Source organism: Lucilia sericata, unplaced genomic scaffold (genome assembly GCF_015586225.1).
Source record: "Lucilia sericata isolate MDLA Ls3-8-SP2 unplaced genomic scaffold, ASM1558622v1 Contig000632F_arrow, whole genome shotgun sequence".
Taxonomy (NCBI): Eukaryota; Metazoa; Arthropoda; class Insecta; order Diptera; family Calliphoridae; genus Lucilia; species Lucilia sericata.
The window spans coordinates 25,822-95,795 of NW_023994638.1; the positions used below are offsets into that span (position 1 = coordinate 25,822).

Consider the following 69,974-nt stretch of genomic DNA (forward strand, 5'->3'; position numbering starts at 1 on the left):
TTTTATGTTTTTGATATAAAAATCGATTTCTGGTCGAAAATAAAAGTGATCACAGATTTTCTTTATTTTCTCGATTGAAGCGTTATTTAAGGAACTACAGCCGATTTTATGTTTTTCATATAAAAATCGATTTTTGATCGAAGATACGAGTGATCACAGATTTTCTTTATTTTCTCGATTGGAGCGTTATTTAAGGAACTACAGCTGATTTTATGTTTTTCATATAAAAATCGATTTTCGATTGATGATACGAGTGATCACAGATTTTCTTTATTTTCTCGATTGGAGCGTTATTTAAGGAACTACAGCCGATTTTATGTTTTTCATATAAAAATCGATTTCTGGTCGAAAATAAAAGTGATCACAGATTTTCTTTATTTTCTCGATTGGAGCGTTATTTAAGGAATTACAGCCGATTTTATGTTTTTCATATAAAAATCGATTTTCGGTCGAAGATACGAGTGATCACAGATTTTCTTTATTTTCTCGATTGGAGCGTTATTTAAGGAACTACAGCCGATTTTATGTTTTTCATATAAAAATCGATTTTCGATTGATGATACGAGTGATCACAGATTTTCTTTATTTTCTCGATTGGAGCGTTATTTAAGGAACTACAGCCGATTTTATGTTTTTCATATAAAAATCGATTTTCGATCGATACGAGTGATCACAGATTTTCTTTATTTTCTCGATTGGAGCGTTATTTAAGGAACTACAGCCGATTTTATGTTTTTCATATAAAAATCGATTTTCGATCGAAGATACGAGTGATCACAGATTTTCTTTATTTTCTCGATTGGAGCGTTATTTAAGGAACTACAGCCGATTTTATGTTTTTCATATAAAAATCGATTTTTGATCGAAGATACGAGTGATCACAGATTTTCTTTATTTTCTCGATTGAATCGTTATTTAAGGAACTACAGCCGATTTTATGTTTTTCATATAAAAATCGATTTTTGATCGAAGATAAAAGTGATCACAGATTTCCTTTCTCTTTTCGATTGGAGCGTTATTTGAGAAACTACAGCCGATTTTAGGTTTTTCATATAAAAAGTGATTTTTGGTCGAAGATACGAGTGATCACAGATTTGCTTTATTTTTTCGATTGGAGCGTTATTTAAGGAACTACAGCCGATTTTATGTTTTTCATATAAAAATCGATTTTCGGTCGAAGATACGAGTGATCACAGATTTTCTTTATTTTCTCGATTGGAGCGTTATTTATGGAACTACAGCCGATTTTATGTTTTTCATATAAAAATCGATTTTCGGTCGAAGATACGAGTGATCACAGATTTTCTTTATTTTCTCGATTGGAGCGTTATTTAAGGAACTATAGCCGATTTTATGTTTTTCATATAAAAATCGATTTTCGATCGATACGAGTGATCACAGATTTTCTTTATTTTCTCGATTGGAGCGTTATTTAAGGAACTACAGCCGATTTTATGTTTTTCATATAAAAATCGATTTTCGGTCGAAGATACGAGTGATCACAGATTTTCTTTCTTTTTTTTCTTGATTGGAGCGTTATTTATGGAACTACAGCCGATTTTATGTTTTTCATATAAAAATCGATTTCTGGTCGAAAATAAAAGTGATCACAGATTTTCTTTATTTTCTCGATTGGAGCGTTATTTAAGGAACTATAGCCGATTTTATGTTTTTCATATAAAAATCGATTTTTGATCGAAGATAAAAGTGATCACAGATTTTCTTTATTTTCTCGATTGGAGCGTTATTTAAGGAACTACAGCCGATTTTATGTTTTTCATATAAAAATCGATTTCTGGTCGAAAATAAAAGTGATCACAGATTTTCTTTATTTTCTCGATTGGAGCGTTATTTAAGGAGCTACAGCCGATTTTATGTTTTTCATATAAAAATCGATTTTTGATCGAAGATAAAAGTGATCACAGATTTGCTTTATTTTCTCGATTGGAGCGTTATTTAAGGAACTACAGCCGATTTTATATTTTTCATATAAAAATCGATTTTCGGTCGAAGATACGAGTGATCACAGATTTTCTTTATTTTCTCGATTGGAGCGTTATTTAAGAAACTACAGCCGATTTTATGTTTTTCATATAAAAATCGATTTCTGGTCGAAAATAAAAGTGATCACAGATTTTCTTTATTTTCTCGATTGGAGCGTTATTTAAGGAACTATAGCCGATTTTATGTTTTTCATATAAAAATCGATTTTTGATCGAAGATAAAAGTGATCACAGATTTTCTTTATTTTCTCGATTGGAGCGTTATTTAAGGAACTACAGCCGATTTTATGTTTTTCATATAAAAATCGATTTCTGGTCGAAAATAAAAGTGATCACAGATTTTCTTTATTTTCTCGATTGGAGCGTTATTTAAGGAGCTACAGCCGATTTTATGTTTTTCATATAAAAATCGATTTTTGATCGAAAATAAAAGTGATCACAGATTTGCTTTATTTTCTCGATTGGAGCGTTATTTAAGGAACTATAGCCGATTTTATGTTTTTCATATAAAAATCGATTTTTGATCGGAGATACGAGTGATCACAGATTTTCTTTATTTTCTCGATTGAAGCGTTATTTAAGGAACTACAGCTGATTTTATGTTTTTCATATAAAAATCGATTTTTGATCGATGATAAAAGTGATCACAGATTTTCCTTATTTTCTCGATTGGAGCGTTATTTAAGGAACTGCAGCCGATTTTATGTTTTTCATATAAAAATCGATTTTTGATCGATGATAAAAGTGATCACAGATTTTATTTATTTTCTCGATTGGAGCGTTATTTAAGGAACTACAGCCGATTTTATGTTTTTCATATAAAAATCGATTTTTGATCGAAGATACGAGTGATCACAGATTTTCTTTATTTTCTCGATTGAAGCGTTATTTAAGGAACTACAGCCGATTTTATGTTTTTCATATAAAAATCGATTTTTGATCGAAGATAAAAGTGATCACAGATTTTCTTCATTTCCTCGATTGGAGCGTTATTTAAGGAACTACAGCCGATTTTATGTTTTTCATATAAAAATCGATTTTCGATCGAAAATACGAGTGATCACAGATTCGATTTTTGATCGAAGATAAAAGTGATCACAGATTTTCTTTATTTTCTCGATTGGAGCGCTATTTAAGGAACTACAGCCGATTTTATGTTTTTCATATAAAAATCGATTTCTGGTCGAAAATAAAAGTGATCACAGATTTTCTTTATTTTCTCGATTGGAGCGTTATTTAAGGAACTACAGCCGATTTTATGTTTTTCATATAAAAATCGATTTTTGATCGAAGATACGAGTGATCACAGATTTCCTTTATTTTATCGATTGAATCGTTATTTAAGGAACTACAGCCGATTTTATGTTTTTCATATAAAAATCGATTTCTGGTCGAAAATAAAAGTGATCACAGATTTTCTTTATTTTCTCGATTGGAGCGTTATTTAAGGAACTACAGCCGATTTTATGTTTTTCATATAAAAATCGATTTTCGGTCGAAGATACGAGTGATCACAGATTTTCTTTATTTTCTCGATTAGAGCGTTATTTAAGGAACTACAGCCGATTTTATGTTTTTCATATAAAAATCGATTTCTGGTCGAAAATAAAAGTGATCACAGATTTCCTTTCTCTTTTCGATTGGAGCGTTATTTGAGAAACTACAGCCGATTTTATGTTTTTCATATAAAAATCGATTTTTGGTCGAAGATACGAGTGATCACAGATTTTCTTTATTTTCTCGATTGGAGCGTTATTTAAGGAACTACAGCCGATTTTATGTTTTTCATATAAAAATCGATTTTCGATTGATGATACGAGTGATCACAGATTTTCTTTATTTTCTCGATTGGAGCGTTATTTAAGGAACTACAGCCGATTTTATGTTTTTATACCCACCATCAAAAAAGATGGGGGGGTATATTGTTTTTGTCATTCCGTTTGTAACACATCGAAATATTCATCTAAGACCCATAAAAGTATATATATTCTGGAACCTCATTAAATTCTAAGACGATCTAGCCATGTCCGTCCGTCTGTCCGTCTGTCTGTCCGTCTGTTGAAAACACGATAGAGTCCAAACGGAAGCAGCTAGCGAGCTGAAATTTTGCACAAATATTTTATATTGGTGCAGTTTGTTTGGTATTGAAAATGGGCAATATCGGTCCACGATTTCGCCTAGCCCCCATATAAGGTCCCCCTCAGAAAATGACATTAACGCTCATAACTGACTAAAAGAAGCAGCTATAGCGGTGAAATTCGTCATAAACATATTTTTTAGGAATCTTAGTATCATTGTAAAATTTTATAAGGATCGGTCCATAATTGACCCTATCCCCCATATAAGGTCCCCCTCAGAAAATGACAATAACGCTCATAACTGACTAAAAAAAGCAGCTATAGCAATGAAATTCGACATAAACATATTTTATAGGAATCTTAATATCATTGCAAAATTTTATAAGGATCGGTCCATAATTGACCCTATCCCCCATATAAGGTCCCTCTCAGAAAATGACATTAACGCTCATAACTGACTAAAAAAAGCAGCCATAGCGATGAAATTCGACATATACATATTTTTTAGGAACCGTAATATCATTGTAAAATTTTATAAGGATCGGTCTATAATTGACCCTATCCCCCATATTAGGTCCTCCTCAGAAAATGACATTAACGCTCATAACTGATTAAAAAAAGCAGCTATAGCGATGAAATTCGACACAAACATATTTTATAGGAATCTTAATATCATTGTAAAATTTTATAAGGATCGGTCCATAATTGACCCTATCCCCCATATAAGGTCCCTCTCAGAAAATGACATTAACGCTCATAACTGACTAAAAGAAGCAGCTATAGCGATGAAATTCATCATAAACATATTTTTTAGGAATCTTAGTATCATTGTAAAATTTTATAAGGATCGGTCCATAATTGACCCTATCCCCCATATAAGGTCCCTCTCAGAAAATGACATTAACGCTCATAACTGACTAAAAAAAGCAGCTATAGCAATGAAATTCGACATAAACATATTTTATAGGAATCTTAATATTATTGTAAAATTTTATAAGGATCGGTCCATAATTGACCCTATCCCCCATATAAGGTCCCCCTCAGAAAATGACATTAACGCTCATAACTGACTAAAAAAAGCAGCCATAGCGATGAAATTCGACAAATACATATTTTTTAGGAACCTTAATATCATTGTAAAATTTTATAAGCATCGGTCCATAATTGACCCTACTCCCCATATAAGGTACCCCTCAGAAAACGACATTAACGCTCATAACTGACTAAAAAAAGCAGCTATAGCGATGAAATTCGACTTAAACATATTTTTTTGGAACCTTAATATCATTGTAAGATTTTATAAGAATCGGTCCATAATTGACCCTATCCCCCATATAAGGTCCCGCTTAGAAAATGACATTAACGCTCATAACTGACTAAAAAAAGCATCTATAGCGATGAAATTCGACATAAACATATTTTTAGGAACCTTTATATCATTGTAAAATTTTATAAGGATCGGTCCACAATTGACCCTACCCCCCATATAAGTTCCTCTTCAGAAAATGACTTTAACGCTCATAACTGTCCAAAAGAAGCATCTATAGCGATGAAATTCGAGATGAACATATTTTATAGGAACCTAAATCGCTTTGTAAAATTGTATATGGATCGGTTCATAATTGACCCTACTCCCCATATAAGGTCCCCTTCAGAAAAATACTTTAACGCTCAGATTGGTCTAAAAGAAGCCTATAGAAACCTAAATCGCTTTGTAGAATTTTATAACGATCGGTCCATAATTTATCCTACCCCCATATACGGTCCCCTTCGGAAAATGACTTTAACGCTCATTACTAGCCTAAACTAAAATCGTTATAGAAAATTTGACGAGGATCGGTCCATAATTGACCAAACGTCCCCTCAGAAAATAACTTTAACGCTTTTTGCTACCTTAAAAATACAAGGACAGCGACAAAAATTTCCCTATACATACATAGATGTAATAAATGAGAAAATTGTTTTGATAATAACAAAAGCATCGATTCTTAAATATCAAAGTTTATTTATAAGGAAGCATTCCTTTTTGGCAATGATTTGATGGTGGGTATACAAGATTCGGCACAGCCGAATATAACACTCTTACTTGTTCTAGTTCATATAAAAATCGATTTTCGATCGAAGATACGAGTGATCACAGATTTTCTTTATTTTCTCGATTGGAGCGTTATTTAAGGAACTACAGCCGATTTTATGTTTTTCATATAAAAATCGATTTTCGATCGAAGATACGAGTGATCACAGAATTTCTTTTTTTTCTCGATTGGAGCGTTATTTAAGGAACTACAGCCGATTTTATGTTTTTCATATAAAAATCGATTTTTGATCGAAGATACGAGTGATCACAGATTTTCTTTATTTTCTCGATTGAATCGTTATTTAAGGAACTACAGCCGATTTTATGTTTTTCATATAAAAATCGATTTTTGATCGAAGATAAAAGTGATCACAGATTTCCTTTCTCTTTTCGATTGGAGCGTTATTTGAGAAACTACAGCCGATTTTAGGTTTTTCATATAAAAAGTGATTTTTGGTCGAAGATACGAGTGATCACAGATTTGCTTTATTTTTTCGATTGGAGCGTTATTTAAGGAACTACAGCTGATTTTATGTTTTTCATATAAAAATCGATTTTCGATTGATGATACGAGTGATCACAGATTTTCTTTATTTTATCGATTGGAGCGTTATTTAAGGAACTACAGACGATTTTATGTTTTTCATATAAAAATCGATTTCTGGTCGAAAATAAAAGTGATCACAGATTTTCTTTATTTTCTCGATTGGAGCGTTATTTAAGGAACTACAGCTGATTTTATGTTTTTCATATAAAAATCGATTTTCGATTGATGATACGAGTGATCACAGATTTTCTTTATTTTATCGATTGGAGCGTTATTTAAGGAACTACAGCCGATTTTATGTTTTTCATATAAACATCGATTTTTGATCGAAGATAAAAGTGATCACAGATTTTCTTTATTTTCTCGATTCGAGCGTTATTTAAGGAACTACAGCCGATTTTATGTTTTTCATATAAAAATCGATTTCTGGTCGAAAATAAAAGTGATCACAGATTTTCTTTATTTTCTCGATTGAAGCGTTATTTAAGGAACTACAGCCGATTTTATGTTTTTCATATAAAAATCGATTTTTGATCGAAGATACGAGTGATCACAGATTTTCTTTATTTTCTCGATTGGAGCGTTATTTAAGGAACTACAGCTGATTTTATGTTTTTCATATAAAAATCGATTTTCGATTGATGATACGAGTGATCACAGATTTTCTTTATTTTCTCGATTGGAGCGTTATTTAAGGAACTATAGCCGATTTTATGTTTTTCATATAAAAATCGATTTTTGATCGAAGATAAAAGTGATCACAGATTTTCTTTATTTTCTCGATTGGAGCGTTATTTAAGGAACTACAGCCGATTTTATGTTTTTCATATAAAAATCGATTTCTGGTCGAAAATAAAAGTGATCACAGATTTGCTTTATTTTCTCGATTGGAGCGTTATTTAAGGAGCTACAGCCGATTTTATGTTTTTCATATAAAAATCGATTTTTGATCGAAGATAAAAGTGATCACAGATTTGCTTTATTTTCTCGATTGGAGCGTTATTTAAGGAACTACAGCCGATTTTATGTTTTTCATATAAAAATCGATTTCTGGTCGATAAGGAACTACAGCCGATTTTATGTTTTTCATATAAAAATCGATTTCTGGTCGAAAATAAAAGTGATCACAGATTTTATTTATTTTCTCGATTGGAGCGTTTTTAAGGAACTACAGCCGATTTTATGTTTTTTATATAAAAAGTGATTTTTGGTCGAAGATACGAGTGATCACAGATTTTCTTTATTTTCTCGGTTGGAGCGTTATTTAAGGAACTACAGCCGATTTTATGTTTTTCATATAAAAATCGGTTTTTGATCGAAGATACGAGTTATCACAGATTTTCTTTATTTTCTCGATTGGAGCGATATTTAAGGAACTACAGCCGATTTTATGTTTTTCATATAAAAATCGATTTCTGGTCGAAAATAAAAGTGATCACAGATTTTCTTTATTTTCTCGATTGGAGCGTTATTTAAGGAACTACAGCCGATTTTATGTTTTTCATATAAAAATCGATTTTTGACCGAAGATACGAGTGATCACAGATTTTCTTTATTTGCTCGATTGAAGCGTTATTTAAGGAACTAGAGCCGATTTTATGTTTTTCATATAAAAATCGATTTCTGGTCGAAAATAAAAGTGATCACAGATTTTCTTTATTTTCTCGATTGGAGCGTTATTTAAGGAACTACAGCCGATTTTATGTTTTTCATATAAAAATCGATTTGTGGTCGAAGATACGAGTGATCACAGATTTTCTTTATTTTCTCGATTGGAGCGTTATTTAAGGAACTACAGCCGATTTTATGTTTTTCATATAAAAATCGATTTTTGATCGAAGATACGAGTGATCACAGATTTTCTTTATTTTCTCGATTGAAGGTTTATGTTTTTGATTTATGTTTTTCATATAAAAATCGATTTTTTAATTAAAATATTTATTATAGGGGAAACTCTATACATATTAAGTATATTTAAAAAAATATATTTTTAATTAGTTTTTCAGTTTTTTTTAAATCGTGCTTTAGTAATATAGATAAAATAATTTAACATTGCCTCCTTTTAGTTATAAATATAACAAAGCTACCATGTGCCTTGATATTTCCCTTAAAGTCAGAAATTTTAGGTGGAGCTTTCTCCAGTCGCTTTCGAACTTTGTGTAGCTCATCGGGCAGTCTAATATTATTAACGAAAATGTAAGATTTGAAATATTTATATTAAATTTCGACTTAAACATAAACCTATTAGACACGCTTCTATGATGGAATAGAAGCAATAAACCACACATAAATAATAATTTGTTAAAGTATTCGGTTAACAGCAACAAAAGTAATAATATAAAGAAAATAAACGAATTTTCAAACAAATTGTTGCAAGTTTGCGGGTTGTATTAAGTGCGCAAAGTAAAAAGTTTTGTGAGTTGCATGAGTGTTGTTATATTTGTGAATTAAAAGCTTAAAACAAGAAGAATTAATTCATTGAGAAATGTTTGTTGTACATACAATTAAATTTACAAGTGTTTATAAGTTTTTGTGTTGTGGTTTAGTTTTAAAAATCAACATTTCTTAACAATTTTGTTTAAATTAAAATATTTAAATAATAAAAAGTTTATTAACATTTTTACCATGTTAGCAATTTTTTTGTTGGAATTCTATCGCAATGTGTGTTTGCACCTTCGGGTATTTGGAATTTATACACAAAAATGCATTAGATATTTTAACAGTTGAATTTTATTTTATAGTTTTTTAGTATTATTATATTGTCTCTTAACATTCAATAATAATTTTGTGTTTAATAACCCCCAAGTTATAAATAAAATACATGACAACTATATCAACTATATGAAATTTGAATATTAATTGTTGTTTGTGTGTTTGTACGAAATATAGATTTTTGTCAGATTTTATAGGAACATTAACAAATTTGTTAACAACTACTAAATGCAGGTAAATAGTCTTAAGGTTTGGTGTCTATACATTGTAACACAGTTATAGTTTATTTTCAATTTAGAAATATTGTTATGCCAATTCATACAAATAAATACCTTACAAACCACTGTGCTGATTAAGCTGGTATATGTGCAAATAGTTAATATGGATATTTAACATGCAATATTGATTGCATTTATGTATATTTTTAATAATATAAATATTGTTGACAACAATTAATTGTTGGTACAAATTCTAGCTGAAGTATGGCTGTAATAGGTTAGTACATAACGTTCTAGTCCGTCAGACCCGATGTCGTAGTCCTAGGTGTGTGTCTCGGATTTCCTTTTAAGCTAACTAACTAACTAACTAACTACTAACTACTAACTAACTAACTAACTACTAACTAACTAACTAACTAACTAACTAACTAACTAACTAACTAACTAACTAACTAACGACTAACTAACTAACTAACTAACTAACTACTAACTAACTAACTAACTAACTAACTAACTAACTAACTAACTAACTAACTACTAACTAACTACTAACTAACTAACTAACTAACTAACTAACTAACTAACTAACTAACTAACTAACAACTAACTAACTAACTAACTAACTAACTAACTAACTAACTAACTAACTAACTAACTAACTAACTAACTAACTAACTAACTACTAACTAACTAACTAACTAACTAACTAACTAACTAACTAACTAACTAACTAACTAACTAACTAACTAACTAACTAACTAACTAACTAACTAACTAACTAACTAACTAACTAACTAACTACTAACTAACTAACTAACTAACTAACTAACTACTAACTAACTAACTAACTAACTACTAACTAACTAACTAACTAACTAACTAACTAACTAACTAACTAACTAACTAACTAACTAACTAACTAACTAACTAACTAACTAACTAACTAACTAACTAACTAACTAACTAACTAACTAACTAACTAACTAACTAACTAACTAACTAACTAACTAACTAACTACTAACTAACTAACTAACTAACTAACTAACTAACTAACTAACTAACTAACTAACTAACTACTAACTAACTAACTAACTAACTAACTAACTACTAACTAACTAACTAACTAACTAACTACTAACTAACTAACTAACTAACTACTAACTAACTACTAACTAACTAACTAACTAACTAACTACTAACTAACTAACTAACTAACTAACTAACTAACTAACTAACTAACTAAACTAACTAACTAACTAACTAACTACTAACTAACTACTAACTAACTACTAACTAACTAACTAACTAACTAACTAACTAACTAACTAACTAACTAACTAACTAACTAACTAACTAACTAACTACTACTAACTAACTAACTAACTAACTAACTAACTACTAACTAACTAACTAACTAACTAACTAACTAACTAACTAACTACTAACTAACTAACTAACTAACTAACTAACTAACTAACTAACTAACTAACTAACTAACTAACTAACTACTAACTAACTAACTAACTAACTAACTAACTAACTAACTAACTAACTAACTAACTAACTAACTACTAACTAACTACTAACTAACTAACTAACTAACTAACTAACTAACTAACTAACTAACTAACTAACTAACTAACTAACTAACTAACTAACTAACTAACTAACTAACTAACTAACTAACTAACTAACTAACTAACTAACTAACTAACTAACTAACTAACTAACTAACTAACTAACTAAACTAACTAACTACTAACTACTAACTACCTAACTAACTAACTAACTAACTAACTAACTAACTAACTAACTAACTAACTACTAACTAACTACTAACTAACTAACTAACTAACTAACTAACTAACTAACTAACTAACTAACTAACTAACCTAACTAACTAACTAACTACTACTAACTAACTAACTAACTAACTAACTAACTAACTAACTAAATAACTAACTAACTAACTACTAACTAACTAACTAACTACTAACTAACTACCTAACTAACTAACTAACTAACTAACTAACTAACTAACTAACTAACTAACGAACTAACTACTAACTAACTAACTAACTAACTAACTAACTAACTAACTAACTAACTAACTAACTACTAACTAACTAACTAACTAACTAACTAACTAACTAACTAACTAACTAAACTAACTAACTAACTAACTAACTAACTAACTAACTAACTAACTAACTAACTAACTAACTAACTAACTAACTAACTAACTAACTAACTAACTAACTAACTGACTAACTAACTAACTAACTAACTGACTAACTGACTAACTAACTAACTAACTAACTAACTATAAATCGATTCTAAACATTTTTTTCAAACTTTTCCACACCTGACTCGCACTTGTTTTATCAGTTTGGCTGAAGTTCAAGATCAACTTTACACACACCTTTTTCTTCGTACGTTTACTCCCCTACTCTGTCTAAGTCTGGAAAGTTTCCAATTACGTTGTTTCTTTTGTTTACATTTCATTCTTTTGACAGTTGCCGGTTGATTTGCTGGTAACTGATAATAATTGCAGTATGGTTGCAAACTATTTACGTCTATTTGTCTATAAACGGCGCGCCGTACACTTATTATGCAATAATTGGAGAAAAAATATTTTTTCAAATTTTTAATTTATGAATAATAAAATTCGTTGACACCGCAATTTGACTAGAAATAAGACTTTAAAAAGTCTGCTATGCTAATATGTGGGTAGTCTGAATGGCGCCGTAGGTTATTTACTATCTGGTTAATATAGTAATAACGGTAAATTGGAGAGAAACTTTTGTTTTATTTTTAAGTTTTTACGTATTTTAATAAATAAACATTCTATATAAATAGAATTTAAGTTATAAAATTACCATATTTTTATACGTAGAATTTTCAATGATTGCATGTTTATTATTTACGCAAAAAGTTTTATACACTTCCTAAGTTAAATTTTTTTTATTTTTGAAATATTTTAAACTTCCGATAAACATTTCACTTGAAATAACTTTTCATACATGCAACACATTAAAGTGTTACATTCACATTTTTTTTTTGCTATTTAAAAACAATTTGGATAACTTGTCACAATAATAATGCGGTAATTTGAGGCTCAACTACTAAACTATTTAAAAGTTATTAATGATTTTTAATTAAAAAAACTAGTTTATTGTTTAAACAAAAATAAATAAAAAACAATTAATACTCATAGCAATAAACTCTCTCAAAACATGGCCGTATTTTGCACTATAGTTGTTTTTTATAATCTCAGTAAAAATGCGTTAATTTGGTACTCAATCTTAGAAATATAATTATTTATTTATTAAAAAGTTTATAATATATTTTTGATGTCGCTGTCGATGAGAATCAATTGAAATTTTTTTTGGCTATTAGTGGTTTTGAACCTTTTATTAAGATACGAGGATTGCTTAAAGAATGTGGGAAATATGAAAATTTTTTATAATAGTAGTTATAGTTATAGTATAGTTATAGTATTTAATAACCTTATGAAATCTTCTAGTTAAAACTTGTTGGTTATTGTGGTATGTAGTTCACTATGTCTAAATAGTCATGAAGGACCATACGACTCGCTAAATGTATTATTAGATCCAGTCTGTAACCGTGCGAAATATCGGTATTGCATTAATTCTAGATCTAGATAATTCTCCAAGGTTGATTTTATGTAGTTGCCGATGAACTTATTTCTCTTGACAGATAGGTCATTCACAAAGTAGTTTCTTATTTTCCTTTGTCATTGCAACTGCAACAATGTTCATTGATGGAGGCCAAGTTGACTGACTACCTTGTCTACTTATTATTGCCAGCAACCTAGATAGGTTAGGTTGATAGGAGGATGTATAGTACATTAAAATAAACCTAAGCCACTATCGGGCCTGTTGTGCGCTCCTTTTCATGAAAATAAAATTGTTCACTGAGTATATTATTTTTCAATGTTCAGAAACTCAGTTTCCTGGACGTAATTCCTAACAATTTTCCAATCAGTGTTAGACAGGAATGTTATTTCCGGAATAACATCACTTCCAAGATACTTAGATCAAACTTCGACGAATGCTTGACAGTGGCAAAGAAAGTGCTCCACATGCTCAACATTCGTCTGAATCCGCACGGCAAATTTTGTATAGATATGCTCGTAATCCTGTGTGTCCACTCAGAATACGTACCATCATATTAACTTCAGACTTGGTAATTTTGAGGAGATTTCTCGTCTTGTTCTCATCAGGGTCACCCCATAGGATCTTTGTGGTTCTACCCACCGTTTCACTATTCCAAGAGGCCTTATGGGATTCTCTCACCCATTTCGAGCTCCCTTCCCTTAAAGCTCGACGATTGAAGCCAAAATTCAACTTTATAATGATCTGCCGATGTAGTCAAACTTTAATATTATTATAAAGACAAGTCCTGCGATTCAATCGAAAATCTTAATTATGATGATCTACGATTGTACACGATCGATATTTGATTCATGTCAAAACATAACTCTTTTGAGAAATATGATTGAATCGAAAATTGACTCTTAGAATATACACGACCAAAATTAAAATTATGAAAACCGAATATTCTGTTAAAAATTTAACACCGTTTGCATTCAAAATTTAATTTTATCAATATGTATCTATAATTGAAGCAAAAATTTACCTCAATAACTATTTACGATTAAAGTCAAAAGTGATCTTGATGCAGATCAACTATTGTATCCAAATTGTATTCTATAAAGATCTACTAAAGGGTTCACATTTCTTTCGGGTCTGCGGAAATACTTAGGGTTTAATATAGGAACAAATGAAGGTTTCCAAAACTGCTTTCAGTTTTGCGTTTTCCAAAACTGCTTTCAGTTTTGCTTTGAGATTTGGATCATGTGGACTAAAGTTGAAATTTTGATAAAAACAATCAGGTCAAATTTTAAACGTTTATGGGCAACATATTCGGACAAACGTGAAGGTCAAAATTTTTACACTAAAATATTCTCCATAAAGATACCTTTCAGAAAAATCTGATAGAAAAAAATATGCACATATAAAGAACTCCCATATTGAAGGTGCCCTACTTTGAGCAACCAAAAAAATTTTTTAAAAACTAAACTTGATTACTTTTTGCTTCTAACACTACAAATATTACCTGGTCGGACCAGCCAATAAAAAATTTTTTTCCAACAATTTACATTCTGCCCCACTGTGGAATCTAATATACATCCTCCTTTCATATTAAGTAACTAAATTGCTAACTAAATGAAGTGATAACTTTTGAAGTGATAAAAATGTGATCTATTTATTTGGATTACTATAAACTTTTAAATTAACCCTCGTTATAGTCACGTGTAGCCTTAACTTGCTAAATTTCAACATGTTTCTGTATTAACAGGTTAAGTGAAATAATGTCAATAACCTAAATAGACATTGTTTAGGCTCTTGACATTTAAAATACGAGAGTAGTTTGATAAATATTAGGTAGGTAGTTAGGTAGGTTGATAGGAGGATGTATATTACATCAAATCCGAAGAAATACACCTACGCCACTATCGGGCCTGTTGTGCGCTCCTTATCATGAAAAAAAGGGGAACTGAATGAATTATTTTTTAGTGTTCATAAACTCAGTTTCCTGAACGTAATTCCTATGAATCTTAAAATCAGTGTTAGTCAGGAATGTTATTTCCGGAATAATATCACTTCCAAGATACTTGGATCTAACTTCGACGAATGCCAGGCAGTGGCAAAGAAAGTGCTCCAGAGTTTCACTGTCCTCTCCACATGCTCTACATTCGTCTGAATCCGCACGTCCAATTTTGATAGATGCTTCAGACTTGCTCATTTTGAGGATATTTTTCGTCTTGCTCTCATCAGGGTCACCCCATAAGATCTTCGTGGTTCTACCCACTGTTTCTTTATTCCAAGAGGCCTTATGGGATTCTCTCACCCATATTTTTAGTTCAGCTTTTGTTGCGTCGAATGGTTTCGCTTTTGTCAGGTTAACTGCCTCGAACTCCCTACCTTTTAAAGCTATTACATTCGACCTTTCGTTATTGACTACTCCCGAGTGGGCTGGTACCCATATGATGTGAACCTCTGGGAGAGTATTCAGTTAAATCTTTCTTACAATTCAATACGGTCTTAAATTTAGTTCTACCGCCTGATATCGCCCTATATTAAAAAAATTTAAATCAAATTACGGGATCTGTACTGATATCCCTATTCGTTAGAGATTATTTGAAATAACGACTTATATGGACAAGTGTTATAATTGGGTCTAAAACTAACACTTATTGTGAATCAACAACTAATTGATAAAATGTTCTTTAACTATTTGTGAAATGAATATAGAACGAAACTAGATATTAACAAGTGTTATAATTTGCTCTATAACTAATACTTATTGTGAATGTTTAAAAAACAACAAATAATTCAAAAATGTTCCTACAGTATCTGTGAAATTATCACGCAACCCACGTAATATATTGTTTTATCATTGTTTATGATAAATATAAATATAATAACTATTGATTGCTATTATTCATTTCTAAAACAAACCATTTGCAATATTAAACAAAAATTCTTCTTCATAAATAAAATAATAAACGTCATTAAATTAAAAGTAACTAGTAACAAGACAAAGGTAAGTAAATTTATTTAGTAAAAAGTGATGTGAAATGTTTAAAAAAAAGTGCATAGAAAAATTCTAATTATAAAATAATTTTCAAAATTTTTTTCTAGATCCTTAAACGTAACAAAACTAACGTTAAACAATTAAGCAATTGCAAATTTCAAGATAAATTTCTTTTATGAAATATTGAAGACAAAACTAAACAAACAAATTACATACTTTCCATGGTTACGTTAAAGAAATTTAAAACGTGCATATTATCTGTTTTAATTCTATTGTTTATAGATTAAATGCCTAGTCATATATAAATATTATCTTAAGACCATATTTGGTTGATATGTATCGCTATTAAAAACTAATTAATTAATTTACTTAGTAATCTAATTAAATATTTAAATATTTAACATTATTCTAAGATACATTTGGCAAACATTTACTTAAGGTTTTTCTTACTATATAAGTCCAACCATAAGAGGTACCCAACAGTTGCGATTTGCATCCTCAAGTTAGAAGTGTTATTAACAAATTAGCGAAAAAATGAAGTTATTTTATACCATATTTCTTCTGTGGTCTTTGATCGAAAGCAATAGAGTACAGGGACGAGCTTCCTTTGGAGGATCCAATTATGTGAATTCCTTCGGTACTATAGTTAAAGGTCTGGGTAAGGAAATACCTAATGTAATTCCTACTCCTAGTGAGTTGTTTAGGGCATCGAAACAAGTCTTATTTGGTTTACCCGAAACTGCTGTATTCCGTACTATTAATAATTTGTGTAAGTTGGAGTAAATTATAATTAAGTTTGGAATGTAATTTATCTTGATAATCGTGTTTAAGGCTCCGTGTATTTGGCTGCTGATACTATAAGTCCACGTGTTACACCCGATATGAGTGCCATGTCTTTGCGTTTACGTACACCTTGCGAGGAAACGAGTTACTCCCTAACTGAGGCTGAGAATATTTTGCAAAATCCTGACTTTGATGTTAACAAAAAGGTGGCTATATTCGTTACCGGTTGGACAGCTAGTTCGGAGGATGCTTATGTCAGCGATATGGCAAATGCTTTTCTTTGCAGAGGAGATTACAATTTCTTGGTAAATTTTGGGAAATTATTGTAAAGTGAATCACTTCAAGGAATGCTTTTTTTTAATTAAATTATATTAAGGCCTTAAATTCCTCCGATTCCATTGACACCTTATACACCTGGTCTGCCTATAATACCGAAGAAGTTGGTCGCCAATTAGCTGAAGCATTGGAAAAACTACATGAACAAGTACCGGCGGAAAATATCCATTTAATTGGTCATAGTTTGGGTGCCCATATTGTGGGCTATGCTGGCCGTTATTTTACTGAATATACTGGTGAAAAAATTGCCCGTATTACCGGTTTGGATCCCGCCAATCCTTGCTTTAATGAAGGAGAAGATTTATCGGGCCTGCAACGTGGCGATGCTGAATTCATCGATGTTATACACACAAACCCCGGTGTTTTGGGTAAAGCTAATTCTGTTGGTGATGTTGATTTCTATGCCGAAGGCATGGCTCCCATTAAACCGGGTTGTGTTAGATTTGGTTGTTCCCATGGTCGTGCTTATGAATATTTTACTGAGTCCGTTTATCCCGGTAATGAGGAGAATTTCTTGGGTGTACGTTGCAGCTCATTGAGTAAATTGAATAATGGTTACTGTACTGGTGAAGGATATCCAATGGGTTTTGCTGTACCTAATGATTTGAGAGGTAATTACTACTTGTCGGTGAATGCCCAGAAACCTTATGGAGAGAATAATAACGGTCGCGCTACAGTGCCAAGTGAGTGTGCTAATGTGTGTAATTAAATTTCAATTGAAATTTTCAAATATAAATGTTAAATAGTGAAGCATAATACAAATTTAAATAGTTTTTATTTGGGAAAAGCAACATTTAAAGGGACAAAAGTTCTATCTAAAATTTAATGGCGTGTCATTGGGATATTATTAAACCCCAAATTATATTAAGACATAACAACTGATTAATTTATTAGTGATAATGAAATATTTTCCTTCATCCCAAGACATAATTTGGAAAAATATATTCAAGAACAACTGCAACTGGGTGGCAGTTAAAAACCTTAAGTCAAGTAATTCAACAGGGAATTCAGAATGGAGTTATTGTCCGCCACAGTTTTTCTGTGGTTCGTGATCCATAGTAGTAGTGTTCAGGGCGTGGCCTCCTTTGGTATAACCAATGTAGTTGACTCAGTAAATGGTATTGTACAAGGTATTGGCAAGGAAATTACTTTCCTACTTCTAACACCCTCAGAGTTATTTAAAGCATCGAAGCAAATTTTATTTGGTTTACCTGAGACCGCTGTATTTAAGACCGTTCACAAATTGTGTAAGTTCAAGGAAAATGAAAGACTCTTATTTTAAATTCTTTAATAAAATGTAATTATATATTTAAGGTACTTTGTACTTATCGTCGGACCTCATTAAACCTCTTGGCCCATCCAATATGGACACAATGTCTTTTCGTTTACGTACTCCCTGTGAGGAATACCGTTTTCCCTTAACTCATACAGAGGAGATTTTGTTACATCCTAACTTTGATGTCAACAAAAAAGTGGCAATATTTGTGACGGGTTGGATGACCAGTTCGGATGATTCTTATGTCGGTAAAATGGCTAATGCTTTTAATTGTAGAGGAGATTATAATTTTTTGGTAAATCTTTGAAAATACTCTTTCGATAACTATCTTATGGATACTATGATTTGCTAATATTTTAAGGCTTTAAATTCCTCCGATGCCATACAAACCTTATATAGTTGGTCTGCTTTTAATACCGAAGAAGTTGGTAATCAAATGGCTCAAGGTCTGGCAAAACTAGTTGATAAAATACCACCTGAAAATATCCACTTAATTGGCCATAGTTTAGGAGCCCATATTGTTGGCTATACGGGCCGTTATTTTACCAAATACACTGGATTGAATATTTCACGTATAACTGGTTTAGATCCGGCTAATCCTTGCTTTAATGAGGGTGAAACTTTAACAGGTCTACAGCGTGGTGATGCCTCATTTATCGATGTTATACACACTAATCCCGGAGTTTTGGGCACCTCAAATTCTATTGGTGATATTGATTTTTTTGTCGACGGTTTAGCTCCTATTAAGCCAGGTTGTATAAAATTTGGATGTTCTCATACTCGGGCTTATGAATATTTTACGGAATCGGTTTATCCTGACAATGAGATGAATTTTATGGCTAAGCAATGTACCTCAATGGCGAGATTAAATAATGGTTTCTGTTCGGGTCCTGCATATCCAATGGGATTTGCTGTTCCATATGATTTGAAGGGTAATTTCTTTTTATCTGTTAATTCTCAATCACCATTTGGACAGAATAATAATGGTCGACCTGCGGTGCCAAGTGAGTGCGCGGTGAAGTGTATGTGAAAAATGTGATTTTATGCAAATTTTAAAATATAAATGTAAATATGAAAATGTCAAGTGTTGTTGTTTTTTTCATTTATTTCATCTCTGTGTGGATTTAAGAGTAATTAATTTTCATTCATATTTGGCTCCAACATTTAAGGAAGGGTTCAAAAATTTTTACGTTTAATTAAATTTTCATCAATGTGCTTAGGATTTCTGTCTCCCAAAGGTTACGTAATGCCTGCACTATTTTTCAGACAGAAACTGTCTTCATCGATACGGTACTGAAAAACATCTGGGAACTAAATCTCGAGACAAATGCCGCTGTCATATACATATGTAGAAAGTCTTGCATATGTCAAGATTCGCTCCTCGAACTTGTTAAATTCGAAATTTACTCTCAATTGCTTTCACTCCCAACTTGAATGATATTTTATAAAACCCAGTTGGAATCCAGGATACGCTATTAGGCGAAATTGTTTCTCAATAGGATAATCATTTTTTCTTTGGTGGGATACGATGAATGAGAGTTAGAAATATAGGAACTCAATTATATTTCGATGCCTTTCACGGAAAATTCCGTATGGAAAGTATGAGCTACGTAATAGCCACTGCAGAAGTTGTTTAGACGAGGAAAAGGAATCCGTAGAACTCCTGCTCCGCTCAACAAAAACTCTGACCGTGATATCTTGGTACAAGCCTCTTTTGTGCTTTGAACTGTCTAATGCTTCTAATCAAAATTATTAGAAGTACTGGATGACAACAATGGGTTAAATGATCTCACTCAACTTCCCATAGGTTAGCCTGATGTCCAATCATATTCCAAATTGACTTTTATGTATGTCAAACTGTTTACTGTACTTAGCACATTCCAGTTTTGTTTAAACATACGTATAATTATCTCAGTTTAAAACCAGAGCCTTTAGTGGGAATCTACGACCACGACTGTCAGACTACCGAGGCCTCGGTAGACTAATTGATAGTCGGTACCTATTTTTCATACAGAGTACCTCGCGATATTTTCCAATATTCACTATATGTGAATGAAATAAAATGCTCCTCAAAGTCTCGCTCTGTAAATGAAATAAGCAGAATTTTTCATCGTGACTAACTTAATTCCAAAGATGTTTGGGACAAACAACTATAAAACAAAGTATTTACTAACAAATAAAAAGCAAACAACCCTACAATACAGTATTATTTAACTAAAATAAATAAATAAAAATAAAACATATGTTCAGAATTAATTTGTTTAATAACTAAATATTTAATAACAATGAACGTTATTTCCAAATTATAACGAAAATTAATATAATTTTGGATAAGGTTTCTTAATATATAAGGCCATTGTTAAGTAATACTGCTTACCAATCAAACTTTTTACTTAATTAGAGATGAAGTTTTTTTCAACACTTCTTCTGTGGATGTTAATCCACAGCAATATTATTTTGGCAAAAGCATCTATTGAAATTTCCGATACCATTAATAATATTGTATCAGGACTTGATGAAGAAATTTCTAATGTAATATCAACACCTGAGAATTTATTAACACTGCCGATAGAAAATTTACTTGGCATGGCCGAGACGACCACATTTGAGTCCATTAGTATGTTATGTAAGTTCAGCAAATATCATGAATATAAACCATTAAAAATGTTGTGATTTTTATCTAAGGTGCTTTAATGGTACAAACTAATACCACCCAACCTTTCATAACACCCGATTTCAATGCAATGAGTTTTCGTTTGCATACTGCTTGCAATGAAACGAGTTTTCCTTTAAATCAAGCCGAAGATATTTTGCAAAGTCCAGATTTTGATGTTAACAAAAAATTGGCAATATTTGTTACCGGCTGGATCTCAAGTTCTGAAGCGGATTATGTGTTCGATATGGCTAATGCTTTTCTATGTAGAGGAGATTATAATTTCTTGGTAAGTTATTTCCGAACGTTCTGCAGAACTTTCAATGCAAATTGCTTTTAACATAACTTACAGGCGCTAAATTCCTCCGATTCTATTCAAACTTTATACACCTGGTCGGCCTATAATACCGAAGAAGTGGGACGTTATGTTGCCAAGGCTTTGGAAAAACTAACTGTTGAAATACCACCTGAAAATGTACATTTAATTGGTCATAGTCTAGGAGCCCATATTGTGGGCTATGCTAGTCGTTATTTTACCAATTATACTGGCTTAACTATTTCACGCGTCACTGGTTTGGATCCGGCCAAACCTTGTTTTGATGGCGGTAAACGTTTAGGTGGATTACAGCGTGGCGATGCTAAATTCGTCGATATTATACACACAAATCCCGGAGTTTTGGGTAAGGAAAATCCCGTGGGTAATGCTGATTTCTATGCCCAAGGTTTGGACCCTATTAAGCCAGGTTGCATAATATTTGGTTGTTCTCATTTTCGTGCATTTAAATTTCTAACTGAATCTGCTTACCCTGGTAATGAGCAGAATTTCATGGGTATTAGTTGCACTTCATTGATGGATTTGGAGAGCGGTTTTTGTAATGGTCAAGCATATCCAATGGGTTTTGCTGTTCCTTTCAATTTGACGGGTAATTTCTTTTTGACCGTCAATGCTGAACAACCTTTTGGGAAGAATAATGGCGGTCGACCTGCCGTGCCAAATGAATGTGAAAACTTGTGTAGTAATTGAAGAAAATTTTTTTAAATTATTAATATGTGATTTATATCAGAATTTTTAGTGTTATTAAATATAAAATATTTTATAAATTTAGACATTTTACTTACTAATTCAAAAATTGAAAATGAATTTCAAGAGGCAGCCATTTATATGGACTTTGTTTTTATGGATCTATCCTTTAATCATTTATTAGGAAATTATTGACTAGTTTTTCGCAATATGTGATTTCTTGGGGATAGTGTCAGTTTTTTAGAAAATAGTATAGTCTAGTCTATAGTCCAGTATATAGTCTAGTCTATAGTCTAGTCTATAGTCTAGTCTATAGTCTAGTCTATAGTCTAGTCTATAGTCTAGTCTATAGTCTAGTCTATAGTCTAGTCTATAGTCTAGTCTATAGTCCTAGTCTATAGTCTAGTCTATAGTCTAGTCTATAGTCTAGTCTATAGTCTAGTCTATAGTCTAGTCTATAGTCTAGTCTATAGTCTAGTCTATAGTCTAGTCTATAGTCTAGTCTATAGTCTAGTCTATAGTCTAGTCTATAGTCTAGTCTATAGTCTAGTCTATAGTCTAGTCTATAGTCTAGTCTATAGTCTAGTCTATAGTCTAGTCTATAGTCTTGTCTATAGTCTAGTCTATAGTCTTGTCTATAGTCTAGTCTATAGTCTAGTCTATAGTCTAGTCTATAGCCTAGTCTATAGCCTAGTCTACATTCTAGTCTATAGTCTAGTCTATAGTCTAATCTATAGTCTAGTCTATAGTCTAGTCTATAGTCTAGTCTATAGTCTAGTCTATAGTCTAGTCTATAGTCTAGTCTATAGTCTAGTCTATAGTCTAGTCTATAGTCTAGTCTATAGTCTAGTCTATAGTCTAGTCTATAGTCTAGTCTATAGTCTAGTCTATAGTCTAGTCTATAGTCTAGTCTATAGTCTAGTCTATAGTCTAGTCTATAGTCTAGACTATAGTCTAGTCTAAAAGGTGCTCTAATGGTGCAAACTAATACCACCCAACCTCGTATAACGCCCGATTTTGATGCCATGAGTTTTCATTTGCATTCTGCCTGCAATGAAACGATTTTTCCTTTGAATCAGATATTCTGCAAAGTCCAGACTTTGATGTACTTGGTCTGCCTATAATACTGTGGAAGTGGGACGTTATGTTGCCAAGACTTTGGCAAAATTAACCGTACAAGTACCTCCAGAAAATATTTCTTTAATTGGTCATAGTCTAGGAGCCCATATTGTGGGCTATGCCAGTCGTTACTAAGCTAATTATACTGGTTCAACTTTATCTCGTGTCACTGGCTTGGATCCCGCCAAACCCTGCTTTGATGGCAGTAAACGTTTACCCGGCTTACAACGTGGTGATGCTAACTTTGTCGATGTTATTCATACTAATCCCGGAGTTTTGGGTAAAGAAAATCCGTTGGGTAATGCTGACTTTTATGCTCAAGGTTTGGAACCTATTAAGCCGGGTTGCGATCCATTTGGTTGCTCACATAACCGTGCGGTTGATTTCTTTATAGAAACGGTTTATCCTGGTAACGAGCAGAATTTCCTGGGTGTGAGTTGTACTTCATTAATGGATATGGAAAGTGGTTTTTGTAATGGCCCCCTATATCCAATGGGCTATACTGTTCCATTGGGCTTGGAGGGTAATTTTTTCTTGTCCGTCAATGCAGAGAAACCTTATGGGCAGAATAATAATGGGCGCCCAGCTGTGCCAAGCCAGTGTGTAACTGCATGTAATTAAAGAAAATCTTTAAGAAAAATTTAAAGTAATACTTATATGTTAAAGTATATGATTTAAGCACGAATAAATCTTTTAAGTTTAAAATACCTATAAATTGTTATTGTACTTCTGATAGCATAAATTCCCTAAAAATCGTGTCAGATTGTAATTATGATGGTTCCCGTAAAAGTTTTATGAGTTCAAAGCAATTTAATCCACTCGAAGGCTTTGGTAAATAAACAAAGATAACATAAAACTTTACCAGACAAGGTAACATTAAAGGTTTCACAATGACGATATGTGTGTGATATAATAATATGGAAATTCTTATAGCTTGATGTAATCGGCTGTATTACAAATTGATCCATAATGTTATCGAAGACAATATTTGTCTTAATTGAAAAAGTCAATATGCACCCGGCAGTTATTTGCAGATTTAAATGATATATGTAAATGATATATTAGAAGGGAAGCAATTTTCAATTTAATTGGGATTTTTCTTTTCAATTAGAGTTACACATTTTCTTATCTCTATTCTTTACAGAATGACGAATAGTCTTTCATAAATTAAACTGAGAGATAATTGCAATGCTTCATATTATACCATGTCCAATAAAAAGGGAAAATTTATTTAGTTTTATCTTTCTTTTCTGGGTGTATTCTGAATAATTATATATATTCCATATCTATATGGCAAATCGTTTGTTTACGAAACAATCTAATTACTTAATTTCATTCTATACAAATTGCAAATTCTAATTTATGGCTTTTCTTTACTATAAAAAGGCAACAATAATAGATTTCAAACAGTTATAGTTCGGATACGTTAAGTCAAACTTTCAACTTAAGTTTCGAATTAAAAATGAAGTTGTTATACGTTATAGCTGTTTTGTGGTTTTTGCTAGAAAGGACTGAAGCTCAAAGAGGTACTCCAATTCATCCTTCTGATTTTTTGGATTCAATTGGCACTATTATTGATGGACTTGGGGAAGAAATCCCTCAAATAATACCAACTCCACAGGAGTTGTTCAATCAGTCATTAAATATATTAGTAGGTTTACCCGAGAGGGCTATATTCCAGACCATTAATCGTTTGTGTAAGTTGATGTTCGGGGATATGTACCGATATCTATCATACTTTATGAGTTTTGTGTTTTTTTTTTTTTTGTTTAAGGTTCTATATATTTGGCATCTGGCACTATTAATCCTCGTATAACGCCCAATATGGATTTAATAACTTTACGTTTGCGCACACCCTGTAAAGAATCGAGTTTTTCCCTAACAAACGCCGAGGATATTTTAGAAAGTCCTGACTTCGATATTAATAAAAAAGTGGCTTTATTTGTGCACGGTTGGTTGGGCAGTACGGATGACGATTATGTTAACGATATGGCCAATGCTTTTAATTGCAGAGGAGATTATAATTTTTTGGTAACTTTTTGTTTTAAAACATTTTAAAAGTGAACAAATTTTAAGAATTTTCAAAAAACAAATTTAAGGCTCTTAACACCTCACAAACCATTAGTACCTTATACACCTGGTCTGCTTATAACACAGAAGAAGTTGGTCACCAAACAGCCAAAGCTTTGGCGAAACTAATTGATAAAGTTCCAATAGAAAATATACACATAATTGGCCATAGTTTAGGTGCTCATATTGTGGGCTATATTGGCCGTTATTTCACCTATGAGACTGGCTTAAATTTGACACGTATTACGGCTTTAGATCCTGCCAATCCCTGTTTTAATGAAGGAGAATCTTTGTCTGGCATACAACGTGGTGATGCCGATTTTATCGACGTTATTCATACAAATCCTGGTGTATTGGGGAAATTAGATCCTGTTGGTGATGCTGATTTCTATGCTGGTGGTTTGGCTCCTATCAAGCCAGGTTGCTTTGTTTTTTCTTGTTCTCATTTTCGTGCTGTTAGATTTTTTACTGAATCCGTCTATCCCGGTAATGAGCGCAACTTTTTGGGTGTTCGTTGCACCTCGTTGTCCAAATTGGATGATGGCTTTTGTCCTGGCCCCGAATTTCCTATGGGTTTAGTTGTTCCTCTTGGTTTAAAGGGTAATTATTTCTTGCCAGTTAATGCTGATAAACCTTATGGTCAAAATAATGATGGTCGTCCGGCAGTACCAAGTCAATGTTTGGACTTGTGCAAATAAGGAAAGGAATTTTTATTTTTTCTATATTATTTTTATTAAATATGCATATTAAATAAAGTTTAAAAATATTATACATTGCAAATTAATAACTATTGAGAGTCCTTATAAATTAAGGTAAATCTAATGGAGTTGTGAACCCGAATTTCTCCATCATATCGGGTTTTCCAGATATCGTGTCATGAAAATACGATTTTGTTAATATTTGAGACGTGATAACAGCGCGATGACAACTCTTCTTAATAAAAATATTATTTTAACAAAATTAGAACTTTTTATTAAATATTTTTTTATTATTTTTTAATTTATTTACTTTTCTTGTTATTTTTACTAAAAAGAAGCTTTTCATTAAAAATATTTCTATTCTGGTAAAAATAAAAATTTTTTCAACAAAAAGCTTATTTTTACTTGAAAGAGCTTTTTCGCCAAAAAAGCTTATTTTATTTATTTATGCAGCAAATAACAATTTCATCTAAAAAGTTTATTTGTTAGAAACGAATACTAATTTTAAATACATTTTTTGCACAAAAGCTTATTTTTACTAAGGACAAATCTTTTATACAAAATGTTTTTTAAATAGCGTTAGAAAAAGCTTTTTTACAAAAGTTTTCACCAAAAAACCTAAAATTTATCACATTCATTTATTCATAATTACAAAAACCACATTCACTTAATATTAAATCACTATTATAACTGGCATTCTCTCCATACGGAACCTCCGAGTTCACACTCAACACATAAGTACCCTTCTCATTAAAAGGCACCTCTAAACCCATGATCACTGTGGCCGCTTTACACTGACCTCTTTCAGCTTTTCTCAAAGTGCTGCAACGTGTTGCTAAGAAATCCAATTCATGACCAGGATATACCGATTCGGCGTAATATTTCCAAGCTCTGGTATGCGAACAACCAAATGCCCGACAACCGGGTTTAATCGGAGCAAAACCCTGAACATAAAAATCTATATCACCTAAAGCATCACGTTTACCCAAAGCTCCCGGATTAGTGTGTATAACATCGACAAAATTATGGATTATGGATTTAATAACTTTACGTTTGCGCACACCCTGTAAAGAATCGAGTTTTTCCCTAACAAACGCCGAGGATATTTTAGAAAGTCCTGACTTCGATATTAATAAAAAAGTGGCTTTATTTGTGCACGGTTGGTTGGGCAGTACGGATGACGATTATGTTAACGATATGGCCAATGCTTTTAATTGCAGAGGAGATTATAATTTTTTGGTAACTTTTTGTTTTAAAACATTTTAAAAGTGAACAAATTTTAAGAATTTTCAAAAAACAAATTTAAGGCTCTTAACACCTCACAAACCATTAGTACCTTATACACCTGGTCTGCTTATAACACAGAAGAAGTTGGTCACCAAACAGCCAAAGCTTTGGCGAAACTAATTGATAAAGTTCCAATAGAAAATATACACATAATTGGCCATAGTTTAGGTGCTCATATTGTGGGCTATATTGGCCGTTATTTCACCTATGAGACTGGCTTAAATTTGACACGTATTACGGCTTTAGATCCTGCCAATCCCTGTTTTAATGAAGGAGAATCTTTGTCTGGCATACAACGTGGTGATGCCGATTTTATCGACGTTATTCATACAAATCCTGGTGTATTGGGGAAATTAGATCCTGTTGGTGATGCTGATTTCTATGCTGGTGGTTTGGCTCCTATCAAGCCAGGTTGCTTTGTTTTTTCTTGTTCTCATTTTCGTGCTGTTAGATTTTTTACTGAATCCGTCTATCCCGGTAATGAGCGCAACTTTTTGGGTGTTCGTTGCACCTCGTTGTCCAAATTGGATGATGGCTTTTGTCCTGGCCCCGAATTTCCTATGGGTTTAGTTGTTCCTCTTGGTTTAAAGGGTAATTATTTCTTGCCAGTTAATGCTGATAAACCTTATGGTCAAAATAATGATGGTCGTCCGGCAGTACCAAGTCAATGTTTGGACTTGTGCAAATAAGGAAAGGAATTTTTATTTTTTCTATATTATTTTTATTAAATATGCATATTAAATAAAGTTTAAAAATATTATACATTGCAAATTAATAACTATTGAGAGTCCTTATAAATTAAGGTAAATCTAATGGAGTTGTGAACCCGAATTTCTCCATCATATCGGGTTTTCCAGATATCGTGTCATGAAAATACGATTTTGTTAATATTTGAGACGTGATAACAGCGCGATGACAACTCTTCTTAATAAAAATATTATTTTAACAAAATTAGAACTTTTTATTAAATATTTTTTTATTATTTTTTAATTTATTTACTTTTCTTGTTATTTTTACTAAAAAGAAGCTTTTCATTAAAAATATTTCTATTCTGGTAAAAATAAAAATTTTTTCAACAAAAAGCTTATTTTTACTTGAAAGAGCTTTTTCGCCAAAAAAGCTTATTTTATTTATTTATGCAGCAAATAACAATTTCATCTAAAAAGTTTATTTGTTAGAAACGAATACTAATTTTAAATACATTTTTTGCACAAAAGCTTATTTTTACTAAGGACAAATCTTTTATACAAAATGTTTTTTAAATAGCGTTAGAAAAAGCTTTTTTACAAAAGTTTTCACCAAAAAACCTAAAATTTATCACATTCATTTATTCATAATTACAAAAACCACATTCACTTAATATTAAATCACTATTATAACTGGCATTCTCTCCATACGGAACCTCCGAGTTCACACTCAACACATAAGTACCCTTCTCATTAAAAGGCACCTCTAAACCCATGATCACTGTGGCCGCTTTACACTGACCTCTTTCAGCTTTTCTCAAAGTGCTGCAACGTGTTGCTAAGAAATCCAATTCATGACCAGGATATACCGATTCGGCGTAATATTTCCAAGCTCTGGTATGCGAACAACCAAATGCCCGACAACCGGGTTTAATCGGAGCAAAACCCTGAACATAAAAATCTATATCACCTAAAGCATCACGTTTACCCAAAGCTCCCGGATTAGTGTGTATAACATCGACAAAATTGGCATCACCTCTTTGCAGGCCAGCTAGAGATTGACCCTCACCAAAACAGGGATTGGCTGGATCTAAACCGGTGATACGTTGAATTTTCTCTCCGGTGGACTCTTCAAAGTAACGTGCTGCAAAACCGGCTATATGGGCACCTAAACTGAAGCCTATTAAATGTATATTTTCGGCAGGTACTTCTTTGTAGAGTTGAACCAGACCTTGGGCTACTATGCGTCCCACAGCCTCCGTATTAAAAGCAGACCAGGTGTATAAAGTGTCTATGAAATAGGAAGCATTTAAGGCCTGTAAAAGGAACTTAGATTAGTATTTTAATTTATTTTTTCATTAATACTTACCAAAAAATTATAACCTCCTCGACAATTATAGGCCTTAGCCATATGTAAAATACTATCTGATTCTATGGTAGAAGTCCAACCGCTTATAAATAATACTACGGGTTTATTAATATCAAATTCCTCGATATCTAAAATTTTCTCGGACTGTTCTATAGGATAACTTACACTGCTGCAAGGTGTACGCAATTGAAAATACATTTGTTGAATATCAGGGGTAATCATGGGATCAATATTACCGGATGATAGATATAAGGAACCTTTAAATATATTAAATATTAAAAAAGAATTTCGAAAAAATTAATTTTTTACTTACATAACTCATGTATTGTACGAAATACTGCCACCTCAGGTAAACCAAATAAAACTTGTCGAGATCCCCTCAATAGATCTCTGGGTGAGAGTACCCTTTGAGCCACCTGATTTCCTATGCCGGTAACAACAGATCGAGCGGAATCTATTAAATGGACAGGATTGAATAGAAAACGTGATTCTTGACACACTTGCAATGGTATTACACAGAAAATTGTTAATAAAATATATACGGATCTCATTCTAGATTCGAAGAAGTTATGTGTGTTTATTTGTTTAAATATAATCAAATACTAAAAGTTGGTGTAATTAATATTTGAATTTTTCAAAAAGTTATTAAGTGTTTTCTTTAGCGTTTATAATATTTAGAGAAAAAAAGTTTAGATTGAAATAAAAACTATTTTGTATTAAAGTTAAATAATACAGCGTTGTCAAATGTTTACTTCGGAGTAGGTGCCAGTCTTTGGAAACTGATCTCTAAAATAGTCGATCGTATTTGATGTGTGTAACAAGATATTTCAGTTTAAACTTCTGAGAAGGAAGTGGGTTACAGGTTAAGTTTTTTTGAATTCACAAAATCTAATAGCTGATCCGTAGAGAGCCTTAGGCTGTTCAATGCCAATCTCGTAATTGAGATTCGTCACATCGTAGACTGATTTGAAAAAAGTAGAAATGTGATAGAAATGTCTCAAAAGCCTTATATGAACATCTGATCAAGAAGAAATTTCGCTGTTCTGCATTTGTCACACATTTGTGACATACCTGCTAGACATGATAATTTAAAAGATTCGTATAATTATTAATGTGTTAGATTTTTAACTCACAGATGATTTGCATGAATAAAATAATTAATTCTAACTTTAGCGGTTTTTGTTCCGATGTGAGGGTTTTTTTTTTTTTTTTTTGAAAAATGTTTGTGAAAAAATTATTGTGACATAAACAAAAGACTAAATTAACTATATTATATTATTAGAGCGACTAAAAGTAAAATGGTTTATTAAATCACTCAAAATATTACTTGTTTTTTTCACATAATGTTAACGACGACAGTTTACAAGGTGGTGGACTCTTGTCAAAAAAGGTCATTTTGTATTAGAAACAAGAATTATAATATTACAAAGCTTCCCATGCAAAGTGAGTCAGTCTAATACTTACAGTATTGTTGGAAACCTCAGAAAACTAGTAGGGCGGCACACAAACCAGTCTAATCTTACTAATATTTTGGTTAAAATGTTCACAAAGCGTTAATTTTAAGGTTTTTACGAACTATAGAAGAACTAAACATATTTTAAAACTAAATGCTTATGTTTCGAACTATACTGTATATGTTAATTAATCGGTTAATTTTAATTTGTTAAAAAATTAATTTCATTTGATTAGTCGTTAACATTTGTATGACAATGTAAGCCCGTAAATTTTTCGTCTGAAGAGGAAACAATAGGCTTAGTTCCGTATTTTTAATAAATTTTTTTAGAGATGAATAAATTTTAATTCCTAACACCTCTAGCACTTCTAACTAACTAACTAACTACTAACTAACTAACTAACTAACTACTAACTAACTAACTAACTAACTACTAACAACTAACTAACTAACTAACTAACTAACTAACTAACTACTAACTAACTAACTAACTAACTAACTAACTAACTAACTAACTACTAACTAACTAACTAACTAACTACCTACTAACTAACTAACTAACTACTAACTAACTAACTAACTAACTAACTACTAACTAACTAACTAACTAACTAACTAACTAACTACTAACTAACTAACTACTAACTAACTAACTAACTAACTAACTAACTAACTACTAACTACTACTACTAACTAACTAACTAACTAACTAACTAACTACTAACTAACTAACTAACTAACTAACTAACTAACTAACTAAACTAACTAACTAACTAACTAACTAACTACTAACTAACTAACTAACTACTACTAACTAACTAACTAACTAACTAACTAATACTACTAACTAACTAACTAACTAACTAAACTAACTAACTAACTAACTAACTACTAACTAACTAACTAACTACTAACTAACTAACTAACTAACTAACTACTAACTAACTAACTAACTAACTAACTACTAACTACTAACTAACTACTAACTAACTACTAACTAACTACTAACTAACTAACTAACTAACTAACTAACTAACTAACTAACTAACTAACTAACTAACTACTAACTAACTAACTAACTACTAACTAACTAACTACTACTAACTAACTACTAACTAACTAACTAACTAACTAACTAACTACTAACTAACTAACTAACTAACTAACTAACTAACTAACTAACTAACTAACTAACTAACTAACTAACTAACTAACTAACTAACTAACTAACTAACTACTAACTAACTAACTAACTACTAACTAACTAACTAACTAACTAACTAACTAACTAACTAACTAACTAACTAACTAACTAACTAACTACTAACTAACTAACTAACTAACTAACTAACTAACTAACTAACTACTAACTAACTAACTAACTAACTAACTAACTAACTAACTACTAACTAACTAACTAACTAACTAACTAACTAACTAACTACTAACTAACTAACTAACTAACTAACTAACTAACTAACTAACTAACTAACTAACTAACTAACTAACTAACTAACTAACTACTAACTAACTAACTAACTAACTACTAACTAACTAACTAACTAACTAACTAACTAACTAACTACTAACTAACTAACTAACTAACTAACTAACTAACTAACTAACTAACTAACTAACTAACTAACTAACTAACTAACTAACTAACTAACTAACTAACTAACTAAACTAACTAACTAACTAACACTAACTACTAACTAACTAACTAACTAACTAACTAACTAACTAACTAACTAACTACTAACTAACTAACTAACTAACTAACTAACTAACTAACTAACTAACTAACTAACTAACTAACTAACTAACTAACTAACTAACTAACTAACTAACTAACTAACTAACTAACTAACTAACTAACTAACTACTAACTAACTAACTAACTAACTAACTAACTAACATACTAACTAACTAACTAACTAACTACTAACTAACTAACTAACTAACTAACTAACTAACTAACTAACTAACTAACTAACTAACTAACTAACTAACTAACTAACTAACTACTAACTAACTACTAACTACTACTAACTAACTAACTAACTACTAACTAACTAACTAACTAACTAACTAACGAACTAACCTAACTAACTAACTAACTTAACTAACTAACTAACTAACTAAACTACTAAACTACTAACTAACTAACTAACTAACTACTACTAACTAACTAACTAACTAACTAACTAACTAACTACTAACTAACTAACTAACTAACTAACTAACTAACTAACTAACTAACTAACTACTAACTAACTAACTAACAACTAACTAACTAACTACTACTAACTAACTAACTAACTAACTACTAACTAACTAACTAACTAACTAACTAACGAACTAACTAACTAACTAACTAACTAACTAACTAACTAACTACTAACTAACTACTACCTAACTAACTACTACTAACTAACTAACTAACTAAACTAACTAACTAACTAACTAACTACTAACTAACTAACTAACTAACTAACTAACTAACGAACTAACTAACTAACTAACTAACTACCTAACTACTATAACTAACTAACTAACTAACTAACTAACTAACTAACTACTAACTAACTAACTAACTAAACTACTAACTAACTAACTAACTAACTACTAACTACTAACTAACTAACTACTAACTAACTAACTAACTACTAACTAACTAACTAACTAACTAACTAACTAACTAACTAACTAACTAACTACTAACTAACTAACACTACTAACTAACTAACTAACTAACTAACTAACTACTAACTAACTAACTAACTAACTACTCTAACTAACTAACTAACTAACTAACTAACTAACTAACTAACTACTAACTAACTAACTAACTAACTAACTAACTAAGTAACTAACTAACTACTACTAACTAACTAACTAACTAACTAACTACTAACTAACTAACTAACTAACTAACTAACTAACTAACTAACTAACTAACTAACTAACTAACTAACTAACTAACTAACTAAACTAACTAACTAACTAACTAACTAACTAACTAACTAACTAACTAACTAACTAACTAACTACTAACTAACCTAACTAACTAACTAACTAACTAACTACGAACTAACTAACTAACTACTCACTAACTAACTAACTAACTACTACTAACTAACTAACTAACTAACTACTAACTAACTAACTAACTAACTAACTAACTACTAACTAACTAACTACCTAACTAACTACTAACTAACTAACTAACTACTAACTAACTAACTAAGTAACTAAGTAACTAACTAGTAACTACTAACTAACTAACTAACTAACTACAACTAACTAACTAATAACTAACTACTACTAACTAACTAACTACTACTACACTAACTAACTAACTAACTAACTAACTAATAACTAACAACTACGAACTAACTAACTAACTATAACTAACCTAACTAACCTAACTATCTAACTAACGAACTACGAACTACTAACTAACTACAACTAACTACTAACTAACTACTAACTAACTAACTAACTACTACTAACTACTAACTAACTAACTACTAACTAACTAACTAACTAACTAACTAACTAACTACTAACTACTAACTAACTAACTACTAACTAACTAACTAACTCTAACTAACTAACTACTAACTAACTAACTAACTAACTACTACTAACTAACTAACTAACTAACTAACTAACTACTAACTAACTAACTAACTACTACTAACTACTAACTAACTAACTAACTAACTAACTAACTAACTAACACTAACTAACTACTAACTAACTAACTAACTAACTAACTACTAACTAACTAACTAACTAACTACTAACTAACTAACTAACTAACTATAACACTAACTAACTACTACTAACTAACTAACTAACTATAACTAACTAACTAACTAACTAACTACTAACTAACTAACTAACTAACTACTAACTAACTAACTAACTAACTAACTAACTAACTACTAAAACTAACTAACTGTGGGACATGTTGTTGCATATCACTGTTGTTGTAAGTGCTCCATTATAAACACATTTATATATACTTGCACATGGGGAAGAGAAAAATATTGGTCTAGTCCACCAATCGGCGTATAATCTCTTTCTTATTGGATTTCAACATCATTTGATGGAATTTGGCGCATATGCTTCTTTGCCTTAAGAACAAAGCCTATTGAAAATTATTAAAATCGGTTAATTATTCCACCTAGCCACCCACACAACTGAATCCCCGAATATGCGGCAAAACTATGTTTTAAGGTATGATGGTGTAGGGTATCATATGGTCGGCCACGCCCGACTACACTTTATTATTTGTTAGTACTAAAACTTTAAATAAAATTTTTAGCTGGTCAGCTTTAACATTTCGTGAACATAAAGAGAACACAACAGTAAACATATTTTGTATTACAACTAAAATTTCAACTTATAGAACTCTTTGTGTTTTTTGTAATGTTTTCAAAAAATTTCCTACATCCAATCAATTACTGTAAATTTTTTTTTAATTTTATTTCCAATATTCCCTATTTTATACATAATTCTACATTCCAGACGCTTATGTATATGGACATTTTTTTGTGATTTTTTTTTTGTGCAAACTGCAGCCTGTATAAAATACAATTGAACCAAATTTAAACGTTTCAGTTTTAGGATAAAACACAAGACGATAACAAGTTTAATTTTTATTATTTATTAGGTTCTTTGTGTTAATTTTTTTTCTTGTGATAGTGTTTTGTTTAAATGACAATATGAAGTCATTTTTGTTCTTAAGTGTTTTAATTTATCTAAGTGTCTTCAATTCTATTGAGGGCATTGATTTGGGTTTGAAAAATATTGTGGATTCGGCGAAAGATGTTACGGCTGGTATGGCCAAGGATTTAACCAATAAGCTGCCCACGGCAAAGGGCCTTTTCGAGACGAGCAAACAATTGGTTGCTGGTTATCCATTTGAGTTTGTATCGACTTCGATTAATAAGATGTGTAAGTATCGAGTGGTGAAATTAATAATAAAAAGTTTAATTATTTATAAATTTAACAATAATTCTAATTTATAAATTCTAAAAAGATTTTTGGTTTTCTTTAAGTTTTCTTTGAATTTATAAACGTGGTTTTCTAACCTCAATCTTGAGAGTGAAATGTTTTTAGGTTAGGTTATTTGCAATTATTTAGTTTAACAAATATTTGATATTTTTTATCACAAACATGTTAGCTTTTATTATAATAAAATTTTGTTAAAATCATTTAACTTTTTCTTAAATTTCCCCGTAATAACTCTGCAAGTTTTGGACTTTGATCACAAATTGAGGTTAAGTTGTTTAAGTTGAATGCATAAGTATTTGAAAGAGATAGAAAACGATATTTTAATAATTCTTTATTTAAATGTTTATCAAACTCTCTCCTTTCCTGCATCGTTCTTCTTAAATGCGCAAAGAATAAAAGTTAAGTAGAAATATACATTAAAGATCTGGAATGTTCGAAAACAAAAGGAGTGGAAAGATAAATAGAATCAAACTTGCTGAAGTTCGAAATCCGTTTCGATTTAGAAATCGTAAAAAAGAGAACAAGAAGCTAGTTTGAGTTTGTGAGAGATGGATGGAGGAAGAGGGAGATAGGGGAAAATATCAAGAGAAAATCTCTATAAAACGTAAAGTTTTGAAAAAGATTTTCTAAAGAGAACAAACTAGTCTATAGCCTATTGACTAGTCTAGGGACCAGTCCATGGTCTTGTTTATATGGTCTAATCAATTGGTTAGTCTATGGAATAGTCTTTGGATTTGCCTTTTGACTTGCCAATGAACTAGTGTATTGATAGTGTTTGGACTAGTCTAATAACTAGTTCTTGTTCGCAGAAATAGTCAAATGATTAGGCTATGAAATAGTGTACTGAATAATCTATATAATAGTCCAAATACTACTTAATGGACCAGTTCATACACTTGTCCATGGACTAGTACATGTACTTGTTATTCTATGGAGTAGTCTTTGAAATAGTCCATGAACTAATCTGTGGATTAGTCTGTGGACTATTCAACGGATAAGTCTATAAATTAGTCTTCTCTATTGTAAGGCTAATGTATGGACCAATCTGTTGGCTTTGGATTAGTCTATGGGTTTGACTCTGAATTGAATCTCTGAATTAACCATTGACTGAATAATGGTAGCCTACTGATGGATTCTATGCATTAGTCTATGAATTGGAATATCTGTGATTTAGCCCATTGGCTTTTCGACAAACAAGTCTATTGACTAGTCTGCTGACTGATCTATGGTCTAGTCTACAGATCAGTCTATAGACCAAATAATCTGAAGAATTACTGTGTAGATTTCTGAAAATTATATGATTTAGTCTATTGATTAATCAAGTAGAAAGTCCATTTATGGACTTGCGTTGTAAAAAGTTTAGGAAAAGTACGGAAAGACCCTTATTTGATATGGTTTTTCGAAAAAATATTACAAAAATCTACAATTTGTAACTACAGGTTCCTCTGCCCTATCATCGCAAGCTGTAACTCCGAAATATTTGCCCGACATCAATAAAATGCATTTCCAATTGAGAACAGCTTGTAATCGTTACAATTATCCCCTACTAAAGGCAAATGATATGTGGACTAGTAAGGAATTTAATCCCAAAAATAAGGTAGTATTATTAGTCACCGGTTGGACCACCTCGGTAGATGATGATGAAACCATAGCCCTGTTCGCTAAAGCCTATAGTTGCCGTGGTGGAGTAAACTTTGTGGTAAGTGAGAAAACTTTTTAAAGCTATATAAACAACTAAAATCATTATATGTGTAACCCTTAAAGGCCCTCGATGCTGCCGGTTTTATTGAGACTCTTTACTCATGGTCAGCTTTTAACACCGAAGCCTTGGGCATGCATATTGCTGATGGCCTGAAGCAGTTAGCTGAGATAGTGCCGGTAGAGAATATACATTTAATAGGTCATAGTTTGGGTGCTCATATAGTGGGTGCTGCTGGTCGCCATTTTGAATTGAAAACCAAAAAGACCATACCACGTATTACCGGCTTAGATCCTGCCAAACCCTGCTTTAATGAAGGCGAAGCTTTGTCGGGTTTACTAAGAGGTGATGCTGATTTTATTGATATTATACACACTAATTCTGGTGTTTTGGGTAAACGTGATCCCTTGGGTGATATTGATTTCTATCCCGGTGGCTTGGATCCTCTACCTCCCGGCTGTGTGGGTATATCTTGTGCTCATGCCAGAGCTTGGGTCTACTATGCTGAGACTATTTATCCTGGTAACGAGAAAAATTTCATGGGTACCCGTTGCAGCTCTCTAACACGTTTGCGTGAGGGTAAATGCCCCGGCAAGGAGGTGCCCATGGGTTATGCTGTGCCCACCGATGCTAAGGGTAATTATTTCATGGAAGTACGTGCTAATGCTCCTTACGGCATGAACGGTAATAAACATGATCTATTGAAATATGAGAAATGTGGTGCCTGTGAGGAGACTGATAATAGGAAGAAATCTGAATAATGAGATTTACTTGGAGGTTCTTTTCACCCCTCCTAGGAGGCAATTTTTGATTGATTGTATTACTTGATTATTTATTCTTTTTGTGTTTGTCTAAAAATGTTAATGTGTGTTTTTTATTATTTTTATTATTCTAAAAACTAAATTATGTGTATACTTTTTTTTTGAGGATTTAAATTGTGATTAAATTGATAAACTTTAAACTTGTTTGTGATTTGAAATAAAACTATTTTATGTCTTGTGTGAACTTATGAAAACTAAAAGTAATTGTTTTTTTATTGTTTTAATTATTGGGGTATTAGGTAGGAAAAGAAATTTTGGTTTTACTTTATTTATATGAGAGATTTATGATTTCATTTGTCGATCGTCATTAAGTTTTAGAAAAATTAAAGTGATTATACTTTCATAATCACTTTCTCAAAGATATAAGTGATCGTATGCCATTAGATTCTATGTCCCAAAATTTAGTTTCGGCCCTTTTCTATGTCATTTTCACATACTTAGAGTGTTATTCAGCATTGTACCCAATCTTCATAATAATCATCAGATTTATTTATTATTTTTTTGCTTAGTTGCTAAAATAATAAAATTTATTATTCCAAACAATTTTGTGTATTAATCCTAAACAAAAAGTGAACAAACAAATTTCGCATTAAAATGGTCTTCCCCAACTAAAATTCTTATCAACCGATTAAAACCAAATATTTTTTTTTTATATAAAGTCACTAAAGACATTTAAAGATTAATATTTTATAATAAAGAGTTATAATCTGTTTTGTTTTTCTAACTAATTCTTTAATAAACAATAGTTGTTTGTACACATGTATTTGAATAAATAGATTAATTTATATTCATAAATTTATTAAATTATTAGGTACTCTACACGAAAAAATTAATTTTTTTTTTTAAATTTAAAATGTTTGTGTCAAAAGAACCTTTAATTGATTAAAATCAGTGTTAGGCAAGAAGTCTCTTGTTCTCAAACTGTCATACGCAGGTAAGAATATACAGTGTTAATTTTCTCTCTCTGCCTATGCCTGATTAATGAACACAAATTTTGGACTTTAGAAAACAAATTCGAACTTTAAATTGAATGTTATAATCGTCCAATTTTGAGTCAAAAGAACAAAGTATTTTTTTATTTGGAGTTATAACAATTTTATAGGGCTTTTCACAGTCTGCTAATATCAATTGTATTAAATAAATTTATATTTTTATTAAATGTGAGTCAATTTGCCGCCAGTAGCATTAAAACACAATAATAAATATTATAGCTGACAAAAATAAAAAAAAAAGTTGAGAATCGTATACTTCCTATTAGAAATTCATTAAACGTCGAAAGTGTTGGGAGGCATAACTATATATTTACAAAGCAATGTACGCCAGAAAAACCTAAGTGACATTTTTGAAATTTTACCATACTTACCATTCTCGATTGAAGATCGTGGATTGGTTTCTCACTCTGGAAAAGAACGCAACGCAAATCCTCCTTACTAACTAACTAACTAACTAACTAACTAACTAACTACTAACTAACTAACTAACTAACTAACTAACTAACTAACTAACTAACTAACTAACTAACTAACTAACTAACTAACTAACTAACTAACTAACTAACTAACTAACTAACTAACTAACTAACTAACTAACTAACTAACTAACTAACTAACTACTAACTAACTAACTAACGAACTACTAACTAACTAACTAACTAACTAACTAACTAACTAACTAACTAACTAACTAACCTAACTAACTAACTAACTAACTAACTAACTACTAACTAACTAATCTAACTAACGAACTAACTAAACTAACTAACTAACTAACTAACGAACTAAACTAACGTAACTAACTAACTAACTAAACTAACTACTAAGCTAACTAACTAACTAACTAACTAACGACTAACTAACCTAACTACTAACTAACTAACTAACTAAACTAACTAACTAACTAACTAACTAGAACTAACTAACTAACTAACTAACTAACGAACTAACTAACTAACTAACGAACCTAACTAACTAACTAACGTAACTAACTAACTAACTAACTACTAACTAACTAACTAACTAACTAACTAACTAACTAACTACTAACTAACTAACTAACTACTACTAACTAACTAACTAACTAACTAACTAACTAACTAACTACTAACTAACTACTACTAACTAACTAACTAACTAACTAACTAACTAACTAACTAACTAACTAATAACTAACTAACTACTAACTAACTAACTAACTAACTACTAACTAACTAACAACTAACTAACTAACTAACTAACTAACTAACTAACTAACTAACTAACTAACTAACTAACTAACTACTAACTAACTAACTAACTAACTAACTAACTAACTAACTAACTAACTAACTAACTAACTAACTAACTACTAACTAACTAACTAACTAACTAACTAACTAACTAACTAACTAACTAACTAACTAACTACTAACTAACTAACTAACTAACTAACTAACTAACTAACTAACTAACTAACTAACTAACTAACTAACTAACTAACTAACTAACTAACTAACTAACTAACTAACTAACTAACTAACTAACTACACTAACTAACTAACTAACTAACTAACTAACTAACTAACTAACTAACTAACTAACTAACTAACTAACTAACTAACTAACTAACTAACTTACTTACTAACTAACTAACTAGAAACAGATTTAAGATTTTGCAAGCCTGTCAGTCTGGGGGTTGTGGGTTTGATTCTTACTATATACTTTGGTCTGCTGTACTGCAACGGGAGTACAGTCACTCCCTCGGTAAATTAGGTTATGATATAATTTGTAATTGTATTGTAATGGACAAGTAAATAAAAAGGGCTTTGTATAGAATGACTTTGTTGAAGATTTTCTTTATATGTATGCCGAAATAAAATAAGTTGGTGAGGAGCTTAATAGCGCCTATTAATTACTAATAATTTTTAAAAACTTTAATAATATTGAAAAATATTTTTTTGAATTTTTTTTAATATCAATATGCCAAAATGTGTAAATGAAGTATTATTTGTGTATATAGTTAGGCTTCTTTCCCATAATCTTAAATTTAAATAAAAGTCTTATATGTATGTACTTTATATATTTTTTAGTATGACAACTGAGTACTACTCGTATTCGCATGTATTGTAATAATTTTTATTCGATTCCCATATATGACTGATAAACAGACAGACGTGATGTTTTAAGTCGCCTGTATAAAATATTTATTTTAAAAAATTTTATATTTCAGTTTTAGATCAAAACTCAAGGTAGTCGGTCAGTTTAACACACAAAAAAAAAAAAAAAAAAAAAAAAAAACGAGATCTATTGTGAATTTTGTTTACAATTGAAACTATTTAATTATAAGCATCATTATCAACATGAAATCGAAACGTTCTATATTAAAAGTTTTCATTTTGATATGCTCCTTAAGTGTTATAAATTGTGCTGATTTTGGTTTCAAAAATGTTTTCAAATCAACGGTAGATGTAACATCGGGCGTTGCGAAAGATGTGGCCAATAAATTGCCTACACCAAAAGGTCTTTTCGAGACCAGTAAACAAGTTATAGCCGGCTATCCGTTTGAGTTTGTGTCGTCTTCAGTAAATAAGATATGTAAGTGGTTATTTGTGAAAATGAAATTTAAGTGAAATTATTTTACAAAAAAAAACAAATAAAGATAAATTAAAAATTTAATAAAAATATAAATTTAATTTGTAATCAAACTAAACTTTGATGAATGTTAAGTGATAAACAGATTTGTATTCAGTTTTCGCAATCTCGAATCCCTGGAAAAATTTTAATAATATTGGTATTTTACATCGTGTAATTTTTCTATAGAAAAAGTAGCTGTAATTCCAGCAATTTTTTTTTAGCTGTAATTTCAGCTATTTTTCTATAGAAAAAGTAGCTGTAATTCCGGCAATTTTTCTATAGAAAAAGTAGCTGTAATTCCAGCAATTTTTCTATAGAAAAAGTAGCTGTAATTGCAGCAAACTTTTCTATAGAAAAAGTAGCTGTAATTGCAGCAAACTTTTCTATAGAAAAAGTAGCTGTAATTGCAGCAAACTTTTCTATAGAAAAAGTAGCTGTAATTGCAGCAATTTTTCTATTGAAAAAGTAGCTGTAATTCCAGCAATTTTTCTATAGAAAAAGTAGCTGTAATTCCAGCAATTTTTCTATAGAAAAAGTAGCTGTAATTCCAGCAATTTTTCTATAGAAAAAGTAGCTGTAATTCCAGCAATTTTTCTATAGAAAAAGTAGCTGTAATTCCAGCAATTTTTCTATAGAAAAGTAGCTGTAATTCCAGCAATTTTTCTATAGAAAAAGTAGCTGTAATTCCAGCAATTTTTCTATAGAAAAAGTAGCTGAAATTATAGCTAGCAATTTTTCTATATAAAAAGTAGCCGTAATTCCAGCAAACTTTTCTATAGAAAAAGTAGCTGTAATTCCAGCAAACTTTTCTATAGAAAAAGTAGCTGTATTCCAGCAATTTTTCTATAGAAAAAGTAGCTGTAATTCCAGAAATTGTTCTATAGAAAAAGTAGCTGTAATTCCAGCAATTTTTCTATAGAAAAAATAGCTGTAATTCCAGCAATTTTTCTATAGAAAAAATAGCTGTAATTCCAGCAATTTTTCTATAGAAAAAATAGCTGTAATTCCAGCAATTTTTCTATAGAAAAAATAGCTGTAATTCCAGCAATTTTTCTATAGAAAAAATAGCTGTAATTCCAGCAATTTTTCTATAGAAAAAGTAGCTGTAATTCCAGCAATTTATAGATAGAAAAAGTAGCTGTAATTCCAGCAATTTTTCTACAGAAAAAATAGCTGTAATTCCAGCAATTTTTCTATAGTAAAAGTCTTAAAACAGATAAGAGGATTCAACCATATCTTCAGTTTAAAATTCCCATCTGGCTAATAATCTCATAAATGAAACCATTCTTTTAGGCTCTTCCGCTCTCGCGTCACAGACCATAACTCCCAAATTTACACCCGACATCAATAAAATGCAATTTCAACTAAGAACGGCCTGTGATAGATACAGTTTTCCGTTATTGAGAGCCAATGATATGTGGACAAGTCCACATTTTAATCCAAATAAAAAGGTTGTAATCTTAGCAACAGGATGGACCACCACCGTTAATGATACCGATACAATTGATGTATTCGCCAAGGCCTATAATTGTAGAGGAGATGTTAATTTTGTGGTAAGTAAAAAGATACTCTACGCAATCGGTTTAGTTACTTAGAAAGTTTCTTATTTTAGGCCGTTGATGCTGCTAGTTTTGTGGATACTTTGTACACTTGGTCTGCCTTTAATACCGAAGATTTGGGCATGAATATAGCAGAGGGTCTTAAGCAATTAATTAAAATTGTTCCTGTGCAAAATATACATTTAATAGGTCACAGTTTGGGTGCTCATATTATGGGTTCTGCTGGTCGTAATTTCCAACTCATGACTGGCCTGTCTATACCCCGTATAACCGGTTTGGATCCTGCCAAACCCTGTTTTAATGAGGGTGAAACGCTATCGGGTCTATTGAGAGGTGATGCTGATTTTATCGATGTTATACACAGTAATCCTGGTGTCTTGGGTAAACGTGATCCTATGGGTGATATAGATTTCTATCCTGGTGGTTTGGATCCTTTACCCACCGGTTGTCTTAGTGTCGTATGTGCTCATGCCCGAGCCTGGGAATATTTTGCTGAGACTGTATATCCTGGCAATGAATTTAATTTCATAGGAGCTCGCTGCAGCTCTTTAACACGCTTGCGCGAGGGTAAATGCCCTAGTAAGGAGGTGCCCATGGGTTATGCAGTGCCCTATGATGTTAAGGGTAACTATTTTTTGGAGGTTAATGGTGAATCCCCATATGGCACGAATGGCAACAAACACCGTTCATTGAGTTTCGCTGAATGTGGCAACTGTGAGGAGAAGAAGAATTAGTTAACTTTTGAGATTATTTCTTAAGAAAATGTTATCTTTTGTGTTTAACTTTGTTAATTTTTTTCTAACATTTTATTAACATTTAATAATTGTTATTAGATTTTATGTGTGCATTTTTTAATACCAGTTATGTTAAGTAATAACATTATGTTTTGTAGTTTTTCTTAAAAAACTATTATTAAAAGTTATTAAAATTTAATTATCTTTTATTTCTGAGGGTATTTATTTTAGTGTAATTTTCATAACTTGTAAATGAGTAGTGTAGGGTATAAAACTATAAAAATTAAACTATAAAATTTAATTATTACATTAAGAAATATATACAAGTATTGAAATAAGTTTTTGTGCAATGTGGGCTCTAAGAACTTTATTACATTTTGGCTAGCAGTTCATGTTAAAGAAGACAGACAGACAGACAATTTATAAATGACCCTCAAAATTTTTAATGTTTCCACTAGTCTCAACACAATACCTATAGTGAAACATTTTTTTTTTTTTATTTTCTGCTTGAAGAAGATTTAAGAACTTAAATATAAAGTCTGACTTAAATAGCGGAAACAATTGTTGTTTCTGTTGCAAGAGTGTGTCTTTTTTTATTGGATGTATGAAGCTTTTGCAAGTTAGTTTTTTTTTTTCATTTTGCCACTATTGTGTGTAAATGTTAAACCATCAGTTTAACCTGTTGATGACTAAACAAGAAGAGACATTCAGACCGACATGAATGAGTTGAAAATTACCCATAAAATAAATTCCATGCAGCTAAACAAAGTGTCATTTACAAAAAAAAATTGCATTACATTTGTTGCATTTTAAGTTTGCGCTGGAGTTTTGAAGCGGCCATGACGAATTGTAATGAGAATTTTTTTACTTTTGAAGCAAATTTTTAATTGCTACGTTTTACTCTTACACCCTTAAAGTGTCTGAATCTAATCCATACAAAAATGTAAACTTTTCAACACATATTACTTTAAAAGAATGCTTGTGTTTCTATAGGAATGTTGCCTGAATAAAACCCGAAAAAACGTTTGAATACTTCTTTTGAAAACTTCTTTTTCTATACAAAAAGTTTCGTGAAAACTACTTTTGTATAAAAAATGTCCAAGCTACTTTTCCTTTTGAAAACTTGTTTGTGTAAAAGCTTGAATGAAAACCCGTAAAGCCATTTGAATACTTCTCTTGAAAGCTTCTTTTTCTATACAAAAAGTTACGTAAAAGCTGCTTTTGCTTAGAAAAGTTTCCAAGCTACTTTTTCTTTTGAAAACTTGTTTGTATAAAAGCTTGAATGAAAGCTACTTTTTCGATAGAACAGTTGCTTTAATGAGAGCTAAACTTTTCTAAAGGAAAGTTGCTTTAATAAAAGCTCCTTTTTTAAGAAAAAAGTAGATTGAATGAAATCTAATTTTTCTGCAGAAAAGTTGTTTCAAATTTTTCTCTAGAAGAATTGCTTGAATGAAAGCTTGTTTAAAAATAGAAAAGTTGTTTGAATGAAAACTTTCTTTATTAAAGAAAATTGCTTAAATAAGCGGCGATTTCTGCAGAAATGTTTTTGAAAGAAAAGTTTATTGGATTAAAGGCTTATTTTTTTTATAGAAAAGTTGAATAAATAAAAGCTTCAATGAAAGCTACTTTTTTGTATAAAATTTGCTTCAATAAAAGCTGCTTTGTCTATGTAAAAGCTGATCGAATAAAAGATACTTTTTTTGTAAAAAAGTTGCTTGAATAAAAGCTCCTTTTTCTATGGAAAGTTGCATGAATTAAAACTACATTTTCCATAGAAAAGTTACTTGAAAGAAAACTACTTTTTCTATACACAAGATGCTTGAATGAAAGCTACTTTCTCTATACAAAAGTTTCTTGAATGATAGTTACTCTTTCTATAGAAAAGTTGACTAAATAAAAACTTTTTTCTTATAGAAAATTTGCTTAAATAAAAGCTTGATTTGAAAGCTATGTAAAATGTGTAAAAATGAAAACTACTTTTCAACAGAAAAGTTGTTCAAATAAAATGCGCTTTTTCTATAGAAAATTTGCTTAAAAAAGCAACTACTTTGTCTCTAAAAAAGTTCATTGAATGAAAGCTGAATTAGAGCTGCTTTTTCAATAGAAAAGTAACTTGAATGCAAACTACTTTTTCTATAGAGAGTATGCTTGAATGAAAGCTACTTTTTTCTATACAAAAGATGCTTGAAAGAAAGCTACTTTTTTTAAAGAAAAGTTGCTTCAATAAAAGCTACTTTTTTTACAGAAATCTTGTTGGAGTTAAAGCTACTTTGCGTATAGAAACTTCTTCTTGAATAAAAGGTATAGTTTTTTAAATGAAAGCTACTTTTTGTACTGATACGTTGCTTGAATGAAAGCTACTTTATATATAAAGAAGTTCCGTGAATAAAAGCAAATTATTCTATACAAAAGTTTTTTACATGAAAGACAGTTTTTTTAGGAAAGTTGCTTGAAGGAAAGCTGTTTTTTGTAGAAAAGTTGCTTGAATGAAAGCTTCGTTGTTTTTAGAAAAGCTCTTTGAATAATATCTTATTTTTCTGTACAAAAGATTCTTAAATGAAAGCTAGTTTTTTTTATAGAAAAGTTACTTCAATGAAAGCTACGTTTTATGTGTGAAAAGTTGCTTGAATAGAAGCTTTTCTTTTTCTACAGAAAAATATACTTTCCTTCAAACAACTTTTTCTATAATATAGAAAAAGTTTATTTTATTCAGACAAATTTTTAGGTTTTCGGATTCAAGCAGCTCTAACAGAAACAAGTATGTACTGTGGTTCCAAATAATAGTCTATAAACGTTCCTTATCAAACAACTGAACATAAGCTTTGTGCTTGGTTTCAGTTTGTGACAAATGATTCAAGTCCTTTAAGCTTTAAAAAGTTTAATTAACACTATTTTATTAAAACTAAGTATTCTTCCTTACCTCAGGTAGTGCAGTTTAAACAAGTTTATTTTAAAACTAAGGGGCTTATATTGTAACTGGTAAAAAATCTGCTTGAAAGAGTTATACTTCTGCTGTTGAGTAAAACAAAATTAAAACTGAAATAACAAGATGCTCGATAATCTCTAAACAGGGAGGTTTGCCAAATAGTTATTGTATACATATGTAGTATGTATACTTATTGCGTACAATTATTTGGCTAATGTAAATATGATTGAAGCAATTGTAGGAAATACCAACACATCATGTCCAGCCAAGTGTCAAGTAAATAAAAGATTTTAAGATCTTTTACTTAAAAGTGTGTTTGGTTATATAGAAACATATATACATTTTTTGTATATAAAATAAAGCAACTTTAAGTGGTTGACCCTGGTCAGTTGTGGGTAAAGAGTTGTTTCAATAAGAATTATATAGTAAACCTATTAAATTTATATAAAGTAGATGTTCTGGTTTTTATATGGGTTTGGTTACATACACAAAAAATCTTCTTCCTATCTCTCCTTTGAAATAGCAAGAATAACAACAAATTTAATAAACTGCAGCATACATACAATTACTTTTTTTTTAACATTATATGCATATATATTTTTTCGGGTTTTTGTGTTGAAACTGTTCTGATGTCTGTCTCCATATGTCATTTTAAGTTTAAGCCCCTATGACATAAAAATTACTTTTTGGTCTCATATAAATACCACAAGATAAGTGCATTTCAATTACAGTCTTTCAACGACAACATTCGATTTGCATTCGAAAAATTCGGATTTTAAATTAGTGCTTGAGAAATTGATTCCGGCTTGAAACCATGAAAGTTTTTATCATTTTGTTTGCTTTAATTGCTGTTGCCTCGGCAGGATTTATTAAATCAGGATGGTCTAGCGGTGGTTATGGTGGAGGCTATGGTGGTGGCTATAGTAGTGGTTATGGCGGCGGCTATCACGGTGGCTATGGAGGAGGTTATGGCGGAGGATATGGTGGTGGTTATGGTGGTGGAGTCAAAGTTGTTAAAGTCATTCGCTTAGGCGGTGGTCATGGTGGTGGCTGGAACTATGGTGGTTATGGTGGCTATGGAGGTGGCAGTGGTTGGTGGTAATAATATTGCAGAAAGGAACATTTGTGAAAAGTATTTAATATTTCCTGAAGTGCGTACCCTGTGTTAAATATTGTAAATTATGTTTTGTAAAGTTGTTTATTATTTTTTCTGGTGATAATTAAGACGAATAAAATTTTGTTTATCTAAATGTTAAATAGAAGAGTTTTTTTCGTTTGAAGAAGGAACTATAAAGTAAATGAAGTGTAAAGAGAATGTGTAACAATAAAGCAAGAGAACAGTAAATAGAACGAAAATGAATAAAAAATATACAGAAAAATATTGTGATAACTGGAAGATCGCAAAGAGTAAAAGAAAATTCAAAGCAAAACCAAACAAGTAAGAATTTATAGGCGGCCATGGCCGACCATATGATACACTACACCAGTGATTATGTTAAACATTTTTGATTACTTTTTTTAATAATAAAGTATTTCATTTAATTTTTACCTTAATTCAGAAATATTTTAACAATTTGTTGACAAAACATGGATTTTCTAAAAGAGGGGTTATATGGGGGCAGGGGGTTAATATGGTCCTATCCTTATAAATTTTGGTAGAGGGATTTACGCTTACATCAGTTATTTATGCAGAATATCATTGTGATATTAGTGTTTATAAGTGAATTTTGACAATCAAGACATTTTCTGAATGGGACTTAGTATGGGAGATAGGGTCAAATTAGGCCCGGTCATTACGAAATTCAGCAATTTAAAACTAAACCGATTTTTGGAGTGATACAAGAACATTTAACAGACGGACGGACTGATAGACAGACGGGCATTGCTAAAACGACTCAGAAAGTGATCAATTCGTATACTTTAAGGTGGGTGTAGGACCAATATTTTTGGGTGTTACAAACATCAGCACAAACGCCACCACAAACCCTACACCACTACAGTGGTGTAGGGTATAAAAAACAAGTGACAAAAGCTGTTTGAAAAAAGGTATGATCATATGATCTTAAACAGAAAAACAAAATTGAGATATTATAAATAGTGTTATTGTACTTTTCAGATAATATCTAAAAAGAAAAGTGTTTTATTAACATTTACTAAAGCTATGTCGAAATTATGAAAAATTAATTAAATAATGAAAATTCGATCAAATTAACTCGACAACGTTAAGGTAATTAGGCCCCGATCTAAACTTTTCCGTTTAGCTGTTATTTTAAAAAGTACAAAATTTTTAGTACTTTTTAGGTACAATTTTGACACTAAATAAAATGCATAAAGCTCATTACTAAAGGAGACAACAATTATGAATATAAAGACAGATAATAAAAAAAGAGATAAATTGTAAATCAAGGCGAATCTGTAAAAGAGAAAGTTATTGATGAATTCCAAAAACTGAGGCGAATTCGATATATTATTCTTATATGGAGTTATGTTGTGAGAGACAAATCACATGTTGAAATGACTTTACTAAGGCGAATTGATTCATTCTGATCACAGCCACTTAAATTGTGTTCATCAAAATGTGTATATCACAAAGTTGTTAAACTATATATAAAACAAAACTCTATTACAATCCTAAGTTGTCAAAATATTTATAAAAAAATATATAATAAATACGTCCAAAATTTCTAAAAATTTTTTAGATTCGTCTTCGAGTTTGACAATACATAAACTTGTCCTGATTAAAACAGAGTTTTGATTGTAAGGTTCAGAAATATATATAAAGTTCAGCAGAGAATTCACTGTGAGAGCTTCGATAAACAGTAAACATTGTAATCAAGTCAATAGTTTACACTTCAGTCAAGACTATTGTAAACAATATAGTCAAGGTCTGAGTCCAAAACTATAGATCAGTTTATAATCATGACTATATGCTTAAACTATGGTAAAAATTATATTATTATCTATAGTCAAGAGTCAGAACTATAGATCTTTTTATAATAAAGACTAGAATCAAAATTATTTTATAGATTGCATTAATATTGATCAAAACAATATTGTCCACACTGTAGTAAAAAGGTCATACAGTAGTCATAACTATAGATCAAAAAAATGTGTTAAATAAAACATTACTATAAAGACTATAATTTATATTTAAGCAAGTCAAAATAGTAGAGACCACACAATAGTGAAAACTATAGATTACTTTATAATCAAGACTATAGTCTAAAATTTCTTAAAGACTACATTATTATCTAGACAATCGTCTGCATTATATAGTCTATATAATATACATTACAGTTCGAACTATGGTCAATAATAGTCACTGTATAATCAAGATATTAGTCAAAACTTTCTTAAAAAATACATCATTATAAAGATTCTAATAAAATCAATATAATTAAGAATATAGTCAACTCTACTCTCATGTCTATAGCGCACACTAAAGTCACGACTATAGACTACAAAATAGTCCAAGCAAGAGCTTACTTTATAGTCAAGACTATAGTCTAATCTTTCTCTAAGATTAATTTATTAAGATTATAGCAGTCCTTAGTTCTCAGTCAAATCCATATTCAAAGTCTAAACTTTCGTAAAGGCTACACTTTTATTAAAACTGTAGTCCACATTACATATTCAATCTATGTGCATTTGTTTTTTACTATAGTCAAGTCTGTAGTTCACATCTATCTAGAATGTAGTCCACATTATAGCCAAGAGTCTAGCCCACACTATAAGTAGTTATGATTTTATTCAAGACTATAAACCCCACTATAGAAAAGAGAACTTGAACTTCTCATCGAAAATTTCTTTCTTTCGAATAGAAAATTATACTATTCGATCAACAATCAATCCCACTGTCTGGCAGTAGGACAAAAATCACAGTTAGCAACAAGTATTTTTTATAGGTGCTCTGTTAATAAAAAGTCAGCAGGAATATAAAATTACCAAACAAGTACTACAATTTAAATTACATATTTTAGTTCCTACATTTATTTATGCACAATTATTTTGTAACCTTGAAACAAGTGGTTAGTTCATCGATGTAAACCAATGTTGATGCTGATCATGATGATGTTCAGTGTGGGCAACTTAAGTACTACAGTTGTAAGATTAAACATACGTTAAACAACATGTGTTAACATTATAACCAACAAAATAATTAGATAATTTTGTAATAAAATATTACAACTACTGTATGCAAAAGCAGATGCTTTTTAAACATTTAAAATAATTTATTATATTTTTTGCATAAAACTGTTATTATTAAATTATGAACATTTAAAAATGTACTTCATATGAGTATGTACTTAAACACAAATTTGTTAATAACACTATCTCTTCCCCTGCAGTTTTAAAAAAAATTTATGGAAATTTTGTTTTATAAACCTTTTATAAAATAAAAATTTGATTATGAATATAAAATAAATAAGTAAGAATTTATAGTCGGGTATGGCCGCCCATATGATACTCTACACCAGTGCTTATGTTACAAATTTTGATTATTTTTTTTAAATAATAAAGTATTTAATTTCATTTGTACCTTAATTCATAAATATTTATTTACAATACAATTTGTTGACAAAAAAGGGATTTTCTAAAAGAGTGGTTATATGGCGGCAGGGGGTTAATATGGTCCTATTCTTATAAATTTTGGTAGAGGGATTTACGACTACATCAGTTATGTATGCACAATATCATCGTGATATTAGTGTTTATAAGTGAATTTTGAACATCAAGTTATTTTCCGAAGTGGACTTAGTATGGGGGATATGGGGTCAACTGAGGCCTGATCAATACGAAAATCAGCAGTATTATTAAGACTTATACAAAACTTAGTCGATTCTTGGAGTGATACAAGAACATTTAACAAAAGTCTTCGTCATTGGGTCAAAAAGAGAGTATGTGCCTAATTTGATCTGATTATCTTGAAAATTGCGACCTGTAGAGTGCGCACAAGGTTTACATGGACACAGACGGACAGACAGACAGACGGACGGACATAGCTAAATCGACTCAGAAAGTGATTCTGAGCCAATTGGCATACTTTAAGGTGTAGGACCAATATTTTTGGAAGTTACTATAGTGGTGTAGGGTATAAAAAGTATCATTTAAGAATACTGAGAAATGAAAAAAATATTTTCTTAATTTAAAACCTTTTTTATATCAAGTGTAAAACAAAAACTTGTAAAATTATTTCAAATAATTATAAATCGATTTTAAAACTTTTCTTACATATATAAGAATCATCTAAACCATGAAACCACTTCCTAATGCAGTTGATTCATTGCCATATACATACTTATGTATGTTTAATGACACTTGTTAATTACTACTTTAACAAAACTACAATTAATTTTTAAATTTTATAGAATTCATAAATTTTATTTTACTTTCACACATGCATGAAAAACATTTATGTACATTTTACATTGATTAAAAAAAATAGTAATTAATTATAAATCCATATAAACAGATCATAAAATATTATAATTGTTAAATCATGATTTAGCCATCATCAAATTTATATGAAAATCATGTATTGTTTTAAAGTATTATTTAAGTAAAGTAGGGTTGAAATAAAATATTAGGGTATAACATAGATTGTCCGATAAATTATATGATATCGAGACTATAGTCAATCTTAAAGTAGGTTCACTAGAGTTGGGAGTACAGTCTATAGTACACAATTTAGTAGCGTCTAAAATCCGCAATATTGTATATAATCGAAACTGTTTATATTCGAGGCTTTAGTCGAATCTATAATCGAGACTATAGTCGAGTCTATAGTTGAGTCTATATATATAATAAGGCTATAGTCCATTCTATAATCAAGTTTATAATCTACTTTATAGTCGAGTCTATAGTTGAGACTATGGTTGAATCTATAGAATATACTATATTCGAGACTATAGTCAAGTCTACATTCGAGTCTATAGTCGAGTCGATACTCAAGGCTCAAGTCTATAATCAAGTTTATAATCTACTTTCTAGTCGAGTCTATAGTTGAGACTATGTTTGAATCTATAGAATATAATATATTCGAGTCTATAGTCTATACTCAAGTCTATATTCCAGTCAAGTCTCGACTATATAGTCGATTTTCTGGTCGAGTCGAGTTTATATTCTAGACTATACTATATTCGAGCCTATAGTCGAGTCTGAACTATAGTCTAGGCTATAGTCGAGATTATAGACTATATACAAGCCTATAGTCGAGCTTATAGTCGAATATAGTATATATATACATATATACTATATTCGAGTCTATACTTAAGGCGATAGTACAGTCAAGTCTCGACTATATAGTCGTTTTTCTGGTCGAGTCGAGTTTATAGTCTAGACTATACTATATTCGAGGCTATAGTCGAGTCTGAACTCGAGCCTATAGTCTATAGTCAATATTGTAGTCTAGTATATTTGCCAAGTTTATAGTCGACTATAGACTAGACTATAGTCGAAATTATAGACTAAACTATACTCAAGACTATAGTCGAGTCTATAGACTTGTCTATTCTATAGTCTATTCTATAGTTCAGTCTATAGAATAGACTATAGTCGATACTATAGTCTAATCTATAGTTCAGTTTATAGAATCGACTACAGTCGAAACTAGAGTCTAGACTATGGGCGACACTATAATTAAGTCTATAGACTAGACTATATTCGAAACCATAATTGTGCCTATAGACTAGACTATATTCGTAATTATAATCGAGTCTATAGTCCAGTATATTGTGATGTCTATAAAGAAGTCAATATTCGAGGTCTAGTCTAGTCCATAGTGTAGACTGTAGTTGAGTCTATAGACTAGAATGTAGTTGAGGTTATAGACTAGAGTATATTCGAGACTATAATTGACTCTATACTCGAAACTATAGTCTAGGCTATAGTCGAGATTATAGTAGAATTTATAGACTATATTCGAGCCTATAGTCGAGCTTATAGTCGAGCTTATAGTCGAGCCTATAGTCGTGACTATATTCGTGGCTTTTGTCTGTGAAATTTCTCATGAGATCATAAAAGGGACAATGTGCGGACCATAGAGACTTAACACCAAAAGGTATCTGTTGCATTCTCCTCAGTGTAGAGTTAGTAATCCATATAACTCTTTTGGCCTCTTATAGTTATAATCACTAATTTTTTTTACAAAATACGTATGAACTTGCAACATTGTACGACTTCATTCTTCAGTAAATTTTATTCAATCAGTCGGTTTGTTTTCAAGTGAATGTGAAATCGTTTTGTAATCTATTACAACAATGAAGATTAAGTGTCTATATAGTGAAGTGCAGTAATGGTAGCTTTAAAATTGTAATTAAAAAAAACAAACAAATTAAATGATGTTCATGGTTTAATTCTATTAAACAAAAGGAAAAAAATTAAAAAAAATAAAAATTAATAATAAATTTTATTAAATATACTTCAAATACACTTGACTAATTGCTGTAAAAGGGAAAAGTTAGAGAACACCAACATGCATACTAACATTCAGAATTCTAAATTGCGACACATCACAGAAGAACACTTTGAAAATGTATATAAAGCCTGCATGGATTATGATTTTCATAGTCAGTCGGATTTGAAAATTTGTAGTGTTTGAGGCAAGAAATCAATTTAATTGTTATTGAAGTAAATTTAAATCCTAAGATTTAAATTTGTGAAAATGCGTGTATTTGTGGTGTTGTTTGTCATGTGTTTGACAGCGGTAGCTGTTTCTGGAGGATATCTAGGAGGAGGAGGAGGTGGCGGAGGTCATGGTGGTGGAGGTTATGGTGGTGGTGGTGGCCATGATGGTGGCGGTGGAGGTTATGGTGGCGGAAAAGGAGGTGGTGGTGGTGGTGGCAAGGGAGGTGGCGGTTACATTATCGTCTCTAGCGGTGGTTCTAAAGGGGGATATGGTGGTGGAGGTGGCGGTGGCAAGAAAGGAGGCGGTGGTGGTGGTTATAGCGGCGGTGGTGGTTATGGTGGAGGTCATGGCGGCGGTGGTGGTGGCTCCAAGGGAGGTTATGGAGGTGGTGGTGGCGGATCTAAGGGAGGCTATGGAGGTGGTGGCGGCGGTGGCTGGTCTAGTAAAGGAGGCGGTGGTGGCGGCGGCGGTTATGGTGGTAAACGCGGTGGAGGCGGCTGGTAACTTCCAATATCGGTATCAAAAAGAAATAACCTCAAATATTGATACTCTTGACAATGTTGATAAACAACTTTTATATAGTAGAACTTCTGTATTAATCCAATAAAATGTGTTCATTTTAAAACTTCTAATAAATAAATTTTTATAACATTTTTTTCGTAAAAAAGCATTGAATACTTTATTAATTAAAAAAATTTTTTTTGTGTCCAAATCTTACTTGGAAACCCTTGAATCTTTATACTTACTCTTATGAAAAAAATTAATTCTTTATTTCGTTTTCCCTGAGTCACCTTCAAAAGGTCTAAAAACTTGTTTAGCCGAAATTATTGCATTATTAACAAATAAAATCTTTTCACATGGTAGTTTTTTTCCGATACTTATTTAAATTATTATTCAATACAAATTACAAAAAACACAAATAAACAATTCTTATTCCCACATTCAACATTCAAACTTTATAAAAAAATAATAAATATTTTTTTTTTTATTTCTAAAACCATAAAAAATTGAAATCATTAATATTTGTATTGAATATAGTACAAGTGGTTTTGTTTTAACAAACTATTGCATCTGTTTTACTAATAATATTTTTTTTTTTTTAAATCATGTGTATTTTATGTAAAATTTATGTGCTTTGTTTTAGTTTTTAATAATTTTACAAATTTTTAATGGCAATTTGTAATTAAATTTGAATTATAATTTTTTTATAGTTCAACTTTATTAGAATAAATTAAAATGCAAACTCAATTAAATTGAAGATGTATGGATTTGTTTGTGGTTAAAACTCATAATTTTTTTTTAATTTATGTAAACCAGACGAAATGTTCGTTCTTAATATAGAAATTGAAGGTCATATGTTTGCAGCTTTGCTAATTGACAACTTTCTAATTAGATGTAATGTTGTCAGTTAGGTGGTTTCAAAATTTTGTTTATCTTAATCTAGAAATACAAGCCGGGAAAACCAGGACTATGATCGTGATAAACATACGGCGATTGGGGGCGCAAAAGGGAAGGTTAAGAATGTCACTTTTTACAGGAATATTCTAACCAAGATTGACTTATATTGGACTATCATGGTTTTGAATATTAAACGGACAAACAGACTAAAGTATAGGCTTGATATTACTTTCATAGAAAAAGTATCAAAATATCTTTGAAGTCAAGATCTTTCAGATATTATATCTCTTACATATACTGATTTGTAAATTTGCAATACGTCCAGAAAACTATGTTTATGAAAATTGTACGATATATTTTTTATAGATCACTACGTAAAACCATGTAAAGGGATGCAAAACCTAGACCGTTAGCGGTCTAGGTGTATTTTTTCGGATACTATGTATCCGAAAAAATACTTTCTCCTGCTCCTTTCAACCTCCCGAACTTAGTAAGTGGTCTATTCCATGGTTCATGGTCAATAATGGGAAACTGTTCATAGTTCAATTAATTGGCTCTGGTTTGCTGATTCCATTGAACAGAATCCTTTAAAAGCGAATAACTGTTATAATCACAGACACTCAGTCGGTACAGATCTTTTCGGTCGTACTGTTTTCATATGGGGAAAATAGAAAAATAGTACATATGGACTATAAGTTGGAAACTCTACCCAATTCTTCTGAATTGACTTATCGAAATCATTACAAGAGACAGAATAGTAGATTTTTTCGAATCTTATATTACACCCTGTAACAATTTTGAAAAAAATCGTTCACATATAGAAAAGTCGATATGCATACTAGAGTCCATTTAGAGCAATTCTTTTGAAATCGGATGACCTTTAAACATTAAGGTCCTTTTACAGGGGCATAAGAGTTGATCATGTTTGTTATATACGACCACCTTCATTCAACCTGACCTAAACTTCTCCAATTGAGACATAAATTGTCTATTGTTCTCTAATTGGAAACTGTCGCTTGTTCAAAGAGTTGTCTCTGGTCAGAATTCTCTAAAAGATGTTACCGATCCCTTAGATCATACAAGTTTTCAATATTTATCTTCAGGGAAGTACTATGATTTAAGACAAATTGAAAGCTATGACCAGTTGTATATATTGTTTCAGATCCCTTGAACCTATTGATATAAATCACTTCGAAAAAAATAGAGAATAGTATATTTACAGAGAAATATCACTCTATAACGATCGTTTGTAGATCTATATTCTGATATTCATAATAAATTTCAGCTACCAAACTATATTGTTTAAGCTCTATTACAATATACTTGATTTTTGACAGAGAGGGAGAATAATATAATTTTGGAAAAGATTTCTTTCGACTTAACCGTTTATTCAGATACAATCGGCAGACCCGGATTTTAAAGGGATAAACATTATGGATTTAATGAAACCATAAAATATATTTAACGATACAGATGATCAGAGATTTAGGAATATGAAGATGAATCACATAATAATGTGATTCTACTGTTAATAGATTCCTCTAGGTTCTTAAAAGGATAAACTTAATGAGTGATCAATGAGAGATATTTCGAAGTGAATGAAAACATCAATTCGATAGAAAGATTTTTCAAATATAAAAAAATGTAGGGCCCTCGATCTATGAAGGTTAAAAAAGCAGATGAACTTCTTAATTAGGGACAGTCTATATAAACATAGTATGGACTTTTCAAATATTGATATTTTTCATTTTACAACTTACAATTTAGACTCAGAATATATTAATTTTTGGGTTGACAAAACATTATCACTTTAAATTCTTTTACGCGAACTCCATCTTTATCTGTATCTTCCCTTTAAAGAGGATACTCTAGGAAAGCAGAAAAAATCTTATTGAAAAGAAGAATTTTGTGTGAAATCATCACACTTAAGAATAAAACAAGATGGATTTATTTCATTGTTATTAGACAGCAGAAAACACTTCAAAATCAGATGAATCAAATATAAGGTTTTAATTGTAATAATCCTTTAAACAAAAAACTTTACAGGAACTTTATTTTTTCAGAAGAGATATACGATTCAATCGTTAGTTTGTAATTTTTAACAAAAAGTCCCTTTTTCTTTCTTTAATACATTAATACCACACAAAGTTAAATTTTAATTCAAAATTTATTTATTTTTTAAAAATTGCTTATCTCTATATATTTTGTCATTTGTTTATTTACACATACATACACATTAGATTTAGCACCATTTTAATTATTAACAAGATTTTTTTATAAAATATTTTTTTTTTCTGTTTGTCTGTTGTAAACACATAAGAACACAAATTATTTACATATTTATATTTTGTTATTTGAGATGATATCACTGCATGAAAGTTTGTATAGACGTACAAGTCTACCATTTCCAGCCGCCACCACTGCCACCTGAAGACCAACCACCACCGCCGCCGCCAGATTTCCAGCCACCACCACTGCCTCCAGAAGACCAGCCGCTATTGCCACCGGACCAGCCACCACCGCCGCCAGATTTCCAGCCACCACCGCTACCTCCAGAAGACCAGCCACTGCTGCCACCCGAAGGCCAACCACCACCGCCTCCACCTAGAGACCAGCCTCCACCACCTCCGCCTGATTTCCAGCCTCCACCTCCACCGCCTCCAGAAGACCAGCCACTGCTGCCACCAGAAGGCCAACCGCCACCACCTCCTCCACCGCCTAGACTTATGATTTTGATGATTTTGGTGCCGCCACCACTACTGCCACCACCGGACCAACCACCACCATGACCACCACTACCGCCACCAGACCAGCCACCACTGGATCCTGATCCCGACCAGCCTCCACCGCCTCCTGACTTAGACCAACCACTGGAACCGCCACCACCAGACCAGCCACCACCGCCGCCTCCCAAATAACCAGCAAAAGCTTGAGCGGTTAAACCCACCAAGAGAATAATAATAGAACGTTTCATTTTAAACCGTATCGCAAGGAGCACTTCCTATCAGTAAGATTGAAATGCCACAACTAATAACAGTTAGAGATTAACAACAAGTATTTATACCAACAACTACCCAACACTAGAAGACTTCAGTTAAATTAAATTTGACAATGTTATTTCTATTTTAATTTTCCCAACAAAAGCAAAATCGCCATCCAACACCGCAACCACCCAACAAACACAAAACATCACTAGCACCAACCTTAGTGTTGGTGCTATTTACCCCCTTTGGTCATAACCTCTTCCCCCACCCATTAATTGAAATCTGCTCACAGTTACAATTTACAAATTCTAACTATTCTTATGCTACGTTTGCAATAAAATACAAAACAATACAATAAACATCAGTTTACAAAGACTGCTAGCTAGCAAGTAGCAGACTTATGAACAAAACTTAATGTTGGCTTACAATCAAACAAAACTCCTCTCAGCTTGTGCCATATTTTCGTTTCTGTTCAGCAAAAAAACGTACTCGTCATCGTCGTCTTTAGTTGTGCGAATATCATGCTGCCTCATCGTCAGCGCAGCAAAATTTAAAGCCTCGTCCGTCTTCTTGTTAGCCATAGTTACAAAGTATTTAGTTAGTAGTTACATGTATTTGTGTAGTTTGTTGCCAATTTTATTGCTCGTCTCACTACTCACAAACACACAATTGTTACAACAGCTTTAGTAATAATAATAACAACAACTATCAACTACCAGTGTTTACAATCTCAGCTTAAAAATCTTTACAAAACAATGCCTTCGCATGACGTTTCTTTACTCTCAGTATGTTTCAATCCACTCGAGTTGTGTGTGAGTGTGTTTGAAAAATATTAAAAAATCGAAATGCGTTCACTATCATCTAGCCAAACAAATGATAATCGGGTATGTAAGCGGTTTGCACTGGCATTGTTCTACATTATATACTCAAATAGTACTGTAGGCTGAGATGTCCTCATCCAATATATTTGTTGTAAAATTGTCCAATTGGTCCTAAGACTGTTAATTTTCCATAAAGCCTGCACAGAAAAAATTACGTATAAAACGTCCTAGGAAATTCCAATACAAGATCGAGCATTGGACGAGTTGTTGATCCATCTTAATGCAGTATTAAGAGAAAAACACTGTAGGAGTTTCAAAGGTCTTGGTTTCAGTTGAAGTAGAACTTAAACTCCAGTTCAAATCAAATGTAGTTCAGTTCTAGATCAGTTCTAGTTCAGTTGTAGTTCAGTTCTAGTTCAGTTCTAGTTCAGTTCTAGTTTAGTTATAGTTCAGTTCTAGTTCAGTTCTAGTTCAGTTCTAGTTCAGTTCTAGTTCAGTTCTAGTTCAGTTCTAGTTCAGTTCTAGTTCAGTTCTAGTTTAGTTCTAGTTTAGTTCTAGTTCAGTTCTAGTTCAGTTCTAGTTCAGTTCTGGTTCAGTTCTAGTTCAGTTCTAGTTCAGTTCTAGTTCAGTTCTAGTTCAGTTCTAGTTCAGTTCTAGTTCAGTTCTAGTTCAGTTCTAGTTCAGTTCTAGTTCAGTTCTAGTTCAGTTCTAGTTCAGTTCTAGTTCAGTTCTAGTTCAGTTCTAGTTCAGTTCTAGTTCAGTTCTAGTTCAGTTCTAGTTCAGTTCTAGTTCAGTTCTAGTTCAGTTCTAGTTCAGTTCTAGTTCAGTTCTAGTTCAGTTCTAGTTCAGTTCTAGTTCAGTTCTAGTTCAGTTCTAGTTCAGTTCTAGTTCAGTTCTAGTTCAGTTCTAGTTCAGTTCTAGTTCAGTTCTAGTTCAGTTCTAGTTCAGTTCTAGTTCAGTTCTAGTTCAGTTCTAGTTCAGTTCTAGTTCAGTTCTAGTTCAGTTCTAGTTCAGTTCTAGTTCAGTTCTAGTTCAGTTCTAGTTCAGTTCTAGTTCAGTTCTAGTTCAGTTCTAGTTCAGTTCTAGTTCAGTTCTAGTTCAGTTCTAGTTCAGTTCTAGTTCAGTTCTAGTTCAGTTCTAGTTCAGTTCTAGTTCAGTTCTAGTTCAGTTCTAGTTCAGTTCTAGTTCAGTTCTAGTTCAGTTCTAGTTCAGTTCTAGTTCAGTTCTAGTTCAGTTCTAGTTCAGTTCTAGTTCAGTTCTAGTTCAGTTCTAGTTCAGTTCTAGTTCAGTTCTAGTTCAGTTCAGTTCTAGTTCAGTTCTAGTTCAGTTCTAGTTCAGTTCTAGTTCAGTTCTAGTTCAGTTCTAGTTCAGTTCTAGTTCAGTTCTAGTTCAGTCTAGTCAGTTCTAGTTCAGTTCTAGTTCAGTTCTAGTTCAGTTCTAGTTCAGTTCTAGTTCAGTTCTAGTTCAGTTCTAGTTCAGTTCTAGTTCAGTTCTAGTTCAGTTCTAGTTCAGTTCTAGTTCAGTTCTAGTTCAGTTCTAGTTCAGTTTTTGTGCTGATCTCTTTCAGTTGTAATTCAATGGTCTAACAACTAAAATTTCAAGTTAACATGATACCTAACCTACTACCGTAGGTTAAGTTGCAACATTTAAACAAAACCACTGTGCAGTGTGAGCGCTTTCCACTAAGACTCATTTAATTAAATTTATTATTGCACCTCTGCTTTTGGAAGATACAACCAACTAACTATAACTACTAATACAACAAACGAAAAACTACTAAATACAATATAATATACAAGTTAGTACAAGTACAATTGACCATCAACTATGCCATAGAACTTGTACGACTATTCATTATACGAACATTGATAAAAAAACAATTCAAAATTTACAATTCGTAACTTGCAGTTTTGAATTTTAAGCCCATCATGATTGCCAGCAACGATGATCATCATCATTATCATGATACGAGTACGAGTGAAGACAAGTTATTTGCGAGGTCTCGTCTTCAGTTTGAATTATAGCGCCACTTATTTCTATTATTTGTGAGTAGTTAGTTGGATGGTCTTTCGTAAAAGCCTGCCTAGGTCTAACAGTGCTACAATAATCCAACTAGTCAAAGTGTTTTGTTTTAGACCATGATTATGTCAGACTTTATGTTTGCTAGTATATGTGAGTGTGTGTGTGTGTATGTTTGTTAAACTAAGTGTCGGTGTTTAAATCGCAATTTATGGTTAAATTATTCTTAAGAGCTTTTAATGTCTGTGTAAATGTGTTTATGAAATGTCTTGGCATAGTATGGCAATGTATTCCATTGTAATGACAGGGGATGTGTAGACATGAATCTAAGTATAAGTACTTGTACTCGTATGTATGTTTGTAAGTTTTGCCTAATTATTAATTTTAATTTTTTGTTTCATTTATCGTTTGTATATGTGAGAAAATTATAGTTTAAAAACATTTTTGTTTATATTAACATTCATATATGTATTTTATTCATAATCATGATGCAGAAATTTGCTTTTGTTTCTTTAATATTGCAAACTAAACAATAATGAGTTTTGTTTAAAATCAGTAATTAGTTGGAGGTGTATGATTAAATATATGTTTTTATTTATTTTTTTTTTGTTGAACACAAAATATAGTCTGTACAATTTTGTCTTCATTTTGTTTTTCATGTGTTGTTCTTCATATCAAAGTTCCGGTTGTAATTTACGAAAATGTCTAGTTATCATGACATGTTGTGGTATTTGTTTAAAATTGCAATTATTTGTCAGGGACTCGTAAAAGACTTTTTTTATCTCTTTGACGCATATGAAACACCAAGTTTGAGTTCAAAGACACAGTAATTTGTTATTTGCCGTCTTAATTGAAGCGATTTTTAAAGATCTAATAATGTACCCGACTACTATTTATCTTATGTTTAGAATTAGAATACCTTCCAGAAGCAAATGGCTCAGAGTTTACTTTTAATACCAGAAGTTTAAATAAATAGTTCAAAAATGAACTTCGGTTCTGGTGTTTTTTTGCATAAATTTGGAATAAGAATGTCTTATTATGTAACAAATGACTAGGGTTTTTAGGTTGAAATAATGGCAATAATGACAGCCTGTTGAGCAAATACATGACCTCAATGTCAGTGGAAATATTGGAATTTTTGTCGAAAGCTAGGCTGTATTTTAATACCCTACACTACTATAGTGGGGAGGGTATTATTCGTTTGTGCTGATGTTTATAACATCCAAAAATATTGATCATACACCCAACTTAAATCGGCTCAGGATCACATTCTGAGTCGATTTAGCTATGTCCGTCCGTCCATCCATCTGTCCGTCTGTGTGTCAATGAAAAGCTTGTGCGCACGCTACAGGTCGCAATTTTCAAGATAATTTGATGAAATTTGGCACATACTCTTCGACCCAAGGATAAACGCTATTGAAAATGGTTGAAATCCGTTCATTATTTCGCCTAGCCCTCATACAACCGTACCCTCTGAATAGGGCTTTTGAGCTCATAATTATGTTAAATGATCCAACAACAAATAGGGTATCATATGTTCGACCATGCCCTACTATACATTCATACTTGTTCTCATTAAATTCATATAGAATGATATAATAAGACTGGATTGTCTGCCTAGTTTAGGTCCCTGAACAATGAGAATCAGAGGGCAATATGCAGGCATTTTGCCAGAAGATGATCTGCTTCGATTATTTCCGGTGCGACTTCAGTTGCAATTCTGCTTGTTTCTATTAAAAATTAATCCTTCAAAATTTATTCTTCTAGAGGCTGAAAAATAGGAGGATTAATTTGACAAAAAAAAAAAAAACGTATATCTTGTAAAAACGGAAAATTAGGAGGTTTTTTTGAAGTAATAACTGGACTAGGTAGACAAACTATTCGACTTTGGCTCTTTTTAAGCGAATACAGTCACAGGACAAAGGCAAATTTTAAAATGCCTATATAAATAGATTTCTTTGGCAACCTACGGGTACATGTTAGATCTAATACGACATATTGGATCATATTTAAAGAAAAGCTGTCTTTAGAGTTTTAAAACTTAATATTGATCATTAGCTAATAAGATCGGAGAAAATATAGTTTTGGTTTAAAAATGACAGTTCTGAAGGCTCTCTTGTTCCTGTTCTATGATAAGTAGGAGTTTAGTAGGCGTGGCATCCAATCAAGATTGGTTGGTTGGATGGTTAACGTGGTAGTTCACTACGCGCGAACAGTCAAGTAGAGTCAAGAGACTTCGGTTCTGACCGGACCACTCCACTCGTTAGATTTAGTATTTTATAGTTTTAGATCCAGCCTGTGGCAGTGAGAAATCTTAGGATATCATTAAGCTTAGATCCAGATATCTCACCAAGGTTAGATATGAAGTAGCTGCCAAGAAAACGGTTCCCTTTCCCTGTCTTTGCAACTGCGACAGTGTTCATTGAAGGGTAGCTCAAGCCAACTTGCATATCTTCCTAGCTCCCAGTGTCCTGTTATTACTGCTATTAATCTCGATGTATCTAATCTACTTCGGTTCATAAGGTGACTTGTACGTTTCCCATTGAAAGAGCTCCACAACATCTTGGCCCCTTTACATGTGTCTAGGTTATTCCACCTATTTTCAGCCTTTTAAAGATTGAATCTGAGGATACTACTCTTGATAAAACCTAACGGGGTTGCTACTGGAACGGCGTTGGAGATATCAAGAGCAGATCCCGTTCTGGCAAACTCAAACAAGGATAATGTCAGACAGGCGACCCGGCCTTGACAGACCCTTCTTGTATTGCCTAACTAATAAGGAAGTGGTAGTATAAGAATTTAGTGAGAGAAGTGCCGCTTGACTATCGACAAAAATTCCTATGTTCCCGCGTGTAGTACCCTACAAGCTGGCATTATCGCAAATATTTCAGCTTGAAAGACACTACAGTTGTTGGGAAGGCGGTGAGATATACTTACCCCAACGTCTTCACAGAAGATACCAGAACCAACACCACAGTTCATTTTAGAACTATCTGTAAAGATTCTGGTGGTATATTCGCTCGGTAGGTTACCCCTACACCACTCGCTCCTCCAAGGAACTCTCACTTTGAAAACTCTATCAAAATCAGTGTGTGAGGTAATGTAATTGGATGGTTGGTTGGTTCAAGATTGGAGGTAATTGGCTTAAAATCTTAGCGTGTCCATATGTTCTTCCGGATGAGTTATGTCTCGCTGCACTGCAAGTAGATATGGCATATGGTATGAAGATCTATAGGTAGGATGTGCAATATAGTGTTCAAAGCTTCTGAAGGACTAGTTCTTAGAGCACCTGTTATCCCAATGCATGCTGATCTCTGAACATATTTCTTCTTAGTTGAAGTCCACCATACTTCCAATCAAGATTAGACTTTGTTCTTTTACAAAATTTTGATATAAATGTATTTAGTAGATTTTTGTGTGTCATAAATGCAAATTTGTTATAATTGCAAAAAGTGGGCGTTAAAAATGAAGTAAAAAGGAGGCGTGATAGGCTTATATAACCTTTTGAGAATATTTTAAATTCAAGTTTAGTTCAAGCTTATAGTAAAATTATTACATAAAACATTATTCCTATTTTAATTATTTTTGCAACAAAAGAAACTACATTACTTAAGATTTAATTAAAAACATTTCTGAGTGATTTTCAATATTTTACAGCAAATAAACATGACAATGACATATGCAATTATTATGACAGGTGGTACAATTAATCTTTTTTACATGAACAAAAAATTAAATACATTGCGAAATCATATTTCAAATACAAAGATGATTTCATTTTGATAAAATACAATTCTAATTCATAGACCAAACCATTCAATAAAAAATTTACAGCCAAAAAAATTACTTATTTTTAAGGCTAAGCAATAAAATACAATATTTGGTAGCACAAAATCCAGCACATGCCACAATAAATAAACTTGGCAATTTTATTATAACTTTGCCAAAATAATTTAAAAATCAAAATCAAAAACTTCAACTTAAATGCAGCAAAAATTGCTAAAGAGAATCAAATTAAAATTTTCAAATGTTTAAATAAAGTTGATAAATACTCACTTACATGCAAGTATTTTAAGGCTTTTTGTTAAGCAAAAATTTAATTTGCAATGAATATTTTAACAGAAAAATTAATGAATATTTATTTTTTTTTTATTTCAGATTTTACATTTGTATACGTTTTATTGTTTTTTTCGGGTTGTGTAAAATTTCCATGCGTTTCAAGGATTTTGTTAAGATGTAATAACAAATAGTCTCATACAAGCCAGCAGCAAGTAAGTATAGCAAACCATACAAGTTATTTTTTTTGCTTTCTGAAATTTTAACAAATTTTCCAAGTAATTAACTTTTGAACTTTGTTTGGCTCTAACTACAGTACTGTGTATATTTTGCACTATTTTTTTGGGTTTTCTTTAGCAATAGTCTTTTTTCTGTATTGTAAATTTTGTAGGCGTTTAAGTAGAGTAAGTAATTCGAGCACAATATGCAAATGTGTAAATAATTATATTTTTTGTATTTTACATAAAATTACTTCAACTTTATGCTTTAAGCTTATGCAGCAACTACGTTTTTGTGCAATTGTTACTTTTTGCTAAATCTACAATTATTTTATTTTTTTGAAATTTACAAATAATAGTGTATTGTGTCTGATTTTCTATTTTTTTTTTTTGCTATAAGTTGTTTTGTTTAAGAAACTTTTAAGATTGACAGCTGTGTAGTATATTATTTAGCTAAATTAGCTGAAATAATGCCAAGCTAAATTTATGTTAAGAATATAAAGTGCCGCAATTAATTCTGAAACTAGTTGAAGTTTTATTCATTAATTTGTAAAATTAATTTACCAATTTATGGCATTTTTGGGGGGCAATTAATAAAAACGATGTCTACGGTGACAAATGATTTGGTGTTGAAAATTTAACATTCTATTTTTTATGACAAATTTTAAAAATTTTAAAGATGATTTTTTTCTAGTTCAGTTCTAGTTCAGTTCTAGCTCAGTTCTAATTCAGTTCTAGTTCAGTTCTAGTTTAGTTCTAGTTCAGTTCTAGTTCAGTTCTAGTTCAGTTCAAGTTCAGTTCTAGTTCAGTTCTAGTTCAGCTCTAGTTCAGTTCTAGTTCAGTTCTAGTTCAGTTCTAGTTCAGTTCTAGTTCAGTTCTAGTTCAGTTCTAGTTCAGTTCTAGTTCAGTTCTAGTTCAGTTTTAGTTCAGTTCTAGTTCAGTTCTAGTTCAGTTCTAGTTCAGTTCTAGTTCAGTTCTAGTTCAGTTCTAGTTCAGTTCTAGTTCAGTTCTAGTTCAGTTCTAGTTCAGTTCTAGTTCAGTTCTAGTTCAGTTCTAGTTCAGTTTTAGTTCAGTTCTAGTTCAGTTCTAGTTCAGTTCTAGTTCAGTTCTAGTTCAGTTCTAGTTCAGTTCTAGTTCAGTTCTAGTTCAGTTCTAGTTCAGTTCTAGTTCAGTTCTAGTTCAGTTCTAGTTCAGTTCTAGTTCAGTTCTAGTTCAGTTCTAGTTCAGTTCTAGTTCAGTTCTAGTTCAGTTCTAGTTCAGTTCTAGTTCAGTTCTAGTTCAGTTCTAGTTCAGTTCTAGTTCAGTTCTAGTTCAGTTCTAGTTCAGTTCTAGTTCAGTTCAGTTCAGTTCTATTTCAGTTCTAGTTCAGTTCTAGTTCAGTTCTAGTTCAGTTCTAGTTCAGTTCTAGTTCAGTTCAGTTCAGTTCTAGTTCAGTTCTAGTTCAGTTCTAGTTCAGTTTTAGTTCAGTTCTAGTTCAGTTCTAGCTCAGTTCTAGTTCAGTTCTAGCTCAGTTCTAGTTCAGTTCTAGTTCAGTTCTAGTTCAGTTCTGTTCTAGTTCAGTTCTAGTTCAGTTCTAGTTCAGTTCTAGTTCAGTTCTAGTTCAGTTCTAGTTCAGTTCTAGTTCAGTTCTAGTTCAGTTCTAGTTCAGTTCCAGTTCAGTTCTAGTTCAGTTCTAGTTCAGTTCTAGTTCAGTTCTAGTTCAGTTCTAGTTCAGTTCTAGTTCAGTTCTAGTTCAGTTCTAGTTCAGTTCTAGTTCAGTTCTAGTTCAGTTCTAGTTCAGTTCTAGTTCAGTTCTAGTTCAGTTCTAGTTCAGTTCTAGTTCAGTTCTAGTTCAGTTCAGTTCTAGTTCAGTTCTAGTTCAGTTCTAGTTCAGTTCTAGTTCAGTTCTAGTTCGGTTCTAGTTCAGTTCTAGTTCAGTTCTAGTTCAGTTCTACTTCAGTTCTAGTTCAGTTCTAGTTCAGTTCTAGTTCAGTTCTAGTTCAGTTCTAGTTCAGTTCTAGTTCAGTTCTAGTTCAGTTCTAGTTCAGTTCTAGTTCAGTTCTAGTTCAGTTCTAGTTCAGTTCTAGTTCAGTTCTAGTTCAGTTCTAGTTCAGTTCTAGTTCAGTTCTAGTTCAGTTCTAGTTCAGTTCTAATTCAGTTCTAGGTCAGTTCTAGTTCAGTTCTAGTTCAGTTCTAGTTCAGTTCTAGTTCAGTTCTAGTTCAGTTCTAGTTCAGTTCTAGTTCAGTTCTAGTTCAGTTCTAGTTCAATTCTAGTTCAGTTCTAGTTCAGTTCTAGTTCAGTTCTAGTTCAGTTCTAGTTCAGTTCTAGTTCAGTTCTACTTCAGTTCTAGTTCAGTTCTAGTTCAGTTCTTGTTCAGTTCTAGTTCAGTTCTAGTTCAGTTCTAGTTCTGTTCTAGTTCAGTTCTAGTTCAGTTCTAGTTCAGTTCTAGTTCAGTTCTAGTTCAGTTCTAGTTCAGTTCAGTTCAGTTCTAGTTCAGTTCTAGTTCAGTTCTAGTTCAGTTTCTAGTAGTTCTAGTTCAGTTCTAGTTCAGTTCTAGTTCAGTTCTAGTTCTAGTTCAGTTCTAGCTCAGTTCTAGTTCAGTTCTAGTTCAGTTCTGTTCTAGTTCAGTTCTGTTCTAGTTCAGTTCTGTTCTAGTTCAGTTCTGTTCTAGTTCAGTTCTGTTCTAGTTCAGTTCTAGTTCAGTTCTAGTTCAGTTCTAGTTCAGTTCTAGTTCAGTTCTAGTTCAGTTCTAGTTCAGTTCTAGTTCAGTTCTAGTTCAGTTCTAGTTCAGTTCTAGTTCAGTTCTAGTTCAGTTCTAGTTCAGTTCTAGTTCAGTTCTAGTTCAGTTCTAGTTCAGTTCTAGTTCAGTTCTAGTTCAGTTCTAGTTCAGTTCTAGTTCAGTTCTAGTTCAGTTCTAGTTCAGTTCTAGTTCAGTTCTAGTTCAGTTCTAGTTCAGTTCTAGTTCAGTTCTAGTTCAGTTCTAGTTCAGTTCTAGTTCAGTTCTAGTTCAGTTCTAGTTCAGTTCTAGTTCAGTTCTAGTTCAGTTCTAGTTCAGTTCTAGTTCAGTTCTAGTTCAGTTCTAGTTCAGTTCTAGTTCAGTTCTAGTTCAGTTCTAGTTCAGTTCTAGTTCAGTTCTAGTTCAGTTCTGTTCTAGTTCAGTTCTAGCTCAGTTCTAGTTCAGTTCTAGTTCTGTTCTAGTTCAGTTCTGTTCTAGTTCAGTTCTGTTCTAGTTCAGTTCTGTTCTAGTTCAGTTCTGTTCTAGTTCAGTTCTGTTCTAGTTCAGTTCTGTTCTAGTTCAGTTCTGTTCTAGTTCAGTTCTGTTCTAGTTCAGTTTTAGTTCAGTTCTGTTCTAGTTCAGTTCTAGTTCAGTTCTAGTTCAGTTCTAGTTCAGTTCTAGTTCAGTTCTAGTTCAGTTCTAGTTCAGTTCTAGTTCAGTTCTAGTTCAGTTCTAGTTCAGTTCTAGTTCAGTTGTAGTTCAGTTCTAG

At 31.5% G+C, this 69,974-nt stretch overlaps 11 protein-coding genes and 1 pseudogene across 11 annotated transcripts; 10 read left to right on the forward strand and 2 right to left on the reverse strand.

The window, feature by feature from the left end:
- The first annotated feature begins 16,719 nt into the window (after window positions 1-16,719).
- Window positions 16,720-18,141, forward strand: LOC119606888 (vitellogenin-1-like). The gene is made up of 3 exons (XM_037960544.1): window positions 16,720-17,029; window positions 17,092-17,348; window positions 17,420-18,141. The coding sequence occupies exons 1-3, from the start codon at window positions 16,795-16,797 to the stop codon at window positions 18,086-18,088; spliced, it is 1,161 nt and encodes a 386-aa protein (XP_037816472.1). The 5' UTR covers window positions 16,720-16,794; the 3' UTR covers window positions 18,089-18,141.
- A 132-nt stretch (window positions 18,142-18,273) lies between these two features.
- Window positions 18,274-20,640, forward strand: LOC119606863 (vitellogenin-1-like). The gene is made up of 4 exons (XM_037960513.1): window positions 18,274-18,626; window positions 18,694-18,950; window positions 19,017-19,659; window positions 20,540-20,640. Exons 1-4 carry the CDS (start codon window positions 18,392-18,394, stop codon window positions 20,638-20,640), a joined length of 1,236 nt encoding a protein of 411 aa, XP_037816441.1. The 5' UTR covers window positions 18,274-18,391.
- A 402-nt stretch (window positions 20,641-21,042) lies between these two features.
- On the forward strand, window positions 21,043-22,332 carry LOC119606872 (vitellogenin-1-like). The gene is made up of 3 exons (XM_037960523.1): window positions 21,043-21,281; window positions 21,341-21,597; window positions 21,661-22,332. Exons 1-3 carry the CDS (start codon window positions 21,059-21,061, stop codon window positions 22,330-22,332), a joined length of 1,152 nt encoding a protein of 383 aa, XP_037816451.1. The 5' UTR covers window positions 21,043-21,058.
- Window positions 22,333-23,303: 971 nt separating this feature from the next.
- On the forward strand, window positions 23,304-24,287 carry LOC119606864 (annotated as a pseudogene).
- A 579-nt stretch (window positions 24,288-24,866) lies between these two features.
- On the forward strand, window positions 24,867-26,505 carry LOC119606887 (vitellogenin-1-like). Its single transcript, XM_037960543.1, has 3 exons — window positions 24,867-25,145; window positions 25,223-25,479; window positions 25,548-26,505. Exons 1-3 carry the CDS (start codon window positions 24,911-24,913, stop codon window positions 26,214-26,216), a joined length of 1,161 nt encoding a protein of 386 aa, XP_037816471.1. The 5' UTR covers window positions 24,867-24,910; the 3' UTR covers window positions 26,217-26,505.
- Window positions 26,506-27,248: 743 nt separating this feature from the next.
- LOC119606865 (vitellogenin-1-like) lies at window positions 27,249-28,475 on the forward strand. The gene is made up of 2 exons (XM_037960515.1): window positions 27,249-27,455; window positions 27,524-28,475. The coding sequence occupies exons 1-2, from the start codon at window positions 27,249-27,251 to the stop codon at window positions 28,190-28,192; spliced, it is 876 nt and encodes a 291-aa protein (XP_037816443.1). The 3' UTR covers window positions 28,193-28,475.
- A 127-nt stretch (window positions 28,476-28,602) lies between these two features.
- LOC119606886 (phospholipase A1-like) lies at window positions 28,603-30,143 on the reverse strand. The gene is made up of 3 exons (XM_037960542.1): window positions 29,872-30,143; window positions 29,559-29,815; window positions 28,603-29,505 (listed from the first exon to the last, which is right to left on the reverse strand). The coding sequence occupies exons 1-3, from the start codon at window positions 30,107-30,109 to the stop codon at window positions 28,831-28,833; spliced, it is 1,170 nt and encodes a 389-aa protein (XP_037816470.1). The 5' UTR covers window positions 30,110-30,143; the 3' UTR covers window positions 28,603-28,830.
- Window positions 30,144-35,625: 5,482 nt separating this feature from the next.
- LOC119606873 (phospholipase A1-like) lies at window positions 35,626-38,759 on the forward strand. Its single transcript, XM_037960524.1, has 3 exons — window positions 35,626-35,979; window positions 37,479-37,738; window positions 37,804-38,759. Exons 1-3 carry the CDS (start codon window positions 35,748-35,750, stop codon window positions 38,497-38,499), a joined length of 1,188 nt encoding a protein of 395 aa, XP_037816452.1. The 5' UTR covers window positions 35,626-35,747; the 3' UTR covers window positions 38,500-38,759.
- A 3,007-nt stretch (window positions 38,760-41,766) lies between these two features.
- Window positions 41,767-44,659, forward strand: LOC119606876 (vitellogenin-3-like). Its single transcript, XM_037960528.1, has 3 exons — window positions 41,767-42,128; window positions 43,461-43,720; window positions 43,780-44,659. Exons 1-3 carry the CDS (start codon window positions 41,894-41,896, stop codon window positions 44,458-44,460), a joined length of 1,176 nt encoding a protein of 391 aa, XP_037816456.1. The 5' UTR covers window positions 41,767-41,893; the 3' UTR covers window positions 44,461-44,659.
- A 3,394-nt stretch (window positions 44,660-48,053) lies between these two features.
- Window positions 48,054-48,689, forward strand: LOC119606891 (keratin-associated protein 19-2-like). The gene has a single exon (XM_037960546.1). The coding sequence runs from the start codon at window positions 48,201-48,203 to the stop codon at window positions 48,486-48,488; it is 288 nt and encodes a 95-aa protein (XP_037816474.1). The 5' UTR covers window positions 48,054-48,200; the 3' UTR covers window positions 48,489-48,689.
- Window positions 48,690-54,957: 6,268 nt separating this feature from the next.
- LOC119606890 (glycine-rich cell wall structural protein 1.0-like) lies at window positions 54,958-55,622 on the forward strand. Its single transcript, XM_037960545.1, has one exon. It carries the CDS (start codon window positions 55,050-55,052, stop codon window positions 55,515-55,517), a length of 468 nt encoding a protein of 155 aa, XP_037816473.1. The 5' UTR covers window positions 54,958-55,049; the 3' UTR covers window positions 55,518-55,622.
- A 2,868-nt stretch (window positions 55,623-58,490) lies between these two features.
- On the reverse strand, window positions 58,491-59,437 carry LOC119606874 (loricrin-like). Its single transcript, XM_037960526.1, has one exon. The coding sequence runs from the start codon at window positions 59,383-59,385 to the stop codon at window positions 58,810-58,812; it is 576 nt and encodes a 191-aa protein (XP_037816454.1). The 5' UTR covers window positions 59,386-59,437; the 3' UTR covers window positions 58,491-58,809.
- Window positions 59,438-69,974: the final 10,537 nt, after the last annotated feature.

What these genes read in the sequence shown, in the direction of transcription:
- LOC119606888 (XM_037960544.1), top strand. Translation starts at nt 16,795, where the DNA reads ATGAAGTTATTTTATACCATATTTCTTCTGTGGTCTTTGATCGAAAGC. An exon ending in CCGTACTATTAATAATTTGT is followed by an intron (nt 17,030 to 17,091) that starts GTAAGTTGGAGT and finishes ATCGTGTTTAAG; the next exon opens with GCTCCGTGTATTTGGCTGCT. An exon ending in GAGGAGATTACAATTTCTTG is followed by an intron (nt 17,349 to 17,419) that starts GTAAATTTTGGG and finishes AATTATATTAAG; the next exon opens with GCCTTAAATTCCTCCGATTC.
- LOC119606863 (XM_037960513.1), top strand. Translation starts at nt 18,392, where the DNA reads ATGGAGTTATTGTCCGCCACAGTTTTTCTGTGGTTCGTGATCCATAGT. An exon ending in TAAGACCGTTCACAAATTGT is followed by an intron (nt 18,627 to 18,693) that starts GTAAGTTCAAGG and finishes TATATATTTAAG; the next exon opens with GTACTTTGTACTTATCGTCG. An exon ending in TGGTCGACCTGCGGTGCCAA is followed by an intron (nt 19,660 to 20,539) that starts GTGAGTGCGCGG and finishes AGCACATTCCAG; the next exon opens with TTTTGTTTAAACATACGTAT.
- LOC119606872 (XM_037960523.1), top strand. Translation starts at nt 21,059, where the DNA reads ATGAAGTTTTTTTCAACACTTCTTCTGTGGATGTTAATCCACAGCAAT. An exon ending in TGAGTCCATTAGTATGTTAT is followed by an intron (nt 21,282 to 21,340) that starts GTAAGTTCAGCA and finishes TTTTTATCTAAG; the next exon opens with GTGCTTTAATGGTACAAACT. An exon ending in GAGGAGATTATAATTTCTTG is followed by an intron (nt 21,598 to 21,660) that starts GTAAGTTATTTC and finishes CATAACTTACAG; the next exon opens with GCGCTAAATTCCTCCGATTC.
- LOC119606887 (XM_037960543.1), top strand. Translation starts at nt 24,911, where the DNA reads ATGAAGTTGTTATACGTTATAGCTGTTTTGTGGTTTTTGCTAGAAAGG. An exon ending in CCAGACCATTAATCGTTTGT is followed by an intron (nt 25,146 to 25,222) that starts GTAAGTTGATGT and finishes TTTTTGTTTAAG; the next exon opens with GTTCTATATATTTGGCATCT. An exon ending in GAGGAGATTATAATTTTTTG is followed by an intron (nt 25,480 to 25,547) that starts GTAACTTTTTGT and finishes AACAAATTTAAG; the next exon opens with GCTCTTAACACCTCACAAAC.
- LOC119606865 (XM_037960515.1), top strand. Translation starts at nt 27,249, where the DNA reads ATGGATTTAATAACTTTACGTTTGCGCACACCCTGTAAAGAATCGAGT. An exon ending in GAGGAGATTATAATTTTTTG is followed by an intron (nt 27,456 to 27,523) that starts GTAACTTTTTGT and finishes AACAAATTTAAG; the next exon opens with GCTCTTAACACCTCACAAAC.
- LOC119606886 (XM_037960542.1), bottom strand. Translation starts at nt 30,109, where the DNA reads ATGAGATCCGTATATATTTTATTAACAATTTTCTGTGTAATACCATTG. An exon ending in TCGTACAATACATGAGTTAT is followed by an intron (nt 29,816 to 29,871) that starts GTAAGTAAAAAA and finishes ATATATTTAAAG; the next exon opens with GTTCCTTATATCTATCATCC. An exon ending in GAGGAGGTTATAATTTTTTG is followed by an intron (nt 29,506 to 29,558) that starts GTAAGTATTAAT and finishes TTCCTTTTACAG; the next exon opens with GCCTTAAATGCTTCCTATTT.
- LOC119606873 (XM_037960524.1), top strand. Translation starts at nt 35,748, where the DNA reads ATGAAGTCATTTTTGTTCTTAAGTGTTTTAATTTATCTAAGTGTCTTC. An exon ending in GACTTCGATTAATAAGATGT is followed by an intron (nt 35,980 to 37,478) that starts GTAAGTATCGAG and finishes TTGTAACTACAG; the next exon opens with GTTCCTCTGCCCTATCATCG. An exon ending in GTGGTGGAGTAAACTTTGTG is followed by an intron (nt 37,739 to 37,803) that starts GTAAGTGAGAAA and finishes TAACCCTTAAAG; the next exon opens with GCCCTCGATGCTGCCGGTTT.
- LOC119606876 (XM_037960528.1), top strand. Translation starts at nt 41,894, where the DNA reads ATGAAATCGAAACGTTCTATATTAAAAGTTTTCATTTTGATATGCTCC. An exon ending in GTCTTCAGTAAATAAGATAT is followed by an intron (nt 42,129 to 43,460) that starts GTAAGTGGTTAT and finishes CCATTCTTTTAG; the next exon opens with GCTCTTCCGCTCTCGCGTCA. An exon ending in GAGGAGATGTTAATTTTGTG is followed by an intron (nt 43,721 to 43,779) that starts GTAAGTAAAAAG and finishes TTCTTATTTTAG; the next exon opens with GCCGTTGATGCTGCTAGTTT.
- LOC119606891 (XM_037960546.1), top strand. Translation starts at nt 48,201, where the DNA reads ATGAAAGTTTTTATCATTTTGTTTGCTTTAATTGCTGTTGCCTCGGCA.
- LOC119606890 (XM_037960545.1), top strand. Translation starts at nt 55,050, where the DNA reads ATGCGTGTATTTGTGGTGTTGTTTGTCATGTGTTTGACAGCGGTAGCT.
- LOC119606874 (XM_037960526.1), bottom strand. Translation starts at nt 59,385, where the DNA reads ATGAAACGTTCTATTATTATTCTCTTGGTGGGTTTAACCGCTCAAGCT.